Source organism: Hakea prostrata, chromosome 1, assembly GCF_041222555.1.
Source record: "Hakea prostrata isolate BN-2017 chromosome 1, UWA_Hpros_2, whole genome shotgun sequence".
NCBI classification, from domain to species: domain Eukaryota; kingdom Viridiplantae; phylum Streptophyta; class Magnoliopsida; order Proteales; family Proteaceae; genus Hakea; species Hakea prostrata.
In genome coordinates this window covers 54,038,862-54,110,950 of record NC_142600.1, presented here as the reverse complement: position 1 = coordinate 54,110,950, position 72,089 = coordinate 54,038,862, and the positions used below count along the sequence as shown (strand labels likewise).

The 72,089-nt window shown below is 38.5% G+C and overlaps 1 protein-coding gene across 2 annotated transcripts; it reads right to left on the bottom strand.

The window, feature by feature from the left end:
* Window positions 1–21,416: 21,416 nt before the first annotated feature.
* LOC149029145 (UMP-CMP kinase 3-like) lies at window positions 21,417–40,516 on the bottom strand. 2 transcript variants are annotated; one of them, XM_089140596.1, is made up of 9 exons: window positions 40,304–40,516; window positions 39,786–39,842; window positions 39,457–39,511; window positions 38,249–38,366; window positions 23,309–23,465; window positions 23,098–23,178; window positions 22,820–22,927; window positions 22,657–22,728; window positions 21,417–22,075 (listed from the first exon to the last, which is right to left on the bottom strand). In XM_089140596.1, exons 2-9 carry the CDS (start codon window positions 39,816–39,818, stop codon window positions 22,061–22,063), a joined length of 639 nt encoding a protein of 212 aa, XP_088996722.1. In that variant the 5' UTR covers window positions 39,819–39,842; window positions 40,304–40,516; the 3' UTR covers window positions 21,417–22,060. The 2 variants fall into 2 exon arrangements, with proteins under 2 accessions (XP_088996722.1, XP_088996729.1); XM_089140603.1 differs by having other exon boundaries at window positions 21,457–22,075; window positions 39,789–39,842; window positions 40,304–40,515.
* Between the last annotated feature and the right edge of the window lie 31,573 nt (window positions 40,517–72,089).

The window sequence follows — 72,089 nt, the reverse complement described above, 5'->3', positions numbered from 1 at the left end:
GTAAGTCTTGATTGAGGGTCTCAGTCCTTTGAAGAACTTCTTCGCCTTAGCTCGATATGCTTTCAATGACTCAAGAGCGAAGAAAAATAGTTCCTCGAACTTTTGTTGATACTCCAGCATAGAAAGTGATCCTTGCATAAGAGCCATGAACTCAGACTCTTTCACATCCTGCATAGATTCAGGGAAATAATTCTTACATAAAAGCTTCCTTGAAAATTTCTCAAGAAATGCCATCAGCATGCATAGCTTCTAAAACAGGGCAGGTCGCATTCCATCATGCATGTCACATCCACCCAGCTAGTACCCTATCTGGAATACTCGAGTGTGTGATCCACAGCCCCGAAGATCAAGTTTAGGGCGATCATATCCCACATAGCACAATAATACAATAAAAAAGAAGAACAAATCACTGTATTGAAATACGTTAAGAATAATAATCAATAAAGGATCACAGAAGGATCACAAAAGAATATCAGAGTGTGGATAAAATGATACAAATCAAAAGAAAACTGTAGAGTATAGTGAAAATATACCCCACAACAAACGCGGAAGGCAGATCGAAAATCTAAAGCAAAGTCTAAAACTATTTCAATAAAAATAAAAGTCTAGAAGAACAAGAGTAAACTAGTCAAAATCTTCCGTCGTCTCTTCTTCTTCACCTTAGGATTGTGCTCTTGTAACTTCGGGTCAGCTTTTAGCTCATGATTCGATTGGTGAATAAGAAGATGCCGCTTGCTATCAATAGGAGCCGTCAGTGTAGTACAAACCTGTGTGTTAGTCGCACCACTGGTCATGATCTTCTCCAATGATTTTCGAAGCTATACTATGTAGGGGAGGGTCCTCCGTACCAAAGCACGGGTTCTCTTTCGTTCCTACAAAAGCATTTAAAAACATGTCCCCCAAAAGGTAAGCTCAAAAGAACTTAGCAGGTAGTCCAATCACAATAAACATCTTCATAATCCATAGCAAACATAAATGCAATGATATGAGACAATGAATGTAAGCATGCTTCTAACTCTATATATGCTGGTCTCTATTAGTAGGCACACTTTAAGTCATAGCAACATACTCCTTTGGGTAGGTCTCAAATCACTCTCCCTCAATCTTCCCGGTATCTTGGGTTCTCCATTGGTAATTTGGTCCTGCATCCTTCCCAGACATTCGGTGGTTGGGGTTTAGGTCACCACTTTCTCACATCACCATTTTTGAAATCCAGCCCAAACCCTGACCCGGAAACTCTTTTGTTTGTAGTTCCAAAGAACCGAAGTGAAGGAAGAAGGCAATTATGGGCCATCTTAGTAGAAGACATGGTGTTTGATCCAAAACACATGGAAATTGATGATGGAGTTCCATACTTGGAAACCTTGTCAGAGTTGGAGAAGAAACTACACCTTGGTGTTGAAGAGCTTGGTTGATGGACTTGAAGCCTAGTTGGACATGGTTTGAAGGGTCCCTCAATGCTAGGTGAGTTACTTGTTGAGTTGGGAGAAACCCCATTGAAAATTTTGAGGTTTGGAGCTTCAATTCCCTGTTTGTGGCTTGTTGTCAACCTAGGTTGATTGCCTAGGTCGACTGAGCCAATCGACCCAACCAGGCTGCCCACAGTGACTGGGTCTTAAGTGTAAATCTCTGATTTTAGTGTTTTGATGCTCTATTTAATGGAACTACGAGGTTTTCAGTCCCACTTGTTTCTAAAGCCTCTGGAGAATGTGGCAAGCCTCTCTTAAGCTTTTTCTTTGGAGTTGTGGAAGATCCTTTGCAAATTCTTAAGCTTTTTGGTGAATTTATTTCATTAAGGTTGGTGTTTACTCCTACTCTTTTCAATTGATCCATTCTTCTATTGATATCTTCTCATCTCTATGATTATGAAGATGGCTTTGTATCATTGCAAAGACCTCTTCCTCAATCTTTGTAGTTGTGAGTGAATCTCCATGCACTCCAATGCTTCTGTGATCTACACAACCTGATTTTAGGGTGAGATCTTGAGAGATCTTCATAGATGTTTGGTCATTCAATGTTTTTTATTTCTAAAGCATCTTAGGTTCATTCCTACGATTATTTCTAAGATCTGCTATTCTTTTCTTTCTAGAGTGAATTCTCATTCTCTCTAGCCTCTCCATAGAATTCACGGATTGATTTCGGTAAAAACCTAGTTTTTTATTAATTTAGAATTCTATCCTTTTGATCATTGTTGATGCCTAATCTTTGCTAGATAGTCTTAGACTACTATTCTAGAGTTTCCCTTAAAATTTCGGAGTGTTTCAAATCCCGAAAGTTAAGTTTCAGATCAAAATTTGGAATTTTTGTTCGTACTGTTCACTGGGTCGACTGCCCAAGCTACCTAGCCAGTCTACCCACAGTGACAATAGCTGAATTTTTTGTCTGTCTTGATCCGTTTGACTTCCAATATTCGAGGGTTTGTTCCTAATGCTTGAACTATGCTTGTTTAGGGTTTATTTGCTAACCTTGGACCTATCCTCATTCTTTCTCCAGAATTCTTCGAAGTTATCTAAGGTAAGGACGGTTGATTCTTCATAACCTAAAAAGCATGTTTACTTGTTTTGAATTTGGATTGCATGATCATACTGTTGTTCTTATAGTTTCTTATAATTATATTAGTGTTGTAACTACTGTAACTATAGTAGGACTTGTTCATGTAATTCATTTATTATTTTGATCATGTATGAAAGATTATTTCCCTATGTATTGATTCAGCAGTTGTGCTTGTGATGACTGATTGGGAATGTGATTGCTTAAGTATAATTGGGGAATGTCCTTTTGACATTTTTGTCTTTGAACATTAGTGGAAGTGGTATGGGACGCTTTCCGATGATGTCCCTTGACTCTTTCCCGGATTATTGGTTGACATACCTAGGGCTTGTCTAGCAGTTTTTGGCTAGGATCACCCTATTATATCATACCCAATTCGGAAGGGTATTGAGACCGAGTAACCCCGTGGCAGCAATGGGGATTTGTGGACGCTCAAGACCGGTAACCAACCTGTGAGAGGACATGAATCACATTGTGGGGGCACTATAGGGAAAATTTTACCCCAAGGTCTTCTTGTTCTTCCTTGGATTTTGCCATAAGAGCCAAATTGATTCTCTCTTCATCAGACTCCTTTTTTTCTTCATCATCACTAGTGATGTAGGATTTTCGGCCATGTAGGCTCTCTTCTTTTCTTCATTAGGGCACTTAGATTTGATTTGACCCACTTTCCCACGCTTACAACAAGTGACATTTTTGTTAGAAGTATGAGTTCTTTCCTTAGAAAGATTGTTACCTTTGTGCTCCAAAGAGGATTCTCTTTTGTGAAGATGTTTTCCTTCTCTCTTTTTTAGAAGTCTCTTGAACTCTTTGGAAATTGAGTATATCTTCTTCTCAATGTCAGAGTCTTCTCCTTCACTCTCACTTTCTTCTTCTTCCTTGGTGGCACTTTTTAAGGCTATGGACTTTTTCTTTCGATCCGTTAGAATTCTTCTTGTCACATCCTCATTTGTAAAGTTCTTACCAAAGCTATGCAACTTGTTAACAATGTTAGTGAATCTAGTAAATAAAGAATCAATATACTCACCATCTAACATTTTAAAATCTTCATATTGAAGCGTATAAACATCTCAGTTCATTTTTTTGATGTGGTTGATTCCTTCATATGTGACAACCAATTTATCAAAGATTTCCTTAGCATTCTTGCAAATCCCACATCTATTGTAGACTCTTTCACTTAAAGCACATTGCAAAAAAAAATTTGCTTTGTGATTTGATTGAATTTTGACCTTGTCGGTTGAAGTCCATTCGGTTTTGGGTTTGGGTATGTATTCCCATCTTTATCTCCTTTAAGAAATTCATTTGGTCCACATGTGATGATGTTCCAAACATCGAAATCATTTGCACAAACAAAATCTTCAAACCTATTTTTCCAATAGGCAAAACCTTTTACATCAAAGTATGGAGGTATAGATGGGTTAAGTCCTTCGGTTCTTGAGGGTACTTGGTCAAAAGGGAAGGCCATGATCTTTTACTCTGTTAGAAATGATTTCGGTCTCAAATTGAGCTCCTGCTCTGATAACAATTGTTGGTGCAACCTAAAGGGGGATGAATAGGTTGCAACTAGTGGAATTGCCCAATTTTTTGGTTTGAATGCAAATTCAAGGTAAATTAAAAATTCATAGTGGTTCGACTTACAAGTCTACGTCTACTCCTCTCTTGGCCTCAAGAGAAATTTTCACTAGTAATCGTCTTTCAATACAGTGGGTAGAGAATCAAACCCTTACAATATTTGTTACGGGGGAAGAGCACCCTCTTCAATCTTTGTTCACAGGAAAGAGCACCCAAAATCAATTTTAATCTACCTATACTAAAATTGAACAAATACAAGAGAAGGATTATCTGACAAGAGATGTGACACTTTACCTCTTATGTGAGTGTGATGCAATGAGAGTGTATGCTCAAATGAAAATGAATGCACCACCAACGCCTTCAATCACCTCAAGCTTGGCTACAAGCTTGCTTAACACCTTGGTATGTTCTTCAAGGTTAAGTGAGGATGAGAGGCAAAGCACAATTGATTTTATGTAATTTGAGAGCTTGAGAGTACTTGGGGAGTAGTTGATCAATTGGCAAGGTTCAAGCTCTAAAATGGGGTGAATTGGACTTATATAGATGGCCTTTGAGAGCCTTAGCCCAACTCCTAATGAATAGAAAATGAACAAATTTTTCTCCTAGTTTTCAGTCCAGAGGGACATCTGTAAGAATCAGATAGAGCTCCGTCTAGAAAATAGCAGTTAAAAAAGTAGCCATTAAGGCATACTTTAAACCAGACGAACGTCCGTCTAGCTTTCAATTTCCAGACGGCCGACCGTCTGGCTCAGACGGACGTCCACCTGCAGCACATAGTGCACAGTAATGTACATTCAAGGATTTGATTGGGTTTTTGGTATTTCTAGCCAACCCTAAGCCTCATACAGTCTCTTAACATGTCCTAGGTTAGTCTAATAACATGATATGTATACAATCAAGTGCAATTACATATGAGTGTACATGAAGTGACTTAAGTCCTAATTTGCTAAGTCTTCTTGCTTAAGCTTGAGTTGATAACCATGGGAGAATTGAGAGGGTCTTGAGAAACCCTTATTTTTTTGTTCGGATCCGAGTGGGAGGATCCTTTTGATTTCCCTTATGAAAAGAATTGCATGAATTGATAATCCATGAGAATGCATTTTTTTTTTTTAATTATTGTTGAATTTTTCATGTGTTTTTAGGAATTTTTTAAAGAAAAAAAAATGTGATTTTTCATTTTTTTGAAAGAAAAAAAATTCGTTCAAGGGAAAAGACGACCATTTGGGTCATTGAGGACCGAACGGACTTTCCGTCTGGGAGACAGAAGTCCGTTTGGGAGACAGAAGTCCGTCTGGGAGATGGATTTTTTGAGATTTTGGTCTATCCAATTCAGAATGTGTTTCTAACTTACTGGACACCAATGGCCCGACAATCTGTGTGATGTTTCGGCATTGAAGGCCTAATGGGGCCTAGTGGGAGCTAATGAGATAGAAGTGTTCTGTGTGAATCACCTCATAGCATAAACATGATTGAATGTTTTATTTTTATTAAAACTATTTTAATTATGGGTCTTATTAATCATGTTTCTAGTACCGAATGAAACTAGTGTATAAGTCTATGTGGGTTTGCATGAGAATTTGATTGAATGTTTGTTAGCATCTCTTTCAGTTTAAATGCTTATCTCATAGGTTGACTATGCTAGTGTGAATTGTTGTTGCTTGTGTTGTGTTTCATACTAGAATAGTTAAATTCATCCTTGTATATATTATCTTTAGTTTAATGGCTACTACCAAAAGCATTGTTGCTGACCTCACAAAAGAAGATAAATTGAATGAGAGGAATTATGACCTCTGGCACCGAAAGGTGCAGTATCTCCTGAAAGAGCATGATATGCTGGAAACCATAAACCAAACCATGTCCCCACCTGAGGAAGGTACCACTGCACAACATCGTAGGGACCTTGAGCTTTACAATGCCTGGAAGAGGAAGACCGAGTAGTTAGGATTACTATCCTAAGCTCCATGAGGGATGACCTAATGCTTCGGTTTGAGAAACATAGGCCTGCAAAGTCTTTGTGGGAGGTTGTGAAGTTCCAATATGGAGGAACTTCTACCACAAGAGGCCGCCAGCTCGGACTCACTTTTGACAGTTATAAAATGTGTCAGGGTCACACCATGAGGCAACATATAACCATCATGTCAAACATGATTAGTGAGTTGAGCGCATGTGGGCACTAAAAGACTGATGAGGAGCAAGTCTCTACAGTCATTAGGTCACTGCCGAAGACTTGGGAGCATATGAAGATCTTCTTGACTCATGCTAATGATGTCAAGACTTTTGATCAAGCTGCCAAGTACCTTGAGCTGGAGGAGAATCAGATGTTGGCCAATGCCCCTCAAACTAAAGTACTTGTTCCTGAAGCTAGCACTAGTAAGGGTGCAGGCTCTAAGCGCAAGTGTCACATCCTCCCAGCCGGTACCCTAACTAGCATACCCGAGAGTGTGATCCACAGCCCTAAAGATCAAGTTTAGGAACGATCATATCCATTTCGCACAATAACATAATCAAAAGCAAGAACAAATCATAATGTTCAAGTAATTTATAATAAAAGTCAAGAAAGGATCTCAGAAGGATCACTATAGAATATCAAAGTGCGGAATAACAAGATACCAAATCAAAAGACAACTGTAGAGTATAGCGAAAATATACCCTACAAACACATGCGGAAGGTAGATCGAAATCTAAATAAAGCTCTAAGCTAATACAAGTAAAGTAAAAGATAAGTCTAGAAGAAACAAAAGAAATCTAATCCACATCTTCAGTCAGCTCTTCTTGCTCTTCAGTCTTCATCTTCTTCACCTTGTGCTTCCTCATACATACCGTCAAAGAAATCCGAACCTGTAGAGAAGTCTAACAATAGATTGTACAAAAAAAAAGGAATGAGTTTCGAAAGAAACTCAGTAAGACAAGTTAATCCATAACAACATAAATAACATGGAAGCAAACCATAACAAGATGCAATGCAATATGAAACAAGTAATGTATGTATGCATCTAAACTCTATGTATGCTAGTCTCTATGGCAAACATGCTTTAAGTCATAGCACCGTACTTCTTTGGGTAAGTCACGCATACGGCTCCTATTGGTAGTGGGTCCGGGCATCCCTCTCGGACAAACCATGGTAGGGGGTTAAGTCAACACACTCTCTCACAACCATTTGGCATAAGTACCGGCGCATGTCAGGGAAAAGCCTAGCCCAATGCAAGTCATCTACTCAGTTACATCAAGTCAGGTCCAGATACTTCCATTCCTCCCCTCTCGGGAGCCTTTCCGGTATCCTTTCCACTAGAGTCACGGATATTACTCACCGGACTCATCAACCCTATTGGTTATCCACATATGGTAAATGGGAAGCTCTCATGTCCTCTCACGGATATAACTCACCGGTCTCGAGTGCCCATGAGCCCAAGTCTAGCCATATGCAACCCTCCAATAAATGGCCCCCATAATGTGATTCCCGTCCTCTCACGGATATAACTCACCGGTCTTGAGCTCTCGTGAATCCCCATTGCTACCACGGGTCGTTCGGTCTCAATACCCTTCCGAATCGGGTCTGATATAACAGGGGTATATCCTAGCCAAACACTGCTAGACATCCCTAGGTATGACAACCAATGATTCTGGAAAGCGTCGATGGGCATCTTCAGAGAACATCCCATACTATTCCCTCCGATGTCCAAGGACAGAAGCATCAAAAGGACACTCCCCAATCCCAAACCAAACTTAAGGAAACACATTCTCAGAACAGTCATGACATACACAACCAGCAGTTCATCATATAAAAGAGAATGTAAAAGCAAAAATCAGATTAGGCAATAATAAGTAATTCATATATCATGAATAATAAAAAGACAATATAAACAAGTGCTACTGTTCCCACAGTAGGAGATCAGAATTAAAGTACAACAACAGTAGGTAATCTCATACTTTCATAAAGTAGAAACCAGAGAACAAGCAATCTATGTAGTTAACAAATTAATTGTCCTTACCTTGATTATCGCCGAAGATAATCCAAAGATCAAAGAGAGAGACACCAAACATGGCAAATAAACCCCTAACAAGCATAGATAAAACATTAGGAAAGATACCTAAAAGATCAGAGAGCAAACGAATCAAACTGAGCGAAAATTGAAGCTATTGTCTTCATTGGTCGATTGATTGGTCTACTGACCCAGTTGACCAATCGAGTCAGTACGGGATAGTGAAAACTGTTTTGGCCATAATTTCTTCGTTTGAAGTCGGATTGATCCGAAATTTGAAGGGGAACTTCCTAGGATGTATTAGAATCATATGGGAAGATAAAATCATCAAGTCATGGTAAAAATATGGGTTCTTGATTTGACCCAAGAAACTAGGGTTTCAACCTTTATGGCTCCCATGAAAAGGTTATGATCACGGAAAGAGAGGGAATGATTGTTATCAAGAAAATAACAAGAAATCATAGAAATTCTGGTTTAGGTTAATAGAAACATTAAATCATCAAGTCATGGTCAAAAGATGGGTTCTTGATCTAACCCAAGAAATTAGGGTTTCACCTTTTTTTGGCTTGTAGGAAAAGGTTGAGATCGCAAGAGGGAGGGAATTGATGATAGGCCAATTACAACAAGAAGAATTAAAGAATATTGAATTTAGATCAACCTCCACATTACCCATGAGGTTTCCCTCATATGGGGGTTACCAAAAAGGTTCTCATGATGACCACACAAAGTTAGGGTTTCCAGATTAGGGTTTCAAGAATTCAACTGGCTGGGGTTGAGATCATGATGATGATCATAGATCTCAAGGAACAAGATGAGATCATGGAGTGGATGGTTGCAAGAGTGCATCATCTTCTTCCTAATCTCAGCCAAGAACAGATTAAAGAAAGAAAATCAGAGATGGAGAAGAAAGAGTGAGTATACACATACCTTTGCTGCAGGAGGATGAAGATTTCTTCAAGTCTTGTGAGAGATCACCAAGGAATGCAAGGGAATTGATTAGATTAAGGTTCTAACTTGTTCCAGAGGATTAGGAGGCATAGGAGGCGAAGTAATCCCAAGATTTGGACTTAAATAGAGGAGACAGGACCAAATTGGTAAATTCAGAACCAATTGGTCGATTGAATTGGTCTACTGGTCCAGTCGACCAATTAGGACAGCAAGGTTCAAACAGGAATTCGGAGAGCTATACAGGGTCAAATTGAGTGAGGTTTTCTTCTACGAGTCAATAAAGAAGTCTAGTTTCCAGAAATACTTTCATATCAAGCATTGGAGTTCATTAGGTCCACCAACTAGGCTCACCTTCTTTGATGCGCAAGCAGGATTTTCCAGACATAGTTCAGCAACTTCGGACAGGGATTTGGAAGGTTATATGGAGTCAAATTGAGTGGGTTTTTCTCCTACAAGTCATCAAGAAGTCTAGTTTCGGGAAATATATTCAGATTGAGCACAGGAGTTCATTAGGTATTTCAACTAATTCACCCCTCTTCGGTGCGCAGATTCAAAACTAACACTGACAATGCTCTCAAGTGAGGGGCATCATCAACAATGTCCATGGGCTTGGGTTCCGACACAAAATCATCAACCAAAAGGGTCTACAAGTAACAAGCTAAGATCAAATCAAGGTCCAACTTTAAGGTGTAACATTTAAACTAACCCTTCTTTACCCAAAACAGATAGGGTGCCCTGGCTAGGTTTGGGCTGGATTTCACAGCAAGAGAGAGAAAGCTCAACCTTAGCGGTCCAAGCAAAGTAACCAAGATGGGAATAGAAATAAGAATGTCCCTAAGCGTTCAAGAGGGACTAGAGCTGACAAGAAGAAATCACCTTTGATTTGCTTCAACTGCCGAAAGCCTAGTCATTTTGCTCGTGATTGCATTGAGCAGGAGGTATGTATTGTGTGTTATACCTCATCTTGTTATGTAACAAGTTCTACTATGCTTGCTAAACTAAATCCTTTGTGGATTATTGATTCAGATGCGATAGAACATATAACTAGGGAACGCTCAAGCTTCGTGGAATACCGTCGTGTTCCAAGAGGAAGCAGGAGAATAACGATGGGGAACAGCTCAAGTGTGGAGGTTCATGGCATAGGCACATGCAAATTAGTTTTACGAGGTGGCCGGACGCTGTTACTCCATGATGTGCTGTATGCTCCATACATTCGGCAGAATCTTGTGTCTGTTAATTTTCTTATAAGACATGGTTTTAGAGTTGTATTTGAAACAATTCTTTGGTTTTGTATCTAAGTGATACAGTTTATGCTTATGGTTTCCTTCAATTGGTTTTATTGTATTGGATACAATTGATAATTTATCTAATTCTAGTAATGCTTTTGTTTGCCAAAATATTGTGTGTATTAATTCTAATATGTGGCATGCTAGACATGACATATTGGCATAGATAGGATGAACAGGTTGGCAAGAGAAGATCTCTTAGGCCAAGGTTCACTATCTAATTTGCAAACCTGTGAGTCATGTCTAGTAGGAAAAGCAACTAGAAAACCATTCAAAAAGGCTTTGAGAGACTCTCTTCCTCTAGAACTTATTCATTCAGATGTATGTAGACTCATGAATGTGCATACTAGAAAAGGACAAGCTTATTTTATCACATTCATAGATGACTATACATGGTATGGTCATATTTATCTAATTTCTCATAAGTCAGAAGCTCTAGAATGTTTTAAAAATTCATGAGCTTAGTTGAGAATCAATTAGATTAAAGGGTTAAAACTCTTAGCACGGATAGAGGTAGAGACTATCTCTCCGATATGTTCAAAGGGTTGTGTGATGAAAAGGGGATATCTAGGCAACTTACTATTCCAAAGAGTCCACAACAAAATGGGTTGCTGAGAGGAGGAATAGAACCTTGCTAGACATGGTGAGACCCATGATGGCACAGGCAAACCTACCCATCTCTTATTGGGGAGATGCTTTGCTGACTACAGTCTATATCTGATCATGTCACATACCAATCAAAAATAAAATCCTATACTAATCTAGCTAGCAGAAAGTACGGGGTCGAACTATGGGGAACTAAAAGGCTAAGTTACTAAGATTGAAGTCAACAAAACTAAATTTTAACTAGATATATTAATGCAAAAACTTTGACTATGAATACGTGAAGATCTTTGGGATTTTGAATCCCCAATGTTTTTCCCTAACCGATATAATTCTATACTTCAAAGCAAATTAGGGATGGTCTTCCTATATATGCTCTATCTTTGCAAGACTATCGTCCTTCGTCGAAGCTTGGCACGCTTAGTTTGCTAAGCTATAGAACATCTTTGGCCAAACTCAAACACAATCAACTAGAAGATATAAAACAATCAAATTAATGAAATAAGCATGCTTCTTCTACGTCCCAAAGAAAAGGAACTAACTACTCATTATCGCAAAGTTCATAAGACAAATAAAGATGAAACATAGGGAGAGAGAGAGAGAGAGATGTGGTCTTCTTCTTCAGCAATGAGAGAGATGAGAGCCGCGTTCGCCGTCTTCCCTCTTCTCTGTGGCTGGCTTCTCTTTTATGTCTCCTGCACACAATGAATACCCTCTCTTTACCCGTCAATTAGACCTTTATTCATTCGGATTTTGGAAAACTAGAAAGTTGTAGTAGATATTTTCGATATTGTTCCATAGCATCTTGAATCACTGCAATCCGAGCTCATACGAGAGAGTTATACACAAAATACTGAAGGTAGGTCTGTTTATCCAATTTTCAGATTTATTACCAATTTTGTTCCTTAGACCTCCACTTGTTTTCAATTTGGCTAAAATCTCACTTTTCACGATTTCTTGGGCAGCAAGATTGAATGCCATGATTTAAAATCCACTAATATCTAATATATTTGCCAACTTTACTCCATATTATTTTTAATAACCCAAATCACCTTTTTCTTGAAAAATACACAAAAATAATCAGTTAGCTCTCTTTTAATTAACTAAGTGTGGGAAATTAAATCAAATAAATAATGATAAATGCATGCTTATCAATATCCTCAACCGAGTTCCAACCAAATCGGTTCCTTCCACACCATATGAATTGTGGACCAGAGAAATCAGATTTGAGTTACTTGCGCGGATGGGGATGTGCAACATATATTCACTCTACATCTCACCAATATGGGAAACTTGGACCCAGAGGAAGAAAGTGTATCTTTGTAAGATATTCTGAACTCTCGAAGGGACATGTCTTCATTGGTCTAGATGAGAGTAAGAGAAGATTGGAACTTGAGTCTAGGGATGTAACATTCTTGGAGAATGATTTTCCATCTCTTTTAGGAGTTAACAAAGAATCATCGGAATTCTTTGAGATACAAGATAGTGATCTTGTCACTCCAGGGATTCAGAACTCGGATAATGAACCTGGGGTTCATCCAGAAGATCCTAATGGGAGTGAGAGTGTAGATGTGATAGCTGCCTCAGAGGGTGAGCAATCTGACATGCACTTGCGCCGTAGTGGGTGTGGGCTAGTTCCTCGTCGATGTTTTGACATAGAGGATGAAGCCTACACGGTAACTCCTGAAGAGATGGACTGTGAAATGGCTCCAGTGGATGAGCATGAACCGAAGAGCGTGCAGGAAGCTCTTGTGGGGACAAGCTCAAAGGAATGGTTGAAAGCGATAGAGGAAGAGTTGGAGTCGATGAAAGTTAATCATGTCTCGGACTTGGTTGACTTACCGCTGGGCCGAAAGGCAATTGGGAACAAGTGGGTTCTCAAGATCAAGAGAAAGGCGGATGGATCTATTGAGAGATTCAAGGCTCGTTTAGTGGCTAAGGGCTACACCCAATGAGAGGGTGTTGATTATGAGTAAACTTTTTCCCATGTGGTTAGGTTTGCCTCCATCCGCCTCATACTAGCCATTGCTGCTCAGTTGGACTTGGAGCTTTATCAGATGAATGTGAAAACTATTTTTCTCAATGGAGAACTTGAGGAAGAGATCTATATGGATCAACCTCAAGGCTTTGAAGCTAATGGACTTGAGCGCAAAGTGTGCAAGCTTAAGAAGTTCTTATATGGCTTAAAGCAAGCATCTTGACAGTGGAATTTGCGCTTCCACCAAACTATGATGGAAAATGGGTTTTCCATGCTTGAGGAAGACCATTGTGTTTACACCAAGAGATCTGATAGTAATTATGTCATTATGACACTGTACGTAGATGACATACTCATGGCTAGCAATAGCAAGGAGCTATTGGAAACCATTAAGAAATGGTTGTCTTCTGTATTTGATATGAAGGACATGTGTGAAGCAAGTTATGTGCTTGGTGTCAAGATTGTTAGAAATAGGCAAAAGAGATTATTGGGTTTATCTCAAGAGACCTATATTGACAATGTCTTGACTAGATACCAGATGCACAACTGCAAACTAATTGATACTCCAGTGGAGAGGGGTTTGCATTTGAGCCTTGATATGGGTCCTAAGACTCTAGAGGAGAAAACCAAGATGGAAAGAGTTCTATATTCTAGTGTAGTCGGTAGCCTTATGTACGCTATGATGTGTATTAGGCTGGATATTTGTTATGCAGTGGGTTTGGTTAGTCGGTACCAATCAAACCCAGGCATAGAGCACTGGAAAGTAGTCAAGAGAATATTGAGATATCTTAGAGGAACGAATAACTACATGTTGTGTTACCAAGGATCAGATTTGCGGTTAGTTGGCTATAGTAATGCTGATTGGGCTGGAGATATTAATGAACACAAATCGACCTCTGGATATGCTTTCTTGTTGAATGGTGGGGACATTTCATGGTGTAGCAAGAAGCAGACTTGTATATCACTCTCGACCATGGAAGCAGAGTATGTGGCATGCTCAGTTGTGGTTCAAGAGGTTGTTCAGTTGAGGAGATTCCTACGACATACTGGATTTGTGATGACATCCAAAGAGGCTACCATTGTTTATTGTGATAGTACGGCCGCTCTTAGCTATGTCAAGGACCCCAGATATCATGGGAAAATCAAACATATATAGTTGAGATATCATTTTGTTAGAAACATTATATCAAGGAAGAAAATTGTACTTAAGCACATATCTACTAGTCAGATGGTAGCTGACCCTCTTACCAAACCTATAGCCAAGTGATAAAGGAAAAATAAACTAGCCTAAACCAGTTCGGTTGAACCCGAACCAGTTCGGCCAGACCGACCAGGGCGGACCAATCCGAACTAACCAAGATAAGGTCAGCTGAATAGCAAGACGTATTCCAATAAGACTTGTAGCCAAGGAAACGGTATTCAATTGGAATTCAACTACTCATATTTGAGTAGGTTTCAATTACTGAGATTCGTATTGCAGACTGACTAATGTTTGAGTTCTAGTCAAACTCGTACATAGAAAAACTATAAAAAGGTATGAGAACACAAGAGACACACACACTGAATTGTGCTATCACTACTCAATACTCTATTGTTCATTGGTTTCTTACCTTCCTTAATCGGAGTCTTTCCTAACTAGATCGTCGGAAGTGAAACTCGACCACCCCGGTCGAGCTCATTCTTGCAGGTTCATTCGGTTAAGGAGGCGAGCAGGATTGCGTAGCAACACCAAGGATGTTTTTATTTCTCATGTAAAATCCTTGGGCTTGCGTAGATTGTGACTTACTTTTGTACTGAAACTTTCTTATTATTGAGTAATATGAGTTCATTCCAGCATTTATTTTTCACTTTCTGTGTGATTGTGTTCTTCTAGCATAAAACTATATATGTCAATAGGCAAGAGAATGGTTCACTCACACGAGCATTCGCCTCTGGCACCTTGGAGGCGAGCAGAGATGAGACGGATTGTGAATGACTTTGTGTAGGTCAATTCATAATCAAGATGTCGCCTTGATTTGGAATCAAGATGAGTTTCTCTATTGTGAAAAGAATCGACATGAATGTTCCCACTATTCATGTTGCCTATAGGAGCCAGGTGCGATTACTTTATGTGGTGCTAAGGTGTCGACAATAAAGAAACTCGGGTTAGGCGCAAGAGGTTGCGACTAGACTAAGACCTATATGGTGTTGAGAGGGACATATGTTCTATTATGTATAGAATGCTCCACCATAGCATGTATATCATATTATGTGTGCTTAGTGATCACTGGAAATGAGAGGATGGATCCCTGCTCCTTTCATTGTGTGAGTCCTGAACTTTATGGTCTATTAGAGTTTTAGTGACTTTCGACGACATCATGAAACGAATGGTTGATGTAGCTACTTTGGGGTGTTACCTATGGTCATGATTAATTCAACCTAAAGGGGCATTACCAGGAAAGGAGTCAATCCTAAGTGTAGTGATGATCTGGGGCGAAAGGAAAGATTTGATTCCACTGCACCCTAAAAGTTCTTGCTGGCGCCAACTATATGTGTTACATTAGTGAACATTTTAAGGACAAGAAGGTGATCTCTCAGAGGGATAGTGTATGTGTTACAGTAGTGAACATTTTAAGGACAAGAAGGTGATCTCTCAGAGGGATCGAGAAACCTTTTAGTCTGGTGAGTTTGAATAAACCTAGGACACTGTGGTATACTGATGTTTATTTGATGTGTTTCTTTGAGTGATGTGCCATTTTGGCCTTCTGGGAAAGTTTCTAGTTTGGGGCTCACACGTGCAGGTATATCACCGATCGCACAACCCATTTGCTAGTATGATTTGTGGATGTTAGTGTCTGGGATACAAGTAGTCTATGAATCTAGGATATATAGCAAAGAGATCAATATATGTGTATTTGGGATATACATGTGTGTTTGCGACACACTGTGATAGAGAGATTGAATGTGTATATCTGGGATATACATGTGTGTTTGGGACACACTATGATAGAGAGATTGAATGTGTATATCTGAGATATACATGTGTGTCTAGGACACATTGTGGTAGAGAGATTAACACTTGCCCTTGTGCAAGTGGGAGATGTTGGGATTTAATAATTATTAATTTAATTATATGCCTAAGGGCAAAATTGAAAACTCACTATTAAGGCGATTACAAAATATAAGGTTATATATTTGTAACCACCACATCACTGAAGAGATACGAGATTATTCGTACGTGAGTTTTCGAGAAAAAGGCGGCTCCTTGACTCTCTCTCCCTCTCTCGAAAAAAAAACACAGGAAGGGTCTTCTTTGTGTAGATTTTCCTTCTCCTTGCTTTAGATCTCTATACCATCCTTCCACGACATTTGGGTTATGAAATTTATTCCCTTTCCTAGAGATTTTGGAATTAAACCGGTGGAGCTTTGATGGAGGAATGAGGATGTAGATCAAAATTACTTCCGTTGTAGATATTTTATATTTAGAAAAGTGAATCTAGGTAAGGATCTTTCCCCTTCAATTATGTAATTGATAGATATGGAGTATTACCTACACCATGGATAGGCAGTATCAAGCCTTAGGAACCACAATCTTATATATAGAATTTTAGATAATTCTCAAATTGGAGATGGAAGTTCAGGGTTTCTGCCCATCAATATTCTTGAATTTAGTTTCCTTCCAAACCAATTTTCTTGTGAATTTCTTATTGCTGACATTATAGAAATTGTCAAGAAGGAAAACAAACTTTACTACCCTCTTCATCATGGAGGGACAAATTGAAATTCCCATATGAATTGAACGAAACAGAGACCACAACCTCTGGCCGTTGACCCAAATGAGAAGGTAAAAGAGACGTGATTGAATTCAAAATAAGTTTGAAGGAAGACCATGGATTGGGAGAGGGGAAGTTCAAGCCAAACACTAGAAACGCACAAAAACTAGAGAGATTGAGAGAGGATAAAAAAAATAAAAAATAAAAACATATAATACAACAATCAATTCAACCTGTCAAAAATCATTGTAAATGAATATATTCATTTCTTCTGCTAAAAACAAAAATTTCAATCTTTCACTAACCAGTAAACGAATAAATTCACTTCTTGGACTAAAACCACGAATCAATGCCTCCGAGCAGGGCGACCTCTGTAGCCACCACCCCTACCATAAACAATTTGAGGAGCAGAAGCTTGATCAGTTGAGAATCTAGCGATCTTGTTTCGGAGACACTTTGAAAGGATAATGGCAACTTCTTCCAAGATCCTCTTGTTGGTGGAGAAACAACCCCCCTTCTTCTTTGTTCTCCAGAGCAACTCACCTTCTTTTTTTCTTTGTTCTACATTTGTCTTTGTTGTCATCCGTTTGAGGATTTCACAATGGAAACAAAGTTTAGGGTTAAGGATGTTCTAATTTCAAGTCAACTAACCCAATTGCCCTCCATCAGCGTTTAGTCAAATTCCAACCATTTTTGTGCCCCGCATTTTCTTCAGAATCATGCTTGTGCCCAAGAAAAATGTGTGCCAATTTTCTGGTTCAGGACATTTTAGGTGAATTAGCATACTTTTTTTGGACTGGTTTGGCATATAAGATTTTGGCATATAAGATTTTGGCAAATTCTATGCCAAAACAGGTAAATTGCAGAATAAGTGTGCTGGGAGCATTGCCATACAACCCGTAATTCACTAACAACCAAATAAAATTTATGAATTTGTACAAACACATCTTTATCGTCATTCATTTGATATTTCAAAAAAGCTCATATTGCATATTTCTTAATACTAGCACCTTTATCACATATATCAACACTAAAGCATCCAAATCTCAATAACAGTTTACAAAGAAAATATACATCAAATAACTCGTTTGTTAAGGCATTTAACAAAATAGATCTATATATTTTATTGGTAGAACACCAAGCATATTTTTTTTCCTTTCCAGTTTATCTTTTTTAACATTTTCATCGTTAGTTGCTACTGATTCACTATTTTGGTTCGGTCAACACATGTGGCCACTGGCCAACAGCTATGTCCAAACTAGCAACGGCTATGGCAGCCAAAGTTTGAAATTGTCTCCACTAAATTGTTCAATTCTAGTTAAATTAAGAATGACCTGGATGAACCTTAGATCCAAAAAAAAAAAAAATGGCCTTAGTAGTAGTAAGCATTGTAGAATCAACATTACTAGATGCCCTATTTCTGTAAGATTGATGTTTTAAACATATTATTAGAACAACTCATCCAATTATGTTGTTGTGGGAATAATCACTGCCCTTAAGGAAATATTTCGGCCCCTCAATCCTTGAATCGATGCTACCATGTCTCAACAGAAACAACCTCCAAGATTCAACAGCAATGGGCCCGCTGATCCAAGCACAACATTAAAGAAAATCCAATAACAACAATGACACTCCCTTGGTTGGTCAAACAAGAAGGAAGTAAAGTAGGAGCTCATAGAAACACCTTTACAAGATCAGTAATAGTAGAGGGTACTCAGTGGTTTATCCAAGGTCATGAATCCTTCTTCTTATTGGGTTTTGTCTACAATAGTAATAGTTTGGGATAATTACTGTTGCCCCCTTGTACTCCGATTTTATTACTACTTTAACCCGTGTACTTTTTAAAATTTCTAATCCAACCTTTAACTTTGTCTACAATTATTAATGCCCCTACCGTTAAGCTCCGTTAGTTTACTGATGATGTGGCATCTATATATTTTTTTCAAAATCCAAAAAATAACCTTATAATTATCTCTTTACTTATTTTCTCTTTTGTCAAGTTATAATACTACCTTAATTAACTAAGGAGAAAAATTAACTTTAAATTAACTTTTATTTTCTAAATAGAAACCACGGAATAAATGAAAGATTTGATTTTTCTTCTCTAAAAAGAAATCACCTAATAAATGAAATACGTGATTAAATAAAACTTAAAATAGAAACTAAAATATTAAGATATATCAAATGTAATTCAAAGTTGAAAATTTGAAAATCACCTAATATATGTTGTTACCAAATTTCCTATCAATTAGCATCTTATATGCTAATTTGGTTGTAAAACTTTCATTATTGTGATTGTGAAAAATTTAAGTGGAACATGAGAATTTCAACAACCATAAGTGTGTGATCCCACCAAATCTAAAATTGATTCTAAAATATAAGATTTTAAGGATTCAATTGAAATTCAATATAGTTTTTATAAATAAGGGTAATGCCATATTTTTTTACTTCTTAATTTTAATGAAGGGCAAAATAGACATTACATATTTGATGTTAATAGCTACTTAACACCGTTAGAACTGAGGGAGGGCAATAGTAATTTCATAAAGAAAAAAGTTTGATTAGTAATAAAACTAAAGTACAGGGAAGCAATAGTAATTATCCATAATAATTTTATAATGAAAATAGTAAACTTTAATGGCAGTCAACATTAATGGAAATAAACCATAGGAGTAATCTTTGATTGGGGATCATAACAGTAACATACCTTGATGGCAATAGCTGATTGATTAAATTGAGTTCTCTATCCAAAAAAGGTAAAAAAAAAAATATTTTGAGGAGTAACAAAATTGGTGAGACTTTTATCCAAGAAAGGGAAAATATAACTAAGGTTGATTGAGGAGTAATTTTGAAATAAGGTTTGTGAGATATTTAAAAGTGGAAGAATATAAATCAATGATATCTTTCCTAATAAGTTTGTCACCTCATCTTCCAAATACTAATGAAAACCATTTTAATTTTGAATTCAAGATGACATCTCATCTTCTGAGCACAAAAGAAAAACATTCAAATTCAGGATCAAGGAAGCAATCTAGGATAGAATTTCTTTTGATATACCTCCAACAATGCATCTCAAGAAACCAAATGTTCACACAAAAATGGTTTGATGGCAGAGGGTCCGGCTGCTGTTGTTGCTGCTGGTAGGTACTGAGGCTTTAGTTTGATCACAAAACAGAAATCAAGTTGAGTTTTAAGTAAATCTTGGGAAACCAAATTTTGAGATTCATCAGAGAGCACTATCAATAACTTTTAAGAGATTCAGAGGTCCTTCTTTTGTCTCTTAATTCAGGTTTCCCTTTTATTCACTTTCAGCTTATCAAGATTCAAGCCTTTTGTTCTTATAACTTATAAGACCTCAGTTGCCAAACTTGAAGAACTTTCAAGTTATACATTTTTTATCGCTGTGTTCTGTGATCCTTCATTCTTATCAATATTTGAAGAATTTACTTAAATTTATTGTCAAAACTTATAATTGCTGAAGAGAATGCTATCTAGAACCCGAGCTTGTGATGCTGAAATATCCAACTAATACATAATAAGGCAGGGGACCTAGGATGAAGGATCAATTTTTTTTATCAAAGATATTCTAAAACTAATTGCATCATTTTCTTTTCTTTTCTTTTTTCTTTTTTATTTATTTTTTATTTTTAATTTATTTTTTATTTTTTATTTTATTGGGTAAAAAAATTGCAGCATTTGAGACAATTAAATTTCAACATATCTACCAAGAAGCGAACAACGTGGTAGACACATTAATAACATATGCAGCCAAGGAGCAACCATGTTTCTTTTTGTTCTCCTTTTCGTAGACGTTGGAAATAATCTAGTTTTCTCACCAGAAGAAAATATCAAATATTCAATTGGGGAAAAAATGGGGCCAAACCAAATTGGATGAACACACATCCAACAAATCAATATCCAGGACCAAAAATGCTAATATAACCAATTCATATTATGAGAATCCAGTCACAATAATAATATCATAGGCCTCATCAGAGAAGTCTGAGCAGCACAAAATATGCTGTTGACGATCCACAAAAACAATCAACAATCATGTCATGATAAACCAAATCTTAACGCAATAAGGGATGGACGCCTCTTCTTGCCCATTAATTTCTCACATAGAGAACTAATTCTTTACGAATATTATTTAGCAGCAGGTTCTCTCAGCATTCAAACTGAAAACATTGCAACTGCATCTCCTAGTGTGAGGATCTAAAATGGAGTTGTTCAATGCTAAACTGGTATTTTTCCACTCTTGCTATCTACCTCTACTACATTTGGAAAGCAAGAAATCAATTTGCACACCATAATCACTCACTCAAACCTATGGAAGTCCTGTGAACCATCAATTACTGGATTTCTGCAATGTCTATAAAACCACCTGCAATGGATTCACAGCAAGAGCTCTCTAATTGAAACTCACAGCACACACTAGAAAAGGACCCAGGTATAATTCTATCCTTATCATATCTTTTGTCTGGATTCAACCACTTGGGTTGAAAAACTGGCGCTGGGGTTCCATTTTGATCCATAACAACAGACTTGTATATAGCAGGGTAGGTACCTGCACTTTGAATCGAAGGAGGCAGTGATTCTGGAAGGCATTGTAGCAGGCATACATCAAGCAAAAGCAAAACACTGCACAAGTCAAAACCTTTGGATTAACTCATCAAAGCTGGTGGAGATGCTACCAATTCCATATCAGAATCCCTGGCCCTTCTATCTATTACATACATACGTTTGTCCAGTTAACTTCTGATCTAGTGAGTGTAAATATAAGTACCTTTCCATCAACTGAACTTTATGTCTGGTTCTATACATGGGTACAGCAGTACAATCAATCCTAAGGACACTTCACACTGTAATATAGATCTCAGGCTGTACAACTTTTGTTTCCTAGTAATATACTTTTTAATCTAATGTGGCCTGGATTGCGTTAAAACCCAGGTAGTAAGAGATAATGAGTCTTCCCTTTTGCAAGCAAGACATTTCGATGTGTTTCACCATTTTCTCAGAATTTTATTTTCATTAGAGGAAAACATAGTAGCAGTGTAGCACGCAGTTTTATATTAGCAAAAAGTCTTGTTGAATGTGAAGTGAAGTGAAATAATTGGAGCAGAAAATGAGGAAATTTCAGTAACCAGTCTAAAGCTAGGAAACTGTTTTTCCAAATAAGGTCGAAATTTTTCATAATAGTTTTCAAGTTCTATATATGTCTGACATTACAATCGCTGCAGAACTTGTCTTTCTCCATTGACATACAAGAGCCATCATCCACTGAATCTCCAATACTTATAACGATGATGATAATAATTGTACAAGGAAAACTAATTAAGTTCAAATAATGCTTCTTTCCTCTCCATCCATAATATTTAGCAGAGGTTAGTCTCATTAAGCAGCCTGCAGCTGCACAACAACGATGTTGTCTAAGAACAATTGAAGAATGATGTATAGGTATAAGTGAAGCTATTTTAAAGTACCGAAATTATTGTTTGTTGCTTCGATCACAATACATGGCATTTTCAAGATCCAACGGCTGTGATCTCCTAGACATTGTAAGCACAGCCAGTGGATCTAAAAAAATGCCACGCGACAGCAAAAACAAAGACTCCTGTCCGCCATTTGTATTAGAACATGTGATAGTATATCACAGTCATAGTTTCATTGTTGTTCTGGTTGGTTCCTGGCTAAAAGGCATAACTAGAGCTTTATTGGTTTCTGTCGTTCCAAACACAAGGGATATATACCTTCCTTTGGTATGGAAACTAGAAAAGGTGACTTGAGAGCAATTAATTGTATAACGTTTAATTCCTGATAAGAACATGTAGGTCAGTCAGAATGACTACACCAACCACCATAAACAGATGTTTTCCGAGTTCAAGACTCTCAACATGCATCATTGTCTACACATTAGTTCTTGTTATTCTTTTTTTGATAAACCATTATTTCTCCTTATTAGGTAATAGGCCTGCCACATTGTACCATACCTTTGCATCACTAGAAGAGAAAACAGTTTTGACAGCCTCAAAGACCTCTCCAACAGGTTTTACAGCATCAATCTGAGCAAATCATATGGGTAAAGTGAGTGAGACATCAGAAAGTTTTTAGAACACCGTAATCTGTAGTTAAGGAAAATGATCAAAAAAGTACCTTCCGAACCTTCCCCTTTGACTCGTAATATTCAATGACAGGGAGACTGGATTCTACAAAAACCTTAAACCGCTTCCTTATTGTTTCAATGTTATCATCCTCTCTTCCCTTCATAAACCATTAGAACAATATTAGGGGGCAAGAAATAATTAATATAAATATATATATATATATATATATATATATTAAAAATAAAAAAAAACACTCGAAGTACAAGAAAAAGTATGGAGAGGGACAAAAGATGAAGCGACCATAGAACTTTTAGGATCTATCATAACCTGGTTTCTGTTCAGAATACGCCTCTCCATCTCTTCCTCTGAGCAATCAAAAAACAATACAAATTCTGGAATAATTCCTGTCTGCAAGATAATGCCAAAAACACCAAAACCGGGATAACCTTTGAGAATAGGACATTCCAACCAAATCAAATTTTTTCCTCAAAAACATGACTACTAGAGGTGAATTGTGTGATTGTACTGATGGTCTTACAACTTTCTCAAACGCAGCACGGTTCTCTTCATTACGAGGGAAGCCATCAATAAGGAATTTGTCATTATCACTGTCCTGCATTGCCTGTTGCAAAAGCTTAATTGTAACCTCAGAAGGAACAATCTTTCCCTCCTTAATCATGTTCTGGATCATTGCTCTGTCACAACAAAGGCAGCTATTAGTTGCATAGTTTCAAGATCAAGGGATATACGGAAAGAGTAACATCTAACTGAAAGCAGAAATCCAAGTAGAGTAGGAGCAGAAAAATAGCTCATTTTAAATAACTGAATAAATAATGCGCAGGATCCCTGTGTCATCAAAAAACATGCATTGGGTGATCAGGCCAGCCTAGAAGGTCATCAGTCAGAAGTTGAAGTTGGTAGATAATTTTGAACCATTCAAACCCTCTGATACATCCCATTTTGATTTTTTTTTCCCATTTTTATAACAGGAAAAAATATGGCGAATGTGGATTGAGATATGAGGAAAAAAAATAGCCAAAATGCTGATCATGTGAACTATATCACAACCACCTATTTTGAATTGGTGTCAACGCTACTAGAACATTATAGTGGGCCTAGACCAGACCATGCGAACACTTTTTTGGAAGACATAATTTTATGTGTGGGGGAATTAGGAGTTCAGTTTAGATTCTAATTTTTGAAATATTCGCTTAGATATTTTGTGAATGTCTATTAAGCAACCCTACCCTTTTAGTCTCTAACTCCAGATCTAAAAAGCAGGGTCAGCTTTCATTTATATTTTTCTATCTCCTTATCTTTCTATTTTAGTCCGTCTCCTTTTCTGGCAAGTTTCTGAAAATGCTCTTTGTAAAGCCAGCATCGCTGCCCATTAATATGTAATGCCCCTAAAAGACCACCAACCCCACCACCACCAGTAATTATGATGAAAGAGAATATGCCTTTTCTGCTAGTTTTATTGTCCAATTGTTTGGATAAAGGACTGAGAGGCCTGCCAATAAGAGCTCAAACCCCTTGGAATGAGGTAGCCTAATATTCTTATCCTCTCATCTCCTCTCATAATCTCCCTTGCCCTAATTGATTCCCTATTGGGTTACTGCTGCCTGCGACTGCTGCAAGCTGTTGTTAAGACCCTCCTGGAGATGAACAGAGCTACCAATTAAACTAAAGACGACTGTCACTCACTGCTATCAATCAGAAGAGGCCTTCTACACCCTCCAGCCTTTGTTTTCTCTTGCAAGTTTTGCCCTCCAATTTCTCAGCAATATGAACTTTGGCCGAACAGAAATTTAGGATTGATTCAGAACACGAGAAGCTCCATCCAATTCCTGATTTGAGGCCGGACTCTCAGGGGTTTCAAGGTCTCTCACTAAGCCTTCTATTCAGGATTCCCTTCATAAGTCATAACTCAGTCATTATCCATTGGAATTGGCTAAGATTTGGAGAACAAGACGTGCTCAGTCCATCCTTCATTTGATCCGATATCGACACCAACCTGCTAGTTGCATTACCTAGTATTTGTTCCCTTCTAATTCTAACTTTCTTCTATTACTCCCGTTGCAACTACCAACAATCTTACTGTAGAGTGGCTCTTAGCTGAACCATTTGTACAATAAACCTTTAGCTTAAAAAGGAAAACCCTTACATCACATTTTAGGTTCAACCAAGCAGATCCATGCTTGGTCAATGAGATTTCCTATATTTACAAACCAATAGTAAGTCATCTAGTAGAGAGCCCGCCAGTAGAAGGGGGAAGCCAGGAAGAAATCAGAGTTGCAGAGAAGGATAACAAACAAGAATATTGGGGTAAGGGGAGAAGAGTGCAGCCTTGCAGGGTTTTAAACCATAGTTCATTAACTTCATTATGTCAAACCTGTCTCTAAATGGGGAATTACATCATATTTAAACACAAACAGAAGACTCCTTAAGTAGGACTATCTAACTAGGTTACTGATCAAATAAGGAAACTAGAAGAAATTTGGAACCAGATATCCTACACAGCTAAGTTATTAAATAAATTAAACTAAATGACATTGTTTCCCCCAATAGCATAGATTCCTAAAATCCTACCAGACCAAGACTCAAAACTAGACCGCAAATCTTTATCTAGAAATTAAACTAGGCAATGTATCTGCATCAACCACACCATTGCTGAGAAAAACTCACCATGAGTTTTGTAAAATGAGAGAATCAACGACATTTGATTGGCATCTAATAATATTGACCTTGAAGGAACAATGATCACACATCTCATGATTTTCTGAATAGTCGTCAGCAAATGGCATCTCTTTGATGGATATCTACATGGAGGGCTTCACAGATGAAAGAGTGTCATCAATAAATTCTTCAAATGCAGTATTGTTCAGACTATATACTTCAGTATGATCATATCTATTCGTTGTCTTCATTTTATTCAACATCTAATCCACCTTTTCACAATTGAGTTATAATTGAAATCTTAGCATGCTGTTACTATTGGAAGGCCCTCATAAAACTGTCGTCAAATTAGAAAGTCATATTTGTATTTAAAGGATCCATTACTTGTAGAAATGAATAACTTGTATTAATGAACATCATGAAGTAGTGGGTTTATGACAACAACGATAGAACTATAATATATTTGACTGCAAAATAGAGAGAAGAAAAGAAGTACGGCATAATCTAATGATGGATGGAGAGGACGAATATGGAAAGGAATATAAATAGGAAAAAAAAAAAAAAGAAGAAGAAGAAGAAGAAGAAGAAGAAGAAGAATTGATAAAGGCAATAGAAATAAAACCAAGTTATAAAGAAGGGGTATTTCTGGGAATAAGACTTGAGGTAAACTAAGGAACAAAGCATTAAAAATGGGTAATCATGGAATAGAGAGAACATAAAGGGGAAAAGTAAAATTGGAAGGAAGGAGGATAATTTTAGGTTCTCTTTCTTTCCTTCTTTTTATATATTTTTACTCTTTTTTTTTTTTTTGGGTGGGGAGGACCGTGGGGTAGGATGAGAGAGAAGACAAAGGACCCGTGAGTGGGTAGCTGAATTATTGTGTTTGACTTGGACACAGAAAATCATAGAGGTTTTGGAATTGCAGAAGTGTTCATCACATGGCTTCTACAAAGAAAAGAGGCAATGTTGTGGACTTCGACAGTTCTAAGACCATCACCTACCTTGGTCGTAGATGAGGAGTGATGCAGTACCCCATCCCTCCAAGACCAAGTGGAATGCCAACAGAAACCCCTAGGATTGCTGCCCAGCAGCTTATTTCTAATTTTTCTTTTGATCTGCGATATGTGATCATACAATGGTACTATCGTAATTCTATCCGCTCCAGGGGCATATTAGGCACGTGAGTCTTTTTTTTAAAACGTGTTTATTTCTTATTTTAAGTCAGTCCTTATGCAAGTCTAACTATAAAGACAACAAAGTATTAAAATTAAGCTAGAATCAGGGGCATATTAGGCACGTGAGTCTTTTTTTTAAAACGTGTTTATTTCTTATTTTAATTCAGTCCTTATGCAAGTCTAACTATAAAGACAACAAAGTATTAAAATTAAGCTAGAATCAGGCTGAGAAAAAATTCAAATTAGAATAGGAATTTCAGTTCAAAGTTTGCATATATAGACCCCTCTACTGGAGGGAGAAGGACAGATTGAAATTGATTTATAAAGCTTCTCTTTGAGCACCTCTCGTGTTTGCTGCATAAAGTTTTAAATATGTCAATTGGATATTGAAGATCCAAAACTGTCAACGGTGAAATCAAGCCTAGACAGCTGCTGTGGTTGAAGAAAGAGAGTTCATTTTCCACTTAACTTCTATAATCTACAACTCTCCGAGGTACAATTGGCAGCCTACATTAATCCCCTTCTGTTCTCTTTTAAGTTTCATTTTTGGACCCCATTCCCTGGTTCAATCCCTTCTCTGCCTCATATCAAGAACCGCCTTAACTCCACAACCAGTCACCACTTTCACGTAGAACTCTAGCCATCAATCCGCCATCATATCCCTAACCTTCTGTCCGAATTTCAGCCCAAGTAGGCCAGCCATTCTCCAGCTCTGATCATTTTTTTCTTATAAACTTTTTCCTCCAAAATCAAAAAATCCTAATGTCCCCGCATTTGACCATTTACATCCATTGAAACTTGGCGAGCAGAATTTAGGCAGTGAAAGCTAGAACCGATCCAAGTTTCACCCCATTCGAAAAACTTTTCATCCCATATCTGAAAACTCCCCCCCCCCCCAGCCAACCATACACACCCATCGCTCCAAATTATCCACCACCATCCCAATAAACAATCTAACCATATTATGCTATCCAAAGATTTAAAGGCCATCAATTCAAACGCAGCTGGGGAATTCATTCAGGAAACCATCCCATAGACCATATTCGAAGTCAATATTTAGTGTTGGTTGATTCAGTTTTATGCTCGGTTCTGTAAATAGTTTGGTTCATTTATTTAGTTTGTTATTTCTTGATTTCTCAAGAGTAATTATGTAACAACGTACTTTTCACATCAATAAATAAAGGGCTTGAGATCACATTGATATAACAAGCCATTCTACCATAATCGATTCTCACAACACGGCATCAAAGCCTAAGATCAATTGAGGAGCATTCTGCATTTTTTTTCCTCCTTTTTTCCACCACCGAGACCCCCTACTTCCCTTTTTACCATCATCGATAGCCCTCCCCTCCACTCTCTTCCGCCACCGAACCCTCTCCCTTCCTTTTTTTTCTTCAACCGCCAGCTCCCTCTACCACCGGCTCCTTTAATCTCCTTCTTTGTTTCTTTCTCTTCTAGGGCAGCATCTATATGGCAGTTTGTTTAGAATTAATGTTGTCCCTCATCCCACCTCTATGAAACCATAAAAAATTGAGTTTTTTACATGTGGGTCCCTTTAGGGAACTATAAACTAATGTTGGGTCCCCGTAATGCAATATATTACGTGTGGGTCCCAAGCAGACTAACACCGTTAGCCGCCATTAAATATATTCAAATTTGAAACGTGACGGGACCAAAGTGCCCCTCAAGTTATTTAATACATTGTGTTAATATATGGTTTTAAAAAGGGAATATATATATATATATATATCCAAAAAAAGGAAGAAAAAAAATATAATAGCACCATGTATTAAATAACCTGAGGGGCATTTTGGTCCCTCCACGTTTGAAATTTGAATATGCTTAACGACGACTAATGGTGTTAGTCTGGTTAGGACCCACACGTAACATATTGCACCAAGAGGACCCAACATTAGTTTGTGGTCCACTAAGGGGACCCACACGTAAAAATCTTTAAAACATTTATTTTGGTGCTTAAGTACTTCAATTTTGCGACGTTTTAGCTACTTTGGAAGGTTGAAGGCTGAAGAACAGCATGTTTTATAAAAATAATAAAAAAAAAATCCTGGTGATTTGGGTGGTTAGACTGAAGATATGGCACAACCAGATATTGTTGTTGTTCCCACGTGTTCAAAGACTTACCCTACTATATCCGCACTTTCTGTTAGATTCGAGGGAACAAATTATTTGATCTGGTTTGATATTGCATATATGATCATTGCCAGTAGAGGCCTTGTTGGACATACTATGGGCACCACAGTCAAGCCCACCACCACCGACACTTCTCAGGATAAGTAGATTTCGAATGACTCTCTTGTTATGTCGCTTCTTCTGAATTCCATGAACCCAAATCTCGCTCGTGGATATTTATTGTTTGACACTACAGCCTAGATCTGGAAGGCTACTACAGAGACATATGGACAATTAGGGAATGATGCGGTTTATCAGCTATGAAAGAAGCTTTATGAGACTACCCAGAAGGAACTGATTGTACCTCAATACTATACTAAATTGTGATCTCTTTAGCAGGAGTTGGATCATTATGAGGACTAAGACTCCATGAATCCTAATGATGTGGTTGCTTATAATGAGCATGCTGACAAAATTTGAGTATATGACTTCTTGGCTGGTCTAAGTGGAATATGATAATATTCGGGTGCAAGTGTTGAGTCGTTCTCCCTTTCCTACATTGGAACAGTCTTATGCTCTTGTTTAGTGCAAGGAAAGCCGTTGTTTGGCTATGCTTCATGCTCCTACTGTGGAAAAATCAATACTTTAGTCTGTTAGCACCAAATCAGATTCAACAAAGGAGATTGTCAAGTGTGAGCATTGTCCCTCCAAGGCACATTGGAAGCTTCATGGAAAGCCTACTAATTTTGAGTAGAAAAGGGCCTAACGGAGGGGCAAACAAAAGTCCAATCTTTTCGAGACTGTTCCCACGGCACATACTGCAGACATTGGTTTTTCCCTAGAATTTTACAGTTTTCTACTACTAGTGCAGCCTCTACTATTGTCCTTTCCACTACCAATACCAACTCCTATCTTGCTACATCAGGTAAAACTTTTACAAGCTTCCATGTTCCTTTTGTTTTTACTTCGTGGATCATTGACACAGGAGCTACGGATCATATGACAGGTTGTGTACCCTCTTTCTTACATTATTCTCCTACCTCAGGGAAAGATAAAACTTGTATTGTTGATGATTCCATTCTTCCATTGGTGGAAAATGGACCATTCAGCATTCTCCCACACTTTCTCTGTCTAGAGTTTTGAATATCCCATCCTTCTCTAATAACTTGATTCTATCAGTAGTCTTACACATGACTTGAATTGTAAAATAACATTTTTTTTCCTTTCTACTATGTGTTTCAGGATCTAATAAAGGGGAAAGAGATTGGGAATGGTAAATTAAACAATTGACTTTACCTCTAGAACCCATTGGAGAATTTACTTCGGCCATGACTGCCTCATCTACTCATCAGGTCCATTCAGTTTTGTCAGACTTTATTATTGGCATCTAGACTAGGTAACCCCACTAAGAACTCTCAAGAAAGTGTTACCTGATTTAGTTTCCTCTCATAATAATAAGAATGAATTTTTTTTTTTGGGTTAGCTCATGGTTCAATGTGTCATCGATATATTGCTGACACAGGGCGATATATCGCCATGTCGTTGATGGGTGACACAAATCCCCCACCCAAAACGACATAAGCAACAAGTCAACGATATATCCCTGACAAATCAGTGATATATCATCAACAGTCGATTTGTCGGCGATATATCGCCAAATTCACTTTACTTAGCAGAATTTCGTTCAATTTTTCACCAATTTTTCATTCAATTTTTGCCAAAGTGACATAGGACCTCTACAAGCTGAGCGGGTCCCCCGTGTCTATCGGCAACAGAATGTGAAGTATAAGTCATACTCAACATAATTGTATAATGAATTGTAGAATTTAGTACTTCTTTTCACTAGTTGTGTTCTCTTTGCATGTTTACATTAGTTTATATGAGTTTTCTAGACTTCCAATTTTGCCAGCATATAGCCGGGCATGTGCCAATCAAGAACTTCAAATTAAAGGATGTTTTAGGCTAAAATAATGCTCCTAGTGTGTTTATTGGCCTCAAATTAGGCTACACAACAAAATTGATGCCAAAGCGACCTAAATACCCCCCGAAATCGGAGGTCAAATTTTTATCAATACCCTACAAAAGTCGCCGACATGTAGGCGAAATGTCGCCGGTGTTGACAGGCAGCGACACACAACAATTCGCCAACATGTCAAACCTTGGTTAAGCTTGCATTTTTGTGAAGCAAACTCATTCTACTTATTTACCTTCTCTTCGTAATAGAAAATCTATTCATTTTGTGTTGATTCATATTAATGTGTGTGGCCCTTGTAGACGTGTGTCTATTACTACCCATAAATATTTGGCTACTGTTATTGATTGTCATTCTCGTTCAACTTGGATTTATCCTTAAAAAACTAAAAATAAAAAGAAAGAAAGAGGTTTACTATTGTTTCAAGATTTTAATAATATGATCAAAAACTTAATTTAATGTCACTATGAAGATCCTTTGCAGTGACAATGGAACTGACTCACCAAGTATATTAATGGTGAATTTCAGAAATATCACTAGCAGCTGTGTTGATATGACTGCCCGGTGTGGGGTTGCCAAAAGAAAGAACAAGCATATATTATAGATAGTCCATTCTATTATGATTGCTATACACATCCCTGACCAATACTGAGGTGATGCTTCCACATTGCTTTTTACCTTATGAATCGGATGCCCAGTAGGATACTTGGCTTTAAGTGTCCTAATGAGATTCTCTAAGGAGACTCTTCTTTTGCTATTCCCCTAAAGATTTTTGGATGTGTGTTTTATGCCAAAATTATAGGCCACCAGAGTAAGTTAGCACCCCACGGCCTACGCTGTATATTTTTTGGGTATTCTGCTACCCCATGGCCTATGTTGTATATTTTTTGGGTATTCTGGTACCCTGCGGCCTATGTTGTATAGTATTTATATGTTATTTTTAATGAGTCTAATCCTTATTACACACCTCTCTAAAAGAAGAGTTCTAGAGGAGAGGTGTTTTTTCCTACTCTGAACTATCCCAACATATATATAGACCACACACACTACCACAACAAAACCTAGAGGATTAGGAAGAAATTCCTAACTAGGGGAACTTCGGCTAGCATACCTCAGGATTCTAATTCCTCTCCTTTTGCACCTTATGAAGATCCTAGTTAGGGGGAGACCACTCCTATGAGGCACACTATTGAGATTTTTCAAAACAAAATTGATCATAACAAGGAGGTGCAGACTTATCTAATGAAGTATCCCAATCAGCCAAATATGGTAGCAAAAGTTGTTACTACTAAAGTATCTTGCTCCAGAATCAGATTCCACTATTCTCCCTAAGATATCTTCTTCTGATCTTCCTATTACTATTAGAAAAGGAATTAGATCTAGTACTCAGCATCCCATAGATAAATATGTTCTTTATGATTCTTTGTCTGACTCCTGGTTGCTTTTATATCCTTTCTATCATCTGTTTCTGTTCCTAAGAGTTGGTAGGAAGCCTATGCTGATAAAAGATGGAAGGCAACTATGGTAGAGGAAATGCAAGCAATGAAGAAAAATGATACTTGAGAGCTAGTTACACTTCCTTCAAGAAAAAATACCATGGGTTGTAAATAGGTGTTTGTGGTTAAACAGAATATGTATGGATCGGTCAATAGGTTAAAGGCTAGATTGGTTGCAAAGGGTTTACCTAAACATATGGGATTGATTATCAGGAGATTTTTGCCCCTTTTAAAAAAGGGAACACTATCAAAGTTTTGTTGTTTGTAGCTGTGAGCAACGACCGGAACTTGCATCAATTAGACCAGATGTAAAAAATGTCTAATCATATGGAGAGTTGGAGAAGTAATACATGAAGATTCCACATGACTCCTCTAACGACAATACTATAGGAAAAGTTTGTCAGTTAAAGAGGTCAATTTATGGGCTGAGGCAATCTCCTAGGTGTTGGTTTGATTGTCTCTAAAAGGCAGTGACTTCTATTGGCTACAAGCAAAGTAATGTTGATCATACACTGTATATCAAGAAGTCAGGTACCAAAATCACTCTTCTCATTGTTTATGTCGATGATATTGTTATCATAGGGAATGATGGTAAAGAAGTACAGAGGCTAAAAGACTTCCTTGGCAAAGAATTTGAGATTAAAGATCTAAGGAAGCTACAGTACTTCCGAGGAATTGAGGTGTCCAAATCCAATAATGGTATCTACGTATCCCAAAGGAAGTATATCTTAGACCTATTATCTGAAGTGGGAATGTTGGGGTGTAAGGCAATGAATATCCCTATTGAAGTTGGAACTAAACACAAGGAGAAAGAGGGAGAACCAATTGACAAAGGAAGATATCAAAGGCCAGTAGGAAAGCTTATCTATTTGTCCCATACCATGCCTAACATTGCATATACTATAAGCCTAGTGAGTCAATTCATGCATGATCCATATTCAGTTCATATGAAGGTTGTTACTAGAATATTATAGTATTTTAATGGAACTTTTGCAAAAGAGATACTTTTGTCACCTACAGATGGCTTAAAGGTATAAGCATATACAAATGTAGATTAGACTGAGTCTCCTGACAAGAAATCAATTTCAAGCTATTGTACCTTTGTTGGACGTAACCTAGTTACTTGGTGGAGTAAAAAACAGAATGCGGTCACCTTATTCCGTACAGAAGGTGAATATAAAGCTATGGTTCATGGAGTATGTGAGCTGCTACGGTTGAAAGGTCTGCTAGAAGACATTCAAGTCCAAGTTCCAAGCCTTATGATTTTGTATTGTGACAACAAGGCTGCCATTAATATAGCAAATAATCTTGTGAAACATGATCGGATGAAGCACATTGAGATTGACAGGTTTTTTGTCAAAGCAAAGCTAAAAGAAGGACTGATTTGTATGCCTTTTGTAAGGTCTGGAGATCAAGTGGCTAACATTTTCACCAAAAGTTTGAACCTTACTATAGGCAAGTTGTGTATGACTAACATCCATGCCCCAACTTGAGGGGGAGTGTCGGTTGGTTTGGCTTTATGGTCTGGTTTTATAAATAGTTTGGGTCATTTATTGAGTTTGTTATTTCTTAATTCCCAAGTAAGGATAATTATGTAGCAACGTACTTTTCACATCATTATAAATAAAGGGCTTGAGATCACATTGATCTAACAAGCCATTCTACCATAATCGACTCTCACAACATTTAGGCCTAAAATCTAGTTAAGCCTTAGAGATCTTGGAAGACTAAGTCTTACTCATGTAAGGCTACATCAAGGAGTGGGAACAACAGCTATGGTGTCTTCCAAAACCTGATATGAGTCTTCCGCTATTTCTTCCTTTATTTAACTCTCTTCTTTTCTTTTATTTCTCTTTCTTTTTTTTTTTCTTTTTTTAACAGTGGGGGGGGGCTGGGATTAGAGTTTTTTGTATAAAACTTGAAGGGATACTAGAATGGTTGTAGAGGTCAGTGCAGTGTAGGTGAGGATTGTTGCAAAAGAATCTGATGATTCAACATATCTATTATTTTACCAATGGAACTTTGATTCATGGAAGGGGTGTGATTGAAAGAAGACAGGAAGAGGAGGGTGAGTTGATATGGATAGAGGTTCAGTTTGTTTGGGGTTTGGTAGTGGGAATAGAAGTGCTGATTTTCCTTTTTCTTCTTTTCTATTGCTGGTATTGTAGGGTAAAACCAGTCACAGTAGAGAAGAGATAATATAGAAGAAAAAGAATGGGAACGGGAAAGAGAATGAGATTTCATACAGAAAAATCACGAAATTGGGCTTCTTTCTTAGAATTATTATTATTATTTTAAATTTTTTTTGGGGAGGGGGGGTGGGGGGAAGGGGGGAGGGAATTTATTTTATTAGTTTAGTTAGGGTCCTATTTTAAGTCTATTTCTTTTTATTTTTGAAGTTCCTGGCCATTTTGGTTTACCTAACAGGTCAAGGATTGGGGTAGGCCTTTTTGAGAAGGAGTTTATTTTGGAGTTAGTTTTTAATTAGTTTAGTTAGAGCTTATGTGATTTCTTATCCTCTCTTTTTCTGTTTTCTTCTTCAAAGAATATCTTTTCTCAATCAACCTAATGTTCATGAATATCTTCAGCAAAAGTAAGTAGAATTATCCAACCCCAATGCTTTTTTTTTCCTTATCTTTTAACCTTCTAAGTTCCCCAATCCTAAATTTCTATTTTCCTTTTTTGTTCCTTTCTACCTTTTGTACTACCAAAAAACCCAAATTCCCAACTTGATTTACACCAATCTGACTGTTAAAATCATCCCAAACTTTAGGGATCACCCTCAAATATCATTACCTAAGGTACATACAAGTTTCATCCCATCCAACCAATATAAGATCCTAGAAGACATGCCCCTAGTTGATCCTACTCAATCTAAGGCTGTCTCAAGTGTTGGCTCTAGTAGGAAATTGGTTCAAGGTTGGTTAAGAAAAGGGGGAATGATAGAAATTAGAAACATAAGAAGAGGGGGAAGGGGAGAAGAGTGCACATGCACATCCCCGCAGAAGCTCTCAAATCAAAAGTCAATTCATTATCTCAAATCTGTTTCTAACAATGGGAAATTACAACATATATAAAGGAAATAAGAGGAACTTTTTAACTAGTACACTAATTCAAATAAAGAAACTAATAGGAATTGGGAATCAAATATTCTGCAGATTCAACCCCATTCAAGGAGAGCCAACTGTTGCAGGATTTTTTCTTAACAGAACCAACTCATACAGGACTCAGAAAGGGTTCTTCAAAATTTTGATTATGTGATATAGGCGGTTCTTTGTGTGATATAGGTTCTGATGGGATGATTTTTCAGGGAAAGCAGTTAAGTTAGGGTTTTGTGATTAAAAATCATACACCCTTAAATGATGTTTAGGATATCAAGGATATTTAGCCTAGGGGTCAAAATGGGTTTAAGACTAGAAAGGAAATTTTATTTTGTTCCTTAAGAGAATCTCTTCAAGTGTCAATGATTTTATATGGGTGTTGGGAGATGTTTGGTTTCTTGATTTTGGAGGGAAATGATAAGGTGATGATAACAAGGATGGGCACAGCGAGGGTTTGGTTGATCGGTTAGGGCTGACATTGGGATCAAAAGTCACTAGGGTTAAAGGAAAGATATTCCTAAAGTTTGGTAAAGATCAACGGTTAGATTATTGTAGGCCTGACCTTAAATTTTGGGTCTCTAGAAAAGTCTGAAAATTCAAGAAAACTAGAGAAAATAGAAAAAGGATGTGATAGGAAAAGGGGAAGGAGTGCAGGCTACCAAATACTTAGATGGAGCCTTGAGGATGGAGTCCTTAGATGGAGAATGAAGGTTGAGCTCTGATCTTCAACTAGTCGCAGGTGTGTAAGCTTGATTTCACCTAGAACCTTCCTAGGGTTTGGTCCTCAAATAATTGATAGAATTAGAACTCCTAATGCTTGGATCTTCAAACTAATTGATAGAATGAATAACCAACACACAGACACACATGCACACAAAGTGTTCGAGTGGAAGCTTCCATTCAGTAGTATTCAACTCTGATCCTAATCTAATCGATGGGGGGCTTATTTATAACCTTACATAAGAAGTCCTACTGTAATTAGGACTTAGAAACTGATTTAAACTAGGATAAAAGAAACTAACTAGCCAAAACTGATAAGGAGTCTAGAACTGAAATATAACATAGGAGAAGACTATTCTTCCCTAATAACTTAAGCATATTCATTACCTAAAGCAATTAATTAAACTATTCTTGGAATAAGCCTAGGCACTGAAGTTTTGAGCCTGTATAATACACCTATTACAATGGTAGAACTTAGAAGATTTCGCTCTCGAGCAAGATCTCGCCACCCTTAAAAAACGAGATCTCAACCATCTCGGAGAGATCTCAGTCAAAATGTGTGATTTTTTTGGCGTCAACTCGGTGGCCCATCTCGGTGGGTTTTAGAATCCCAGTTGGGCTTAAACTTGGTCTTTAGCCTACTTAAGGCCTTTTGAACACACTAGTGGCCTTGGATTTGTGAAAAAAACAACCCTAAGTATAATTTCTAAGTTTACCCGTAATGTGAAATCAAAATCTTGTAGGATTTGGGAATGCAAGGTTATACAACATGCAATGTAGAACCTTTGAGGCATATAAATAAAAAGCAAGTGTATTAAATACATCAACTAACTTAAATGTCATCAAAATTTCATCCATATGATTATCACAATCTTGACTTTTTTTTAATAGAATAATAAAATTATTCAACCATTAGAAGTTCTATATAAGTCATTAACTCATAAGTTCATAAGATAAGCAAAGAATGATTGATCTTCCTTTAATGTTGTAGATGTGCTAAGAGTAGTTGCAAGTGAAAATCCAGCTAAAATCCACAAAAAAAAATCCTGTAAAATTGAGAGTTCCAGCGAGATATGGCGAGATTTGGGGTGACATATGGCAAGGTATAGCAAGATATAGTAAGATATGGCGAGATATGGCAAGATCTCAAGTAAGATATTCCATTTCACAGAACTCGGTCTCTATCTCGTCTTGGTTTATGAAAAAACCAAGACATCTCACGAGATCTCCCACCATGCCTATTACCAAACAAACATATTAAACAAAAGCCCAACACCTATGTCTATCAACCCAAGGTTGATTTCAAAGGAAAATAGGCCAATTTGGTGCTAGATCTGCATCACCTACATGATTGACTTCTAAAATAGATGGAATCAAATAAACTAGAACACATTATTTCCGTAAAAGTAACATAAACTCCTAAAATCCTATAGCCCAAGATTCTTATCTCTACTAACTAGTTTTGGGTCAGCCCAAGACAGTGTATCTACATCACAACTGGAGCTTTGTATGATTTGGATTGGTTTGGGATCCTCTGTCAAACATCCTCACCATTCCTCATAAGAAAGTATTGACAATAAACAAAAGATGCAGGAAACTTTTCAATACCATTGACAAACTTTAGGCAATAGACAAGCTCAATTAGGGGAAAAAATAATATGCCAAAAAGTATAAGATTCATAAAGTAATTTTAAGATAGGACCTAAATAGATAATAAAGGCAAATTGTGCAGGTCCAATAAGGGGCACCTGCAACCATTTTAATGGATCTCATCAAATGATTGCCTGCCTCAAGATAGGCGACAGAGGATCTTTTGATTGGTTAGGGATGCAGAAAACATTGGAAGATTTCCAGATAATTTTTTCCCAAACAGTCAACCGGATGCAAGAACCAAACCCTATTGCCAATATAGTTTTTGAGGATATAATTCTTATTCTAACAAAATATTTTTAAGATCTTCAACATCACAAGCATTTAACTGGGATCAATAGACTTTGCAGTAAGTCTCACATCCAACTAATTTAATGGCCTATCCAAAAAGTCTTAACCGTACGCACCCCATCAATTTGTTATCATCCAAAGTTTTGTATTGTAACTCACAACGTATTTCAAGTCGTGATGGTTAATAACACCAAAAAAACAAATCGTTGATTTGATCAGTCTTAGTGCAGTAAGACTATTTTTATACCACAGCAATTTACATCATACCCATTTTCTGAACCAGATTTCATTTCTGCTCGAAGAAGATCACCAGCACTGAGATGGGAGAACCCAAAGTGTTTCACAATATTTGCACATTGGGTGCCCTTACCACTACCTGGACCACCTGCTCATAAATTAATCACAACATTATCAGAACATAAAATTGTCAGAATCCATGTGATGGTTGGTTACTCTAAGTAGGAAGAAAGGAACTCCATCCACCAATATGAGAACATCATATAAGCTTGATCTTTGTATATAAATCAAAAGAGAAGAACAGGAAAAAGGCTGTATAAGTATGTACACTTTTGCATGAGGCACAAACTCATCTGTGTTTTTTATATTAAATATCATTTTTCAGGAAACTTCTGATTGAAGACCAACTATTTTGAACACTTATTACTAGGAAAACAGAATGTGAGAGAGCAGAACTCGAGAGCTGAATGCATATAAAGCATATTTCACAAGTGCAGGATGTTGGTTTAGATATATTTTGGCACTGAAGTGAATTGGCCAGATGAACTCCTGTTGAAGAGTTGCAGCCTCATCCCCTTCCCCTACTTTTTCATATAAATTTTTCTTCCTTCTCTAATATGGCGTTTTATTTAATTTAACAGCCAGCTCAGCTCCTGTTTTTTCCTTTTTACCATAGCTTTCAGAAGTTGCCCAACAGAAAAGTTCAACCTATCACCTTAAGCTACAAAGAAAGCATGTTTACAATGGAGGTTGTCTGGTACATCCTTTCCCAGTTAAAACTGTCATTGAAATTGAGATTTTAAAGTTGAGTATGTAACCACCATAACAAAAGGAAAAATTAAATTTTTATGGTTTGGTTCTAAGATAAAAAATTGCACTAAATATGTGAAAGCCTTCATCATTGTATTCCTATCAGACAATCCAGGATGCAATCCAGGATGCGAGGAATAGAAGAAAAAGGGGCAACTTCTCAGTGTAGTTGCTTTGTTTATATTTTTCTTATGATTTTATCAAATTGACACAGTTATCAGATGATCCAGGATGTAATCCTACATGCAAAGAGTAAGAGGGAAAAACAGGATTTCTTGGGTTCGTTGCTAGATTTATAAATTGTCTTATGATTATACACTTTGACACACTTACCTTTAATCATAACCAAGAACACCAATAATCATGATAAAAAGAACTTGAGATTTTAGTTTCGAATTAATTGCAGATTTTCACACCAGAGTACTAACCCAGAACAAATACAACTTTGACCTTCTTTCCATTTGGCAAGCATCCATTTGCTTCCTGCATCCACATAAGCCCTTGTCAACCCTCATGCAACTAAATCAAGCCTTTTCTCCTACTAAGAAGCAATTAAAGATGTTTTTAGAAACTAGCGGCCAGGAATTAAAACTATTAAGGCGGTACTCAATATCATGGTAGGTCCTCTAACTGCCTGATAATACGTGCATCAGCAAGTCTAAGCACCTTACCATAGAAGTTCTCAGTATCTCCAAAGCATAATAGGAAACCACCGAGATTAACAAGGGATAAAAATGTAATTTTAAACAACAGCAACTACCCGGTTAGAAGCATCAACCACGGTTCCCATGAGTGGCAACTATATTGTAGTTACCTGCATAACACATGACCACCAATAAGGATAACAAGCATTTATCTGCTAATAGAAGAAATGTGTTCATCAGTTTCTGAAATAATAATAGCTGAACCGTCAATTCCAGGGAATAATAGACCCAGAAGCGTCTTTGACAAGTAGATGTCCATATGAAAATTCAATATTTCTAATAAAAGATCAATTCCAATATTCAGCGGAACTCTGAAAAAACACATCAAATAATATAGTTCGATTTATCATGCTAGATCTCAGCACGGAGTGAGAAGTTAAAATGCAAATCGCTTCCTTTTATAGCATTGCCCATTCAAAATGTCAAATCAAACCAGATCTGACAAAGCAGCCCGAGAGAAAAATTCAAAAGGAAAAAATTGAAGTTGAATTTTAAAACCTCAAACACATTGAAGAAAATGTCAGATTAGATGCCACGGAGATCGAATTCAACTATATGTGTGCACTTGTACCTGATCCAAAAGCTTCTTGGATGTGTGCCTTTGATTTGTTGCAGAGAGCGACGAGGGTAGATATAAGTAATGGGATTGGAATGTTGGATCTTACAATGAACAGACAGAGGAGCTCGTTCAGTTTATTGGGTAAACGGGTATTTATATAGAGGCGCTGAAAGCCTACAACCGTCTTTCCCTTTCAAAAACGAAAAATAAAAGTACTAGTTAATCAAACCGTTCAATTGATTTATTACATGCACTCCCAGTGTTTTATGAAACTCGCGAGAAACCCCCGAAGAATGTCAAGCTTAAGAAAAGACAACCCCACATTAGGGGAGCACTACCCCCAGCATGAATCCGGATCTTCTCCCTGTCAGAGTGCTCCCCTATGGCTTCCTGACCACAAACATCAGTGGGTCCCACTGGTGAAAAAAAAAACTTTTTTTTCTTTTCCAAAAAGTGTTTTTCACCATGGGCCCCACTGATGTGTGTGGTCAGGAAGCGTGGGGGGAGCACTTTGTGCTCCTCGTACAGGTCGCTGATCTGGACTCCCCCAGCATTGGACGCCTTAACCGTTTACAGATAATGTATATAATTCCAAATATTTTTTAATATGACCAAAATGCTTTTGACTTATTTAAATGAATTTATTACGCAAAAAAATATTTAAATGGCTTAACTACCCCTCAAAATACATCATATTTTCAATCTTGAACCACTAATACCTAAGGTTGTCAATAGGGCGGTTTGGGACAATTTCAATTTTGGGCTGAAAAACACCAAGTCCAAACACAGCCCATCTGCAAAATAAAGGTTTTCGTTTGGCTTGGGTTCAGTTTGTGCTAACGGTTTGGATTCGGATTAAGACGATTTTTGGACCATTACAAAATATTGTCATTCACTCTCAACAATAAATTTTGAGCAGAAAATAGAAAGCACTTGAAGAGGGAGGAATAACACTTTAACAATAAAGAATTTGAGTAAGAAGAGAAGGTGCTTAACTACTAACCTCTAAAAGATCTAAAAGTCCAAGCGAGATCCAAGCCTTCTCTGCAATTCAAGGGTTTTTCACCACGAACCATGTGTACACAGTTTCTCAACCGTCCACAACAGCCTCCACGAATAAAATAATGCAAAATTAGGTCATGGATGACTATCTAGAGGGCCGAGGGCAAAATAGGGTTTAAATCCTTCAAGCAGACTGACCGACCACTTGGGGTGGTTGTCTGGGTCAATCAACCGCCTTAAGCAACCGCTCCCTAATACTTTTCAGTACTTGGTGTTTTGCTCATCCGGTTATCCCCAACACCAATTTAAGTTAAACCAACACGTAGGTGGTCCTTACCTTAATCTCGGACATCTCCAAATTCAACTTGACTAAAGCTAAAGATCCTCCTTCCTAGTCCATCAAGGTTTCCACTAGATCTTCCTCGGGTTCCTAGTAAGGCAAGTTCTTTATCAACAGTATCTAGATCCATGAGCTCAGGATATGGATCATGGGCTTCAATCCGGATAGCCCACAATTTCTTCAGGTTGAAACTTTGGGTACTTGGGCCTGTAATACGGATCTCGGGTTAGAATTACAGGGGTTATTACATCCTCCCCTCCAAAATAGATATTGCATCCTTGAAATTTGCAGTGTACCTGTGTGTCTAAAAAGATGGGGGTATTTGGCTTGCATCTCATCTTCTTTTTCCCAAGATGCTTCTTCAACAGAGTGATTCTTCCATCTGATCTTCACCAGGAGTGTTGTCCTATTCCTTAGCTATTTGTCCTTTCGGTTCAAAATTTTAGTAGGTTCTTCATAGGTTAGGTCCGCACTTAAACCTTCAGGTTATTGTTAGAGCAATTGTTCTAAGTTTGCTAAGCATTGCCTTAGCATAAAAATATGGAATAAATCATGCACACTTGCTAGAGACAGAAGAAGGGCCAACCTGTAGGCAATTGGCCCAACCTTTTCAATAATCTCGAAGGGTCCAATATATCTAGGTCTGAGCTTCCCCTTAATATTAAATCTTATAACACCCTTCATAGGTGACACCTTCAAGAAAGCCCACTCTCCAACCTGAAATTCCAAGTCTGGCCTTCTTTCATCTGCATAGGACTTTTGTCGAGACTGGGCAACCTTGATTCCTTCCATAATCATATCAACCATAGAACCTATGATCTCAATTAGATCAGGGCCAAGGACACACATTTCCCCAACTTCATCCCAATAAAGAGGGGTCCTACAAGTCCGTCCGTACATATCTTTAAATGGGGACATTCCAGTCGTCAACTAGTAACTATTATTGTAGGCAAACTCCACTAGAGCTAAGTGGTCATCCTAGTTACCACCCATATCAACAACACATGCCAGAAGCATATCTTCAAGAATCTAAATGGTTCTTTCTGATTGTCCATCCATCTGAGGATGATGGGCCATGTTCAGATTCAACTGTGTTCCCAGAGCTTTCCGGAAACTGTTTCCGAATCGAGAGGTAAACCTTGAATCTCTATCAGATACAAACTGATTGGTACACCGTGCAGTTTCACCACATTGTCTACATACAACCTGACCAATCTGTCCATAGTATAGGTGATCTGCATCGGTATAAAGTGAGCCGATTTAGTCAGTTGGTTCACTAACACCCACACTGTGTCATTCTCTTTACTTGTTTTATGAAATCCAGTCCAAACCTAGCCAGGACACCCTATCTGTTTTGGGTGAAGAAAGGTTTGTTTAATGTTTGACCTTGATAACTGTGTTGCTATCCTTGAAAGTCATAGGAAGTCATGTCAGACCTTTCCCTTAGGGTTGATCCAATGTCCTGAAGTGAAGGAAGTGGTCTTTGTGGGCCCTTTCAGTGGAAGACATGGTATTTGACCCAAAACCCATGGAGTTTGATGATGGTGCTCCATACTTGGAAGCATTGTCAGTGTTTGATGAGAAAATACACCTTGATGATTAAGAGCTTAGTTGATGGACCTAAAACCCATTTGGACATGTTTAGAAGGTGCCCTTATGTGCCAGGAAGGTTGTTTGTTAAGTTGGGAAAAGCCCATGTGAATTTGATGAAGTTTGGGCCTTGAAATCCCTAATTTTGGCCTTGCTGACATGCTTGGTCAATTGGGTGGTAGACTGGGCCAGTCGACCAACCAATCGACCAACAGGGTGTCAGAATTCGAGAAAATCTTATGTTTAGGGTTTTTGGTGCTCTATTTAAGTAGACTTCATGTCCCTTTGTGAAATCCAGCCCAAACCTAGCCAGGACACCCTATCTGTTTTGGGTAAAGAAGGGTTAGTTTAAATGTTACACCTTAAAGTTGGACCTTGATTTGATATTAGCTTGTTGCTTGTAGACCCTTTTTGTTGATGATTTGGTGTCGGAGCCCAAACCCATGGACATTGACGATGATGCCCCTCACCTGAGAGCATTGTCAGTGTTAGTTTTGAATCTGCGCATCGAAGAGGGGTGAATTAGTTGAAATACCTAATGAACTCTTGTGCTCAATCCGAAGGTATTTCCAAAAACTATACTTCTCGATGGACTTGTAGGAGAAGACCCCACTCAATTTGATCCCATATAACCCTCCAAATCACTGTCCGAAGTTGCTGAACTATGTCTGGAAAATCCTGCTTGCGCATCAAAGAATATGAGCTTAGTTGGTAAATCTAATGAACTCCCATGCTTGATCTGAAGGTATTTCTGGAAACTAGACTTCTTGATTGACTCGTAGAAGAAAACCTCACCCAATTTGACCTTGTATAGCCCTCCGAATCCCTGTTTGAACCTTGCTGTTCTGCTTGGTCGACTGGACCACTCGACCAAGCACTCGACCAATGGTTTGCCAAATCCGTGAAATTGTAATTTTAGGGTTTTTCACTTCTATTTAAACCCTACTTCGTGTTTCTTTGTTACGGCTGCCTCCTAAACACTTTTGGAACGTGAGAAGACCTCTCCGAAACTCTCTCTGGTGATTTCAAAGACTCCTCCGCAGATCTGAAGCCTCTCATCTCTGATTTGACAATTCAAGGTTAGTATCTCTTCTGAATTTCTAATTATTCTTTCTTCGTTCTTGTTCTTGATTGAGATCAGGAAGAAGATGCTGCAATCTTGCAACCATCTATTCCATGATCTCATTCCATCCTTTGAGATCTATGATCATCGTCATGATCTCAACCCTAGCCAAAAGGGAGAGATTTTGAGGGGAAATTCTTGGGTAACCCTCATGAGAGGTTAACCAATTTGGGAACCCTTTTATTTTTGTTAATTCATTGGACCCTCCCCAAAACCTTTCTTGATTGTAAATTCTTTGCCCTAGGGTGAATCTTTATTCTCCCTAGTCTTTCCGTGGGATACACGGATCCTTGTTAGTAAATCCCTAATCGTATGTTTAGAATTTTTTCCTTTCACTTTAATTGAGAACCTTATTTTCTCTCATTGGTAGACCCTTCCTAATTCCATTCTTGATTTTGAAATACTAATGAGATGTTCCTTTATCTATCTTGGGTTGTTTTTGTGAGAGTTAATTATGGGTAACTCTATAATTAACTCTCATGGGAGATAACCAACTCTTATGAGAGGTAACCATATCTGAGACCCTAATGTTCTTTTATCTGTTGGAAACTTCCCAACACCTTTTCAGATTGTGCATTCTTTGTTTCTCTTTCCCTAGGGTGAATCTTGATTACCCCTAGCCTTTCCATGAGAGCCATCGATTATGTATGATGAAACCCTAACCCCTTTGTTATAAACCTTTTGAGATTGATTTTCGGACTAAGATCTCCCCCATGTCTTCATTAGGGTTAGGTTGTACTTGGTCATCAACCTCATGGGCAATGTTTTTATTAACCTAAACTAGATCTCCTATGATTTTCTTATTATGTTCTTGATTACAACCATTCCCTTTCTTCCTGTGATCATAACCTTTTCATGAAAGCCATAAAGGTTGAAACCCTAGTTTCTTGGGTTAGATCAAGAACCCATCTTTTGACCATGACCTGATGATTTAATCTTCCCATAATGTTTCTATTAACCTAAACTAGAATTTCTATGATTTCTTATTAGTTTCTTGATAAAAATCATTCCTTTTCATCCGGTGATCTTAACCTATTCATATGAGCCAAAAGGGTGAAACCCTAGCCAATTTAATTCTTGAAACCCTAACCCTTGTATGATCTTTCTAGAACCCTCTAGTACCCACCCATGTGAGGGAAACTTCAAGGGTAATATTTATGATAATCTAGATTTGATATTCTATAATTCTTCTTGTTGTAATTGGCCAACAATTTACTTCCCTTCCATCCTGTGATCATGACCTTTTCATGAGAGCCAAAAAGGATGAAACCCTAATTTCTTGGATATATGTTTTTGACCCTGTTAATAGCCAATCAATGTGTTTTCTTTACTAGAATCATAACCTATCATCTTCTAGTTCATTATCCTTGATCCATACTATATTCCCTTCATGATCTATGTTTAACCTAATTTCTTGGATATATGTTATTGACCTTGTTAACAGCCAATCAATTTGTTTTCTTTACTAGAATCATAACCTATCATCCTCTAGTTCATTATCCTTGATCCATACTATATTCCCTTCATGATCTATGTTTAACCTAATTAGGTTAACTTTTGGTCCCTGAGTTTTAACCTGGAAACTTGATTTGATTAATGGTTTGATGTCCTCTATAGACTTGGATGCTTCCATTGAAGTTTCCCCCTTATTTTGTACCCTTTTGAACCACCAAATTCGGATTCATATTCTAAAATTTCTGATTCTTGAGGGCTACTGTCTCTGTTGGTCGACTCATTGGTCGATCGAGGTCAAGATAGACCAATCAATCGACCAATGAGTACAGCAGCCTCCTTCTTGGTCTGTTTTGATTGATTTGATATCTTTCCTTCTATGTATCTTTCCTAACATGTTGTATACACTAGGTTTAGTCAAGGTCCTACTTGATTCCCTAAGTTCCTTTACGAGTTAGAAGGTAAGGACAGTTATTTCCTTAATTACATAGATCGCATGCTCTCTGGTTTCTACCTTATGAAACTATGAGTTTACCTACTGTTGTTATACTTTATATCATGACCTTATATTCTCTTTTATATGATGAACTGTTGATTGTGTACGTCATGACTGATTTGAATGTGTTTGATTAGGTATGATTTGGGATTGGGAGGTGTCCTTTTGACACTTCTATCCTTGGACATTATCGGAAATAGTATGGGATGTTTCCGGGGTTGCCCATCGACGCTTTCCCGAAGTATTGATTGTCATACCTAGGGCTGTCTAGCAGTGTTTGGCTAGGATGTCCCCGTTATATCAAACCCGATTCGGAAGGGCATTGAGACCGAACGACCCATGGTAGCAATGGGGATTCGTGAGCGCTCAAGACCGGTAACCAATCCGTGAGAGGACATGGATCACATTGTGGATACTCGAAAGAGGCCATTTATCGGTAGGGTTGCATATGGTTAGACTTGGGCTCACGGGCGCTCAAAACCGGTAACCAACCCGTGAGAGGACGTGAGAGCTTCCCGTTTACCATATGTGGGTGACCTATATAGGGTTGATGAGTCCGTAGTCAGGGACTATTAGGACTCTAGAGGAAAGGATACCGGAAAGGATCGCCAGGGGCGAGGAATGGAAGTATCTGGACCTGAGTTGATGTAACTGAGTAGATGACTTGCATTGGGCTAAGCTTTTCCCTGACATGCGCCGGTACTTATGCCAAACGGTTGTGAGAGAGTGTGTTGACTTAACCCCTTGCCATGGTTTGTTCTGAGAGATGCCGGACCCACTACCAAAAGGCGTTGTGTGTTTGACCTATCCAAAGAAGTACGGTGCTATGACTTAAAGCATGTCTGCCATAGAGACCAGCATACATAGAGTTTAGATGCATACATACATTATTTGTTTCATATTGCATTGCATCTTGTTATGGTTTGCTTCCATGTTATTTATGTTGTTATGGATTAACTACCTTATTGAGTTTCTTTCGAAACTCATTCCTTTTTTTTTGTACAATCTGTTGTTAGACTTCTCTACAGGTTCGGATTTCTTTGACGGTATGTATGAGGAAGCACAAGGTGAAGAAGATGAAGACTGAAGAGCAAGAAGAGCTGACTGAAGATGTGGATTAGATTTCTTTTGTTTCTTCTGGACTAATCTTTTACTTTACTTGTATTAGCTTAGAGCTTTACTTGGATTTCGATCTACCTTCCGCATGTGTTTGTAGGGTATATTTCCGCTATACTCTACAGTTGTCTTTTGATTTGGTATCTTGTTATTCCGCACTCTGATATTCTATAGTTATCCTTCTGAGATCCTTTCTTGACTTTTATTATAAATTACTTGAACATTATGATTTGTTCTTGCTTTTGATTATGTTATTGTGCGAAATGGATATGATCGTTCCTAAACTTGATCTTTAGGGCTGTGGATCACACTCTCGGGTTTGCCAGTTAGGGTACCGGCTGGGAGGATGTGACACCCTTAGCCCCTTTTGTTTCTAAAACCTATTATGAACGTGGGAAGTGTGAAATCCAACCCTTTCCTAACCCTGACCCTAACCCGGATCCATTGGTGTTTGTTGGTCCGAAGACCCGAAGTAGTGGAAGAAGAGACTTGTGGGCCCTCATAGTCGACGATTCGGTGCATGACTCAGAGCCTATGGATATTGACAGTGATGCCCCTTACTTGGATACATTGTCAGTGTTCACTTCGAAACTGCACTTAGAAGGGGGAGAGCGTAGTTGAACTACGTGATGCACTTCCGATCTCTTTCCGAAGGTATTTATCTATTCTAGACTTGTTGATTGACTTGTAGGAGAAAACCCAACTCAATTTGGATCAGTCTGGCCTTCCATTTCCCTGACTGAAGTTGCTGTTCAGGCTTGGTCGATTGGTTGGTCGACTGGCCAGTCGACCAATCAGTCGACCAACAGAATAGTAAATTTGAAAATTACAAAATTCTCTATTATTTTAACCCTACTTTTTGGGAACTCGTGAATAAAAGCCTAACCTAATCATTGGCACTCCAGAGTTTGAGGAGTGAGCTTCCCAAAGCCCTCTCTTGAAGTTTGTGAAGATTCTTGGCCTCAATCATTGCATTCCATCTTCATTCACTTCCTCAAGGTATGATTCCTCTCTCTCATCCTCTAATCTACTCTTTCCTCCACTCTTCTTCACTATTGAGACTATGGCTGAAGTGCTGCAACCTTGCAAACACTTAGTCATGTGTTTCCCTTTCATCTCCATTAATTTCTTTTCATTCTTGCTATGCTATGCATTCAATACAATCAATAGCATTGCATTTCCATGATTATTGTCATTCCAACTTGTCTTTTTGAGCTAAACTGATGTATAGATGTATGCTAGGTTTGATTTACTATTGGTTTATGATTCTAGTATAGTTCTTATCATTTCCTTAGCTGATTCCCCATCATTCCTTGCCATTGCAACAAACCCCATTTCAATTCTTGATGTTAGCATATAGAACATAGGGTTTCAATTTGGGTATTCCTAATTGGACCGTTGGATCATGATAATTTTCGTTGTATAGTGTCCCTATATTGCTATGATCATTCCCTCCAAATTTTAGATCAATCCTAGACTCGGAAGATTAGTTTCAGGCCCAATTTCCCTATGTTGCCCGTTACTGATCCTCTTGGTCGACTGGTCAGTTGACCAATCAGTCGACCAAAGGAAAACAGCAACTCAACTCTTGCTTGTTTCGCTTTGTTTGATCTCCGATTTGATTGTTTCCTTCTCTAATGTTACTTATATGTTATCTAGGGTTCAAGCACTAAGTTGGGGACTATTCTAAGTGGTATTTGCTATTATTCTCGATTCGATTAAGGTAATGACAATTATACCCATGTGACATGGACTATGTGTTTATTAAATGATGATTGGCAACTCGATATATTTTGCTTATCAATTCTATCTAGACATCATATGACTATTGTAGTTGTCTTTTAATAGTAGTAACATGTTTAGTCACTCTTGTATATCATGTCTATTTAATTATTGTTATTACATTACACTTGAATTATGCAATGTTATGATATGACTTTCAATATGATGATGTATCATGTATGTGTGATATGATGAATTGAGAATGTGATTGGATAAGTATAATTTGGGATTGAGAAATGTCCTACTAACATTTCTGTCCTTGGACATCGGAGGGAATAGTATGGGATGTTCTCCAAAGGTGTCCATCAACGCTTTCCCGGATTATTAAATGATATATATAGGACTTGTCTCGGTGTATGGCTAGGATGTCCTTGTCATATCAGACCCGAATAGGAAGGGTATTCAGACCGAACGACCAGTGGTAGTAGTATGGTTTGATGGGTGCTCAAGACCGGTAACCAACATGTGAGAGGACATAGATCATATTACTGATACCTGAAAGGGGCCATTGTTGGTAGGGTTGCAAATAGTCAGACTTGGGCTCACGAGTGCTCGAAGATCGGTGAGTCATATCCGTTAGGGGACGTGAGAGCTTCCTGTCTACTATTTGTGGATGACCAATGGGGTTGATGAGTCCGGTGAGTAACATCCGTGACTCTAGTGTGCAGGATATCGGAAAGGATCGCCCGGGGCGAGGAATAGACGTATCTAGATCTGACATGGTATGACTGAGTAGATGACTTGCATTGGGCTAGGCTTTACCGTGACATGCGCCAATACTTATACCAATGGTGATGTGAGAGAGTGGTGATCTAAACCCCAGCCATGGAATTGTCCGAGATGGATGCAGGACCCAATTCACACCGGAGAACCCAAGATACCTGGATGGTTAAGGGAAGAGTGATTTGAGACCTACCCAAGGAAGTATGGTGCTATGACTTAAAGCATGTCTACCATAGAGACTAGCATATGTAGAGTTAGAATCATAATTGCATTTTTGTCTTATATCATTTGCATCATGTTATGACTTGAATCATATGGTTTATGTACTATGAATTAACTGCCTTGCTGAGTTCCTTTGAACTCATTCCTTTCTATGCATTTGCTTTGTTAAACTATCCTACAGGTTTTGAAGAGTCCGATGGCACATCCTTCGAAGCACCCTATGATGAGTCACACTACCCTCAGGGTAGTGGCTACTATGAAGATTATTGTGAGGGTACCAAAGAGGACTATGTTGCACACTAGGATTAGCCCGACACTGGTGTTGGAGCAGCTGTTTTGGACTTCGGATATTTACTCTTATGAGGATGTGTTTTATGTGACCGAAGAAACATTTGTTTAATGTTACATTTTGGATTCTCCTTTAAAACCGGATATGTAATTTAACTTTCTTGGATATACTCATTTGATGTGATTTGTAAACTTAACTTAAATTGCTACTTTCTACTGCTATGTGAGGAAGTGACTTCTGATCACTCTCTCTCTTTCTTTCCTTTTGGATTCTATATATTGGTATCATCTTTATTCCGCACTCTAATTATCTGTTTTATCTTATTCATGATTATTTATTATATGCTTAAACCATGATTATTATCGTTCATGATTGTGTTATCGCATATGTGGGAGGCATGGTTGCTCGATACTTGATCTTCGGGACTGTGGATCACATACCCGGGTATGCCCGATGGGGTACCGGCTGGGTGGATGTGACAAGAAGCCTCAAAGCGTCTCCTTGGTGATTTTGAAGAACTCTTGCAAGATCTAATGTTGCTCCTCTCTTGTTCATCCTCAAGGTTGGTATTCTACCTCTTTCTTCAATAATCTCTTCTCTTTACTGTTCTAGGTCATTGTTTTGTTTGTGGAGAAGGTGTTACATTACTGTAACTACCTATTCTCTGATATCCTTGTGTCTTAGAGTGAACCCCCAATCACTCTATGCATTCCTTGAAAGCCAAATGGTGATTCTCCTTGATTTTCCTTGTTTCTAAATTGATTTTGATAGCATGATTCTTTCTTACTATAGTTTTCCTTTCTAATCAGTATTAGACATGCTTATTCTTAGTTTTCATTGCTGATCTACTGTATTCAATGTCTTTGAATGAATCTCCATTCATTCCATTGATGCTATGATCTTCATGCTTGAATTCTTAGCCATGATTATATGATATCTTCATGATCATTCCTTAAATCTGATTTCTCAATCATATTAGATCTGAATTCATGTTAGTATTCATCTCTAATCTATTGCTAATGATCCTCTAGAGTGAATCCTTAATCCTTCCTTGCAGCCATGGTTGTTTTCATTGAAAACCATGTTTTTTTTTTATCAAAATAGAAAGTCATGTTTCTAAATTAGAAAGTCCTTAATATTGATCTTTAATGGTGTCTAATTCATGCTAGATAGTCTTAGTATGTTTATGTGGAGTTCCCCTTCGAATTTCGGATCAATCAAACGTCAAACGAAGAAGTTATGACCGATTTAGTGTTTGTTGTTGAACACTGTTTTAGGTGGTCGATTGGACCAAGCTACCCCCCAATCGACCAAGGTAGTTAGTAACTCCAATTTTGCTCTGTTTCGACTCCTATCTCTTGGATTTACTTCTTATGACCTATACATGTTTTGTCAAGCTTGTTTAGGTGATTTTGGAACTGTTCTCTGATCTCTTACTTGAAGATTATAAGTTTGGACTACGAGGTGAGTATTCCAACTCACAATATGTCTATTTACATGTCTTATTGTATTATGACATGAATGCATGACCTAGCTACTGATGTTTTATTTTCTTTACATTATGATATTTCTGCAACTACAGTAGCGTATTCATATTGGAATTGATGATATAGTATTGTGAATGTGATTTGGACTATGATATGAATATGAATGTCAATGTGATTTGTATGGGATCATGATGTGATGTGAATGCCTAGGTTGTGGTTGTGGAATGGGGAATGCCCTATTGGCGTTTCTGTCTTTGGACATCAATGCAAGTGGTATGGGACGCTTTCCTATGATGCCCCTTGACTCTTTCCCTAACTACTGGTTGGCATTCCTAGGATTGGTCTAGTAGTGTTTGGCTAGGAAACCCTGTTATATCAGACCCGATTCGGAAGGGTATTGAGACCGAATGACCCGTGGTAGCAATGGGGATTCATGGGCGCTCAAGATCGGTAACCAACCCGTGAGAGGACATGAATCACATTGTGGGGGCCATTTATTAGTAGGGTTGCAAATAGTAGACTTGGGCTCATGGGCGTTCAAGACCGGTAACCAATCTGTGATGGGACAGGAGAGCTTCCCGTTTATTATTTGTGGATGACCAGTAGTGTGAAATCCAGCCCTATCCTAACCCTGACCCGACCCAGATCCCTTGTTGTTTTGTTTGTAGGTTCGAAGACCTGGAGTAGTGGAAGAAGAGACTTGTGGGCCCTCATAGTTGAAGTTTCAGTGTATGACTCAGAGCCTATGGATATTGATAGTGATGCCCCTTACTTGGATGCACTGTCAGTGTTCAGTGAGAAACTGCACCTAGAAAGGGGGAAGCTTAGTTGAAGTGCGTGATGTATCTCCGATCTTGTTCCGAAGGTAATTCTATAATCTAGACTTGTTGATTGACTTGTAGGAGAAAACCCAACTCAATTTGGATCTGTTTGGCCTTCTAATTCCCTGTCTGAAGTTGCTGTTGAGGCTTGGTTGACTGATTGGTCGACTGACCAGTCGACCAGCAGATTAATAAATGTGAAAATCACAAAATTCTTGATTATTTTAAGCCTACTTATTGGGACCTTGTGAATAGAACCCTATTTTAATCATTGGGACTCCAGAGAACGAGGAGTGACCTTCCCAAAGCCCTTCCTTGAAGTTGGTGAAGATTCTTGGTTTCAATCATTGCATTCCATCTCCATTGCTTCCTCAAGGTATGATTTCTCTCTCTCATCCTCTATTCTACTCATTCCTCTACTCTTTCTTGCTATTGAGACCATGACTAAAGTGTTGCAACCTTGCAAACACTTCGTGATGTGTTTCCCCTTTCATTTCCATTGTTTTTCTTCCATTCTTGCTATGCTATGCTTCCATTACAATGACTAGCATTGCATTTCCTTGATTCCTTTCATTTCAACTTATTCTTTGATCTAAACTGATGTGTAGATGTATGCTAGGTCTGATTTACTATTGGTTTGTGATTCTAATCTAGTTCTTATCACTTCCTTAGCTAATTCCCCATCATCCCTTGCCATTGCAACAATTTCCAATTCAATTCTTGATGTTTAGCATATAGAGTATAGGGTTTCAATTTGGGTATTCCTAATTGGACCATTATATCATGTTAATACTTGTTTGTATAGTGTCCTTATACTGTCACCATCATTCCCTCAAAGTTTCGGATCTATTCGAGCTCCGGAAGATCGGTTTCGGGCCAAATTCACTATTCAATCCATTACTGTTTATCTTGGTCGACTGAGTCAGTCAACCAGCCAGTCGACCAGATATGGACAACAACTCTATACTTCTCGTTTTGCTCCATTTGATCTCCGACTTTATTGTTTCCTTCTCTAATGTTGCATATTTGTTGTCTAGGTTTCAAGCACTAAGTTGGGGACTATTCTAAGTGGTACTTGCTATTATTTTCGATTCGATTAAGGTAAGGATGGTTATGGTCATAATTACATGAATTATGTGAATCTTGCCGCTATGTTTGAAATGTGGTAGATTTACTTTCCTAGTAATATGTTAGACATCATATGACTGCTGTAAACCTTTCGTAACAATAGTACCATGCTATATATCATTTTGAGTTACGATGCTTACTTATTTTGATAATGACATATGTGATCAATCGTGTTACATTGTATCTCTTTTTATATGATGATATGTCAATCATGTATGATGTGATGAATTGAGCACGTGATTGCTTAAGTATGATTTGGGATTGAGGAATGTCCTATTGATGTTTCTGTCCTTAGACATTGGAGGGAATAGTATGGGATGTTCTCCAAAGGTGTCCATCAACGCTTTCTCGGATTATTGGATGACATACATAGGACTTGTCTAGATGTATGGCTAGGATGTCCCTGTCGTATCAGACCCGAATCGGAAGGGTATTGAGACCGAACGACCCATGGTAGTGGTATGGTTTGATGGGTGCTCAAGACCGGTAACCAACCCGTGAGAGGACATAAATCATATTACGGATACTTGAAAGGAGCCATTATTGGTAGGGTTGCAAATAGCTAGACTTGGGCTCACGAGCACTCGAGACCGGTGAGTCATATCCGTGAGAGGATGTGAGAGCTTCCCGTCTACTATTTGTGGATGACCAATGGGGTTGATGAGTCAGGTGAGTAATATCCGTGACTCTAGTGTGAAGGATACCGGAAAGGATCGCCTGGGGCGAGGAATGGACGTATCTGGATCTGACATGATATGACTAAGTAGATGACTTGCATTGGGCTAGGCTTTACTGTGACATGAGCCAATACTTATACCAATGGTGATGTGAGAGAGTGGTGACCTAAACCCCAGCCATGGATTGTCCCGAGGGATGTAGGACCCAATTCCCACCGGAGAACCCAAGATACAGAAATGGTTGAGGGAAGAGTGATTTGAGACCTACCCAAGGAAGTATGGTGCTATGACTTAAAGCAATCTACCCTAGAGATTAGCATATGTAGAGTTAGAGTCATATTTGCATTATCTGTCTCAGATTATTTCGCATCATGTTATGACTTGTATCATATGGTTAATGTATTATGGATTAACTGCCTTGCTGAGTTCTTTTGAACTCATTCCTTTTGTGCATTTGTTTTGTTAGATTATTCCACAGGTTTTGAAGAGACTAATGGCACGTCCTTCGAGGCGCCCTATGATGAGCCATACTACCCTTAGGGTAGTGGCTACTACGAAGATCACAGTGAGGGTACGGAAGAGGATTATGCTTCACATCAGGATTAGCCCGACATTGGTGTGGGAGAAGCTGTGCTGGACTTCTGATATTTATAGTTATGAGGACATACTATGTGACCGAAGAAACATTTGTTTAGTGTTACACTTTGAATTCTTCTCAAGACCGGATTTGTAATTTAACTTTCTTGATATACTCTTTAGAAGTTGGTTTTGTAACCTTAACTTGAATGATCACTCTCTCTCTCTCTCTCTCTCTCTCTCTCTCTCTCTCTCTCTCTCTCTCTCTCTCTCTCTCTCTCTCTCTCTTTTTGAATTATCTTTATACACTTGGTATCATCTTTTTTTCCGCACTCTGATTATCTGTTTTATCTTACTAATGATTCCTTTATTATATGTTTTTACCTTGATTATCATTGTTCATGATTGTGTTATCGCGTATGTGGGAGGCATGGTTGCTCGATACTTGATCCTTGGGCCTGTTGATCACATACCTGGGTATGCCCGATGGGGTACCGGCTGGGTGGATGTGACAAGTAGGGTTGATGAGTATGTAGTCATGGACTATGCTGACTCTAGTGTGAAGGATATCGAAAAGGATCGCCTGGGGCGAGGAATGGACGTATCTGGACCTGAGTTGATATAACTAAGTAGAAGACTTGCATTTGGCTAGGCTTTACCCTGACATGCGTCAATACTTAGACCAATGGTGATGTGAGAGAGCGGTGACCTAAACCCCAGCCATGGAATGTCCCGAGGGATGCCGGACCCACTACCAACGATGATGTGTGATTTGAGACCTTCCCAAAGAAGTATGGTGCTATGACTTAAAGCATGTCTGCCAATAGAGACCAGCATACATATATAAAGTTAGAAGCATATTTGCATATATTGTTTCATATCATTGCATGTATGGTTGTTTGTGAATGCATGTGAAGATGCTTATTGTGTTTGGATTACTTGCTAAGTTCTTTTGAGCTTACCCTTCGGGGGACTTGTTTTTAGATGACATTGCTGGACCGAAAGAGAACGCGTGCCCCAGCATGGAGGACCTTTCCATATATGGTACAGCTCCGGATGTCCTTGGACAAGGTGTTGAATAGCGAGGCAGCCAACACTCAAATTTGGATTGTGTTGACGGCTCCTATTGATGGCAGCCAGGATCATCTTATTTGCCGATGGGATCATGCACTAGATATTGATCTGAAGCTTCAAGAGCATAACCCAAAGGTGAAGAAGATGAAGACTGAAGAAGAAGAAGAAGAGCCGACTGAAGATGTTGATTAGATTCTCTTGTTTCTTCTAGACTTTTACTTTACTTGTATTAGCTTTGAGCTTTACTTAGATTTTGATCTACCTTTCGCATATGTTGTGGAGTATATTTCCGCTATACTCTACAGTTGTCTTTTGATTTGGTACCATGTTATTCTGCACTCTGATACTCTTTAGTGATCCTTCTGAGATTCTTTCTTGACATTTGTTAGTAAATTACTTGAATACAATGATTTGTTCTTGCTTTTGATTATGTTATTGTGCTAAATGGGTATTGTTACATCCACCTAGCCGATATCCAATCTGGCATACCCGGGAATGTGATCCACAGCCCGAGGATCAAGGATCGAGCGGCCATGCCTCCCACATACACGATAACATAATCACGAACAATACAATCAAGTGTTTTAAGCAAGTAATAACTAGATCAAATGGATAAGAAAAGATAATCAATCAGAGTGCGGAAATTATCAAGTATCAAGTACATATCAAGAACATTCTCAAAAGAGAAAAAGAGTGATCAGAAGTCACTCCTTCTCAAAGGCAGTGGAAATGGTTGATCAATTTGGTTACAAATCCCAATATCAAAGAGTAAATCCAAATAAGTTATTACAACATAACCAGGTTCCAAAATGACATAAAGGGCCTAAGCTAGAGTCTCCTCCATGTTGTATAGAGTGTCTTCGTATGTGTACACAAAGGAGACCAAGCATGGCCTCTCCCAAATCAAGGTCGGACTAACTCTAGTACGGAGGGTAATCACCCTAAGCACCTTCACCATAATCTTTGTAATAGCCAGGACCTTCACCGTAGTATGAGGGATCCTGCACCGCCTCATAGTAGGAGCCATCAATGTCTTCAGTACCTGTAGATATGTATATCAAAAACAATTGCAGAAAGGAAATGAGTTCAAAGAACTCAGCAAGGCGAGTCGTTCCACAATACACAAATCATACGATACAAGTCACAATATGATGCAAGATGATATGAGACAATAATGAAACATGATTCTAACTCTGAGTATGCTAGTCTCTAAGGTAGACATGCTTTAAGCCATAGCACCATACTTCTTTAGGTCGTCTGTCACTCCCCCTCAATCATACATGATATCTTGGGTCTGCCGGGGTAATTGGGTAAAGTCCTCATCAAAAACCATGGTTGGGGATTAGATCACCACTCTCTCACATCACCATTGGTATAAGTATTGGTGCATGTCACGGCAAAGCCTAGCCCAATGCAAGTCATCTACTCAGTCGTATTAAGTTAAATCCGAATACTTCCCCTATAGCACCGACCAACTCGGTTCCGTATCATTCACACTAGAGTCAGCGTATCTTATGACTACAACCAACGCAGACTACAGACTCATCAACCCTATTGGTCATCCACAAATGGTAAACGGGAAGCTCTCACGTCCTCTCACGGGTTGGTTACCGGTCTTGAGTGCCCGTGAGCCCAAGTCTATCCATTTGCAACCCTACCAATAAATGGCCCCTTCCGGGTATCCGCAGTATGGTTTATGTCCTCTCACGGGGTGGTTACCGGTCTTGAGCGCCCATCAAACCATACCCTACCACGGGTCGTTCGGTCTCAATACCCTTCCGATTCAGGTCTAATACAACAAGGATAGTCCTAACCATACATCTAAACAATCCTATGTATGTCATCCAATAACCCGGGAGAGTGTCGATGGACACCTTCAGAGAATATCCCATACTATTCCCTCCGATGTCCAAGGATAGAAGTGTTGGTAGGACAATTCCCAATCCCAAGTCATACTTAGTCATTCACAAGCTCAATCTCATCATATCATACCTGATCAATAATTCATTATATAAACAAGGGCATAATATAACATGATTAATCATATACGTAATCATAAAGAATAATTAAGCATGATATTCTGAATGACATGTAACATACTATTACTGATATAAAGTGCATACAACAGTCATATATGGCTAAGGAGTACACATATGAAGTATATCTACTAAGTTTCCAAAGTAGAAGTAGATTTGCATAATCAACGTACTCGAGGTAACGACCGTCCTTACCTTAATCGAGTCGGAAATAAAATCAAGAGTCACCAAGAATAGCCCAAAAGTCAGTGTTTGTACCCTAGACAACATATAATCAACATTATAGAAGAAAGCAATCGAATCGGAGGTCAAACGAAGCAATTCGGCCAAAGACAGAGTTGCTATCATATCTTGGTCGACTGGCTGGTCGACTGTCAGTCGACCAAGCAGTCGACCAAAGCAAACAGTAACGGGCAGAATTGGGGATTTGGCCCAAAACTGATCTTCCGGTGCTCCGATCGACATGAAACTTGGAGGGCATGATTATGGCAATATGGGGACACTACACACCAAATATTAACACAATCCAACGGTCCAATTGTGAATACCCAAATTGAAACCCTATGTTCTATATGCTAAACATCACGTATTGAATTGGAATTGATTGCAATAGCAAGAATTGATGGGGAATCATTTAAGGATATGATAAGAACTAAATTTGAATCATGAATCAATAGTAATTCAAACTTAGCATACATCTATACCTCAGTTTGAATTAAAGAATAGGTTGAAATGAAAGGAATCATGGGATTGTAATGTAGGTGAACATAATCATAGCAAGAATGAATTGAGATTGATGGAAATGAATGGGGAAGCTCATGGCCAAGTGTTTGCAAGGTTGCAACACTTCAACCGTGGTCCAAAGATTATAAATTAGTAAGAGATTGAGTAGATTAGAAGAAGAATAAGAGGAATCATACCTTGAAGTGATGATTGAGATGGAAAACCAATGATTGGAGCCAATGATCTTCACAAACACCAAGAGATGGCCTAGGGAATGTCACTCCTCGTTCTTTGGAGTGCCAATGATCAGGGTAGACCTTCATTCACGAGTTCCAAAAAGGTAGGGTCAAAATGGTAAGTATTTTTGTGATTTTTGAATTTCATAACTGCTGGTCGACTGGTCAGTCGACCAAGGCTGACAACAACCTTAGAACATGGATTCGAAGGCCAGACTGATCCGAATTGAGTTGGGTTTTCTCCTACAAGTCAATCAACAAGTCTAGTTTCAAGAAATATCTTCGGATTGAGCATGGGGGTTCAATAGGTGCTTCAACTAATTCAATCTTCTTCGATGCACAGATTTTCACTAAACACTGACAATGTGCTCAAGTAAGGGGCATCACTGTCAATGTCCATAGGTTCTGGATCAAGCATCGAATCTTCAACCAAGAGGGCCCACAAGTCTCTTCTACCTCCACTTCGGTCTTCGGACCTACAACAATACAAAAATCCGGGCCGGGTCAGGGTTAGGATAAGGCCGGATTTTATAGGTATGATCGTCCTAAACTTGTTCTTTTGAGCTGTGGATCACTCCCTCGAGTAAATCCAAATAGGGTATGGACTGAGTGGATTTTGCGGGATGTGACATGTTCGGGGTAGACCTATAACAAAATTCATGGAAATATCTTCCCATTTCCAACTAGGTACGGGAAGGAATTGCAAAAGACCAGACGATGGCTGCCTAACAGCTTTCACTCGTTGAAAAGTTCCACACTTGGCAACGAAGTCTTCTACATCATTCTTCATTCTAGGTCACTAGAAAGATCCTTTCATATCCTAATACATCTTTGTACTACCTGGATGAATGGGGAAGATGGATTGATGAGCATCAGTCAAGATTTATGCCCTGAGGTCTTCTACTGCATGAACACAAATTCTCCCTCTAAAAATTAGAGCACCATCGGAGGCTAAAGAGAAATCTGCCACTTCTCTAGAATCCAAAGAAATCAAATCAATCTTCTTCTTCAATTTTGGATCAATTGACTGCAAAGCAATGATTATGTCCCTCAGACTCGGTTGAATTGATATAGCTGCTAAGATAGCTTCAGAACCTTCTGGTACAATCTCAAGCCCAAATTTGATGATGGAGAATAACCAGGGATTACTTAGAGAAGCTAGATCCATACTCTGTCAATTACTCTTTCTACTCAAAGCACCTACAACCACATTGGCTTTCCCTAGATGAATTGAATATCACAGTTATAATCCTTCTCTAATTCCAACCATCTACGTTGTCTCATATTCAATTCTTTTTGAGTGAAGAAATACTTGAGACTCTTTATGATTGGTGTATATCTCTATCTTTTCACCATATAGATAGTGACGCCAGATCTTCAGAGCAAAAACCACTGCTGTCAGTTCCAAGTCATTAGTAGGGTAGTTATGCTCATAGTTCTTCAACTGTCTAGATGCGTAAGCCACTACCCTGCCATGTTGCATTGGAATACATCCCAAACCAATTTTAGAGGTGTCACATCCCCCCAACCAATACCCAACCTAAATACTCAAAGGTGTGATCCACAACCCCGAAGATCAAGTCTTACACAATCATCCAACTATTCCACACAATAGTACAATCATGAGCAAGAAATAATCAATGTATTAATATAATTAAAGAATTTAATCAAAAGTAAGGATCTCAGAAGGATTTCAAAACCAATATTAGAGCGCAGAAGTGATGTCAAATAATCAGAGAAATTGAGTATAAAAGAATAATCAAATCTAAGGCATACAACTAAAAGGTAACGAAAGTCCAAAATTGTTCTAAGTATTACAAAAAGTATGTATCCTTAAGTAAAATGTAGTTTCTAAACTCAAAAATCTCTGTAACAAGTATGGGGTAGACCAACTCATGAGTTGAGCTAATCCTGGTACACGCAGTCGAGACACGAACATTCTTCACCATGAATGTCATAGTTGCCAACACCTAGTACACCGTACAGATCACTCGTTGGGGTCTCATATTCCTAGATCTCAGTATCATTTGTACCTACAACAAAGTTTAAAACAATATTATCCCCGAAGGATGAGCTCAAAAGAACTCAACGAGTAGTTCATTTACAAATAACACTTATAGTCCAATTCAAAAACATAGCATGGGGCAATATGATATGAGACAATATGCAAGAATGCAACTAACTCTAATGGATGCTAGTCTCTAATGGCGGATACACATTAAGATGGAACATCAGCCTCCTCTGGGAAGGTATCATCACTCTAATCTCTCACGGGTTGGTTACTGGTCTTGAGATCCCAGGTAAAGGCATCCCTCTCAGACTATTACCATGGTTGGGGTTTAGATCACCACTCTCTCACCACATTATTGGTATGAGTACTGGCGCATGTTAGGGTTGCACCTAGCTTAGTGCAAGTCATCTACTGAGTCACATCAACCTAGGGTCAAATTGTCACATCCCCCCAGCCGGTACCCTATCTGGATTACCCGAGGAAGTGATCCATAGCCCAAAAGATCAAATTTAGGAACGATCATATCCATTTAGCACAATAACATAATCAAAAGCAAGAACAAATCATTGTATTCTAATAAGTTAATAATAAAATTCAAGAAAAGATCTCAGAAGGATCACTAAGAATATCAGAGTGCGGAAAACTTGATACCAAATAAAAAGGCAACTGTAGAGTATAGCAGAAATACACTCCACAAACATATGCAGAAGGTAGATCGAAATCTAAGTAAAGCTCTAAGCTAATACAAGTAAAGTAAAAGATAAGTCTAGAAGAAACAAGAGAAATCTAATCCACATCTTCAATCAGCTCTTCTTCTTCTTTAGTCTTCATCTTCTTCACCCTGTGCTTCCCCGTACGTACCGTCATGGTATTCCAAACCTGTAGAGAAGTCTAACAAAAGATATGGTACAAAAGGAGTGAGTTTCGAAAGAAACCCAGTAAGGCAGGTTAAATCCACAATAACATAAATGGCAGGATTACAAAGCAAAGTAAGATGCAATATGATATGAAACATATGATGCATTATGATTCTAACTCTATGTATGTTGGTCTTTATTGGCAGACATGCTTTAAGTCATAGCACCATACTTCTTTAGGAAGGTCTCATCACACAACGCCATTTGGTAGTGGGTCCGGCATCCCTCGAGACATTCCATGGTTGGGGTTTAAGTCACCACTCTCTTGCATCACCATTGGTCTAAGTACTGTCGCATGCCAGGGTCAAAACCTAGCCAAATGCAAGTCTCCTACGTAGTCATATCAACTCTTACACTATTGATTTGGTGACTACATTGGTGAAGACTAGCAGTCCGTGATTGTTACTTATCTGGAGTAGTTTGGTTTTGCACTTGTGTGCTAGGGATGGGATACCATCTCATTTTCTTTTTAACCTTCTATTTGATTCATTGAGACCGTAGTTTAATTTGTTTCCTTGTCACTTTGGGAACCGGTTGTAACCCTTATTTTTTTGACGATCTACCTTCCGCTATTATTATAGGATGGGTTTCCCCCTTCTTTTCACACTTTGACTATTTATTCTATTTGTATCATTTCCGCACTCTGATGTTCTTTTGTGATCCTTTTGTGATCCTTTCTGGACTTTTATTATTAAATTGTTTGAATACAAAGATTTGTTCTTGCTTTCGATTATATTATTGTGCTAAGTGGATATGATCGTTCCTAAACTTGATCGGCGGGACCATGACTCACTCCCCCGGGTAATCTAGATAGGGTACCCCTTGGTGTATTTTAGGGCGGGATGTGACAGTTTCGGGCTGAAAAACACTCAGCCCAAACACGGCCCATTAAGAAAATAACGGTTTCGGGCCGGTGCGGTTTGGGTTCGGGCTAACTAACGGTTTGGGCTAACGGTTTAGAATTGGGTTTACTAACGGTTTGGGTTCGGGTTTACTAGCGGTATGTTTTGAGTACCTTGTTGATATGTGAAATTTATCAAGAGTATGTGAACATATATAAGCATTAAGTTATCTCCAAGTCTTTTGTGTTGGGTGTTTAAAACCAAAAACTTTTTTCTTCAAAGAAATGAAACTTATAGAACTAATATACAAAAGAAAACTGGCATCTTGATGAATTTTTGTGGGTTGTCTCTGCTTATTTCCCCCTTCTTGACACTTGTAAAAACGGATCAAAATAAAGCATTAAAAATTTTTCAAATGATAATACACTTGCTAAATATTTACTAAGCCCATCTTCCAAATGGCGAAGGCTTTGACAAGCTTGTTGTTTGCATATTCCAAATCAAAACAATAAAGGAAAACAAATGGATACTTGGGGGTTTTCTTGTCTTTTACATTTAAATTTATTTTATTTTATTTCTTTATAATGGGTTTATGGTGAACGGGTTCGGGCCAAACGGTTCGGGCTGGCGGGCCACACACGGGCTGGCCCGGCCCAACCCAAACCATTGCGGGCTGAGGTTGTTTAGCCCAAACACAGCCCACAAAGCTTCAATTTGGGCCAGTTCAGGCTACAGCGGGTTGGTTCGGTCCAGTTTTAACGGTTCGGGTTAGGTTTTGGCACCCCTACCTGGATCTGTTGCTCATCAGAAAGGTCATGTCCAGCATCTTTTAATTTGCGAACCATCTCCTTGATAGTTTTGACATGCTCAGTCATTTTATGCTTGGGGTCCATTCGGTACATCTCAAACTTGATGATCATACCTCACAGTCTAGTTGTGGATGTACCACCAAAAGCATGCTTCAACTCGTCCCACATGGACTTAGCTGTATGGAAAACCTCATATTCCCCTTGTAGGTCATCTTGCATGGCACTTGGCATGAAAAACCACGCACTTCGGTCTTTCTTGACCCAAGCATTATACAGATCCTTATCTCTACGAGATTAGGTAAGGTAGTACTGGACTTTCCATTGCCACTTCTCAAAGTTCTCATGACCGAGAAGCTTCTCACCCATGAGAAGGTCAGCGATCACGTTTTTAGAAGCCATCTAGACTACATCCAGAATGCGGAAAAAAGACATAGTATATTTTTCACCACTCATTGGAATTTTTCCAAATTAATTATCCTTAATCCATACTGTGGTGTCAATCATCTAACACTGTTCGATGTCAAACCCCACCAAATATGTTGAGAATAATTAATTAAATTATTCCAATAAGTATACAGTGGAAGAATGGGTGTCTCCTATCACATAATTGCGCCATACATACGGGTGCACATGGGTCCCACTAGAGGAACCCAAAGTTTGGTACTTCTAATGACACATCGAGTCAGCACAAGATTGTGATGCACAGTGCGGTGGCAACCCTATTACATGGCTTCCAAAAAATAATTAAAATTACATCCCTTTAATTACATCTCAAAGAATCCTACTACCACCCTACTAGGATGTACCACACTTTGCATCACTCTCAAATACTCACTCTAGCGTACATACATTAATTGTGTCATTATAGTAACACCAAACAGGATCTTTTTCATGAATAAATAAAAAACATTTCATGGTCTATTGTGGAAGAGATTGATTCTGCATCCACCAAATGGAGCGAATCAAAGGTCTAAACCGCCATGGGAGGGTTCCAATGCTAATAAATTTTCGCATAATCATCATAGCAAAGAAAGCTAAAACAATATAACAGACATGTAGTAAAGCTAATGATCATAAAAATTGCACAAAAACAAAATTTTATGCAAAACATAGAAAGATGCAATCATAAATAACTCCAAGCTAATAACTTTTTAATTCAAAAAAAAAAAAAAAAAAAAAAAAAAAACATGGTGCTAGTAGAACTCCAGTGGTTTGAGTTTGTTAATCAAACCATCATAGAGGAACGTGTCCAGTCTCTCTCTCTCTCTCTCTCTTCCCACATAAAGAGGAGACTCTGTTTTACCTTTTTTTTTTATTATTATTATTATTATTATTATTAAAACTAAATAGTAAAAAAATTGCTCAAAACACCACGTTCAGGAAACATGATGCCTTCACGTGAACGTGAAGGTCCAGAAAAAAAAATTCAAACGCCGAACAACACAGGTGATCTCTTTTCCCTTTTTTCTATTTTTTTATTTTTTTATATTTTAAATTTGTAAACAAAAACCCTTTAACTAAAGGAAAAGAAAAGAAACTCCTCACTCAATTTCATACCACAAATTGGGTAGAGGTCAGGCAATTGGTTAAGGATTAAATCTGACACTCATTAATGTCAATGGAAAAAATAAAACCCATGATTTTCATCCTATCAACCAACACCCATAAAACTAGCCATTGCCAGCGACCTTAACCCCAACCTAACTCGGATACCAATGCAAAACTAAATCAATGAAATGAAAAGTTCTAAATCCTTTACCTTAGTGATGGAGGTGCCTCTTTGCATTCCCTTTCCCTTCTTTCAGCTTGTGAACTCTATAGGTTATTTCCACGCTTCTTAATCGGCGAACCACAGTGATGGAGGTTCAGGATTAGCTTGGAGAATTCGTAGAGCATGGGAAAGTATTTTTGTTTGGTTTTCCATCCCTCTATTTATAATGTTTTCCCTCAACCCTAATTCCTTAATTAGGGTTTTCCTTAGACTCATCTTAGGGAGGGAATATTAGAGTCTTGTTTAGACTCAATTAAATAGAGGAGTAGTCATCTTAGACTACATAACCATCTTGCCACCACCTATGGCGCAAATTGTAGTGGGACCCACCCATTACTATTAATAGTAAGGATAAGAAGGAGCATACAGAACACATAAGGTTCAGTTTTCAAAGATTGAGAGAAACGAGATCATTTGCAAAGTTTTTGAAATGTGAGTTTTGGCTATTGCAAGTGGTGTTTTTGGGTCATGTTGTGTCTACTGAAGGAATAAGAGTAGACCTAGATAATGTCAAGGCAGTGGCAGATTGGGAATAGCCCAAGATAGTCACTAAGATTCCAAGCTTCTTGGGACTTGCAGGTTACTATAGGAGATTCATTGAAAACTTCTCCAGATTATTTGCCCCAATGACGAGGTTGACAAGAAAGGGTGTGAAGTTTGTGTGTAGTGAATCTTGTGAGAAGAACTTCCATAATACTATTTCGAAATTTTCCTATTAATATTAGAGTGTTTGGAACTCAAATGATGAGTTTTCGATCAAAGTAGTGGTTTTCTGTCCATACATAGTATGCTTGGTTGACTACCTTGGTCGCCCCAAGAGACCAAGCCAAGCGACCAAGGGGTCCTGTGATAGCAAGGTTTCTCTGTTTGACCTCGTTTCATCTCCAATCCTTTAGGGTTTGTTCTTAATACTTAATCCTTGTATGATCAGGTGACCAACCCAAGCGACCAAAGGGTACCGGGGCAGATTTGTAACTTTTGGGAAATTAGGTTTTTGAATCCCTATTTAAGTGTTTTTTGTTCTAAAATGTGTTATTATGTTCTAGAGCTTTGGAGAACGTGAGAAGAACCCTAGAGCACTCTCCCCAAGCATCCGTGAGAGTTTCCGTCGAATCTTCTTCTTCAAGGTTAACAATCGCTCTCATTCTCTCTAGCTCTATTCTCTCTTCTAATTCTACCTATTATTGTGATTGTGGGGAAGGTCTTATGCTATTGTAATGACTTATTCATCTATCCTCATAGTCTTAAAGTGAATCCCCATTCACTCTATTCCTACTGTGAGCATCACGGTGTGATTTTGGTAAGAGCTTAGCATGACTATCATGATTGTATTCTCTTTGATTATTTGATTTCTAATCCATGCTAGATCTGTTTCTAAGTTATTTTCAAACCTTGATCTATTGTTTTTCAAGTCCTAGAGTGAATCCCCATTCACTCTAGTCTATCTGTGAAATCTACGGATTGATTTCGGATGAAGCCTATTATGTAATCTGTTAGGTTTTTATTCTGTTGACCATGATTGAGGCCTAAACCATGTTAGATAGTCTCCTTATATTATTTCAGAGTTTTCCTATCAATTTCGGAGTGTTTGGAACTCAAACGATGAGTTTCCGATTGATTTTAGGTTTTTCTGTCTGTACACAACAATGTTGGCGGCTTGGCTTGGTCTCCCCAGACGACTAGGCCAAGTGACTAAAGGGTACAAGTATGGTGCTATAAATTAAAGCATGTCTACCAATAGAGACTAGCATACATATATAGAGTTAGAAGCATACTTGCACATATTGTTTCATGTCATTGCATTTTATGTTTGCCTTGGATTGTGTGTGAAGATGTTTATTGTAGTTGGATTACTTGCTAAGTTCCTTTTGAGCTTACCCTCCAGGGGACATGTTTTTAGATGGTATTGCAGGTACCAATGACTTTGAGAACCAAAACTATGAAGCTTTGGTGGGTGACTTGTTGGGTTTCCAAGATGTTGGTGACTACGAGCAATTGAGTGAAGCATACCCGTGTGATGATGGAGCGCGTCAGAATTAGCCGGATCTTGAAGCTTTATTATTTTGTTTAGTATTAGAATGTGATGCTTCCAAAATCTGCTTAGCCCTTAGATCTCCGATGGATGACCTGCAAAAACAATCATCAGATGTGGCCCGACCGCTTGGGTCAGGAGTCCACCTCCGAAGGCTAAGTTAGCTAATGAACTGATCACAAAAGGCTCTGCTTGAGTACAGAGCAAAGAATACAAATAGATTGAATATGATTCATATACCTTTCTTGTATGCAGGTTAGGTCTTATATAGTGTTTACCTTCGAATCTCCTTCGTTGGATTTACTAGAACCTTCTTCGGGTGGCTGTCCAATCTTAACGATTATATCCGTTACTAATAGATCCGTTCATAGTAGGATAATGGATAACTGCACGATCATAGCGTGACAGTTACTGTAAAACCCAGCCCTAACCTTGACCCGGAAACCTTGTTATTTGTAGGTCCAGTGACCCGAAGTAAAGTAAGAAGTCAGCTTTGGGCCATCCCAGTGGAGGACTTGGTGTCTGGCTTTGAATCCATGAGAGTTGATGATGAAGTTCTATTTATGGAAACTGAATCTTGATGAAGATCGGATTAGTTGATGGACTTGGAGTGCTCTCTATCATGGTTTGAAGGCATTTCTACCTATTAGGTAAGTCATTTGTTATGTGTGCAAAACCCCTTTAGGATTGGATTTGATCTGGGTCTTCAATTCCCTGTTTTGGAATTGCTGTCAGCATTGGTCGACTGATTGGTCGACTGGACCAATCGACCAATCCACTCGACCAATGAGTGTCTGTCTTTGGCAATTAGGTCTTGCTTGCTCTATTTAAGTCCAATCTCGAGTCTACTTCGTATTTGCTGCCTCCAAACTCTTTGGAACGAACCAAAGACCTCTGCAAGTCATCTCCCTTGCATCCTTGGTGATTTTCTTGACGGATCTTCGTCGAAACTCTTCCTTTTGCATCAAAGGTATGTCTACACTCTCTTCTTCTCCTCCATCTCTGTTTTTCTTTCCTTTTTGAGTTGAGACAGTAGAGGAGATGCTGCATTCTCTGTTGCAAACATCTCTGGACTTGTCTCTCATGATCATCCTAAGGATTAATGGCTAGAACAATGATCTTAACCATGATCATTGCAAGCTTTTGAAGGAATCATGATCAAACCATGATCTAGTCTCTGTTTAACTTCCGATTTGAATTCCGATCTCCTTGGATCTTCTATATTGATCATGTTAGTAGTCAATTGCTGTGTTTTCTTTTCATGATCCATGATCTATCAATCTCTAGTTGTTTCTCTTCTACCATACCATGTTTTCTTCATGAATCATGATAGTTACATATATGGTAGGTTTTGTTTCCTTATTTAGATTTATGCTTTTAAGCCTAATTCCTTGAAGATCTAAGTATGCTTTTCATGATACCTTTACCTGAAGCAATGATCCATTCTTCCTTTGTTCTTGTCTTTGATTTCTATCTTGAATTCTTCAAGATCCATGGTTGATCTAATTATGGTAACTTTTTGTTTCCTAATTTGGATCTTGATGGCTTGATTGGAATAGTGTTTTGAGGTCCCCTTTATGTTAGGATACTACTGATGTAGTTTACCCCTTGATTAGTACCCTTTTGAACCACCAAATTCGGATTTTATATCTTAAAACTCTGTTTTTTTAAGGCTACTGTCTGCATTGGTCGACTGGATCAGTCGACCAATCCACTCAACCAATGAGTACAGCAACTCCAGAATTGGTCTGTGTTGGATGTTTTGGTATATTTTCTGTTAGGGATCTTTCCTAATATGTTGTATACACTTGTTTAGGACCTTCTTCTCAAGTTTGCCAAGATCTTACTTGATTTCTTAGGATTCCTTTGCGAGTTATAAAAGGTAAGGATGGTTACTTCTTTAATAACATAAATTGCATATCATAGTTTCTATATTAGAACCTTGTTAAGTTATATCTTTAATTAGATTCTTATGATGTTATACTACTGTGGTACTATCTTGATATCAGTAGCATTACTTAATCATATTGAATTGACTCATGTATGATTTACTTACCAATTATATACAAGTTGATTGTAATTATTGATTTCTTTCCATAGATGAAGTTACCATATATGTGATGATATGAATTGATGCATGTGTATGCTTAAGTATGGTTTGGAAAGGAGAGGTGTCCTTTTGACACTTCTGTCCTTGGACTACTACGGGAATATTATGGGATGTTTCCGGAGATGCCCTCTGGACACCTTCCTAAACTGTTGGATGACATATCTAGGATTGTCTAGTAGTGTTTGGCTAGGATGTCCTGTTATGTCAGACCCTAATCGGAGGGGTATTGAGACCGAACGACCCGTGGTAGCAATGGGGATTCATGGGCGCTCAAGACCGGTAACCAACCCGTGAGAGGACAGGAATCACATTGTGGGGGCCATTTATTGGTAGGGTTGCATATGGTTAGACTTGGGCTCACGGGCGCTTAAGACCGGTAACCAACCCGTGAGAGGACGTGAGAGCTTCCCGTTTACCATATGTGGATGATCAATAGGGTTGATGAGTCCGTAGTCAGGGACTATGAGGACTCTAGTGTGAAGGATACCGGAAAGGATCGTCAGGGACGAGGAATGGACGTATCTGGATCTGACTTGATGTAACTAAATAGAAGACTTGCATTTGGCTAGGCTTTATCCTGACATGCGCCGGTACTTAGACCAATGGTGATGTGAGAGAGTGGTGACTTAACCCCCAAGCATGGAATGTCCCGAGGGATGCCGGACCCATTACCAACTGATGATGAGTGATTGAGACCTTCCTAAAGAAGTACGGTGCTATGACTTAAAGCATGTCTGCCAATAGAGACCAGCATATATAGAGTTAGATTCATTCATTCATTGATTGTCTCATACCATATTGCATTTATGTTTGTTCTGAAATCCTGCCATTTATGTTATTATGGATTTAACTGCCTTACTGAGTTTCTTTGAAACTCATTCCTTTATTGTACAATGTTTGTTAGACTATTCTGCAGGTACTGAATATTATGACGGTCCCTATGAAGAAGCGCAAGGCGAAGAGGCATATCTCCAGGAAGGTGATTGCGGTTACAACAATTACACTGAAGATCCCGCGAGTGGTTATGCTCCGTACGATGCTTAGTCCGACCATTGAGTGGAAGCGCCCTTGTGCCGTTTATGAGATTTATACTTATAGGGATGTTGTCTATAAAGTGGAGAACAATTTAGTTACCCATTGTACTTGCTACTGGGATTAGATTTTGTCTAGTTTATTCTCTTTTAGAACTACTTTTCCGCTGGTTGTAGAGTGGGATTTTGCCTCACTTTACTTATCTGTTTTGACACTCTGATTATATCTAGTACTCTGATTTATATATGATTCATTCTTTCCTTATTGGATCTATGGTTTATCTTCCGCACTTTTATTGTTATTGTTCATGATTATGTTATTGTTTATGTGGGAGGTTGATTACTCGATACCTGATCTTCGGGCTGTGGATCACACTCTCGGGTATGCTAGATAGGGTACCGGCTGGGAGGATGTGACAGTTACCCAAGTAAGCACGATCGTTTGTTCCCGCAGGTGCCACTAACCGTTTACTTGACGATTCATCCACTCCGAGTATCACGGATTCGGGCGTGCTTGTTGACTGAGCAGTTTACTTCCTCAACAAGTTTTCAAGTAAACCCGGCCCGCACGGATGCGAGTCGGTTCACTTCTTCCCGATCGGGGTCGAGGGTCGAACCAAAGGTGGACCCGGTTCGATTATGATTTCTCTCGTATCACGAGCCCCCCAGACCAAGAGTTCGGGCAACTCCAAGGGCTTGGTTTGAATTGGACCCATTTGTCGAATGAGGGTTTTGCATAATTTTTCGCTTATTAAATGTCGTATCGCATTTAATGCGGCTGCATTTCTTTTTCCTCGAGTTTTGTGAATGTCTTCATTCTCTACGGGAGTGATGCCACGCATCCTCTACAGCCGAAATCATCATTGCTCACTAAATCGAAGCAACGGTTTCTCAAAACGCCTATTCTGATTCAAACTTTTTTGAAATGTCTTCCGATCGTGATCGTTGATGCTGAATTTATCTTGACCATACACGTCCTCGATCATCTGTGTGCTTAAAAGTGATTCGTTGTCTTCATATGTTTCATTCTCTTTGTCTGGAATTTGAAACTTCATCATCTTCCTTGCGCCCTACTACTTCGTCTTGCTTTTAGGCTCTCTGCTTCGGTGAATCAGTAAGTTCACTGATCCTTTGTACCCTTTACTTGTTGTCTCGATCTTTTTTACTTTCATCTCTGGCTTTATTTTTGTAAAAAACCAGAACCGACCTTCATAGTAATGGAAGGTGGTAGGGCTTCTTCTGAAGGTCCTCCTGAATATAGTGCCGGTAAGGGCAATTCTAGTGGTGAGGCCTCTGTTTCTGTCCCCCTTGACCAATCAGATAATGACAAGAAAACTTTAACTGCCCTTTGGCGTGACTTCGAAGAAGTTAGCCAACAAAAA

Bases quoted from the DNA above. Each gene is read 5' to 3' on its own strand.
- LOC149029145 (XM_089140596.1), bottom strand. From the start codon at position 39,818: ATGGGAACCGTGGTTGATGCTTCTAACCGGGTA. The intron at 23,179-23,308 runs GTAAGACCATCA...ATTATCTTGCAG, and splicing joins GTGCTGCGTTTGAGAAAGTT to ACAGGAATTATTCCAGAATT. The intron at 22,729-22,819 runs GTACTTTTTTGA...TGATTTGCTCAG, and splicing joins CAAAGGGGAAGGTTCGGAAG to ATTGATGCTGTAAAACCTGT.